Consider the following 72,089-nt stretch of genomic DNA (forward strand, 5'->3'; position numbering starts at 1 on the left):
ATGAATGGCAAGACAATGGGACTCTGGATCTGGTCACGGTATCTCTGTGCATTGAATTAGCCATCGATAAATTGCAATTGTGTTTGTTGTACTTAGCTTATGTTTGCCCATAACCCCACCGCCACCATGGGGCACTCTGTTCACAACGTTGACATCAGCAAACCGCTCACCCACACAACGCCATACACATGGTCTGTGGTTGTCATGCAAATTCTCTAAATGATGTTGTTGGTGGCTTATGGTAGAGAAATTAACATTCAATTATCTGGCAACAGCTCTGATGGACATTTCTGCAGTCAGCATGCTAATTGTATGCTCCCTCAACTTGAGACATCTGTGGCATTGTGTTGTCTAACAAAACCGCACATTTTAGAGTGGCCTTTTATGTGGACAACAGCACAAAGTGCACCTGTGTAATGATCATGCTGTTTAATCAGCTTCTTGATATGCCACATCTGCCAGGTGGATGGATTATCTTGGGAAAGGAGAAAGGCTCACTAAAAGGGATGTAAACAAATTTGTGCGGAACATTTGAGAGAAAAAAGCTTTATGGAAACTTTCGGGGATCTTTTATTTCAGCTCATGAAACATGGGACCAACACTACATGTTGCATTTATATTTGTGTTCAGTATTTATCAGATCCATTATCAATGTATTTAAACTCCGCAAAAATAAGAGGTGTCTAAGCGACTCCTTTTAATCTGGAAATATGGAAACATTTCATTTTCAAAGCTTTGATGATGTGCATTTGACAAAAAATAAGTGATTATTCAGCTGCTGTTGAGGAGTCTAATGTGGATCTCCCTTCTCTCTTGGGCGAGTGTAAAGGACTCATGCTGCTTTCTTAGCGTGTACCACTTCCAGTGGTGACTGCTGATTGGCTGAATACCCAGGGCGCAAGGTAGTTGGAGTTGTCAACAAAACAACATAACTGAAATATGATGCAAATCTGTGCATTTGAACAACAGCATAAATACACCTATTTCACTTTTGCATGTCAAAACCGAATGGCCACATGCTGCAACTATTTAGAACAGATTAGATTATACTATTTAGAATGAGCAGCCAGCTCACAAACGAACAAGTACACCAAGGAGAACGCAAAAAGCATGCAGATGCAATAAGTGAAAACACATCATTATTATTATCTAACTGGGGATATGTGGTGATAGCTATAGCTAACAACATGATGCACTAGCTTTATTCTGAAATAACTTAGATATTAGATATTCATTTGTAAAGACTTGAAATTGGCATGGGAGCTAACTAGCTAGAAAGCTACCAGCTAGCTATAGCTAGCTAGCTGCTTATCAAAGGTAGATAACTGGTTAATTTGACAACAAAAAACTATTTCTCAATGTTTCAAAAAATTACTGCAGCTGGCTACTTAATTTGATCATGCTTTGTAATACACCCAGGTTTGTACTGTTTTAGTATACACAACACATCACCTTGTCACCCACAGTATAACCTGATGAACAACATGGGTGGAAACAATCAAATTGGCCAGCCACCATCATGCTTTCTTGTCCAACCAGATCCGCAATTATTTTTTATTTATTTTTTATTTCACCTTTATTTAACCAGGTAGGCTAGTTGAGAACAAGTTCTCATTTGCAACTGCGACCTGGCCAAGATCAAGTGTACCAATTCGACACATACAACAACACAGAGTAACACATGGAATAAACAAAACATACAGTAGAACAAAAGAAAACAAAAAGTCTATATACAGTGAGTGCAAATGAGGCAAGTTAAGGAAATAAATAGGCCATGGTGGCGAAGTAATTACAAAATAGCAATTAAACACTGGAATGGTAGATTGGTAGAAGATGAATGTGCAGGTAGAGATACTGGGGTGTAAAGGAGCAAAATAAATAAATAAATAAATACCAGTATGGGGATGAGGTAGGTAGATAGCCCATCTGTAAACAGCCCATCTATGTACAGGTGCAGTGATCTGTAAGCTGCTCTGACAGCTGATGCTTAAAGCTAGTGAGGAGATGTGAGTCTCCAGCTTCAGAGATTTTTGCAATTCATTCCAGTCATGGGTAGCAGAGAACTGGAAGGAAAGATGAGCAAAGGAGGAATTGGCTTTGGGTGTGACCAGTGAGATATATCTGCTGGAGCGCGTGCTATGAGTGGGTGCTGCTATGGTGACCAGTGAGCTGAGATAAGGCGGGGCTTTACCTAGCAGAGAGTTGTAGATAACCTGTAGCCAGTGGATTTGGCTGACGAGTATGAAGCGAGGGCCAACCAACGAGAGCATACAGGTCGCAATGGTGGGTAGTGTATGGGGCTTTGGTGACAAAACGGATGGCACTGTGATAGACTGCATCCAGTTTGCTAAGTAGTGAGTGTTGGAGGCTATTTTATTGATGACATCACCGAAGTCGAGGATCGGTAGGATGGTCAGTTTTACGAGGGTATGTTTGGCAGCATGAGTGAAGGATGCTTTGTTGCGATATAGGAAGCCAATTCTAGATTTAATTTTGGATTGGAGATGCTTAATGCGAGTCTGGAATGAGAGTTTACAGTTTAACCAGACACCCAGGTATTTGTAGTTGTCCATGTATTCTAAGTCAGAGCCGTCCAGAGTAGTGATGCTGGACGGGCAGGCAGGTGCGGGCAGTGATCGATTGAATAGCATGCATTTAGTTTTATTTGCGTTTAAGAGCAGTTGGAGGCCACGAAGGAGTGTTGTATGGCATTGAAGCTCGTCTGGAGGTTAGTTAACACAGTGTCCAAGGAGGGGCCAGAAGTATACAGAATGGTGTCGTCTGTGTAGAGGTGGATCAAAGAATCAACAGCAACAAGAGCAACATCATTGATGTATACAGAAAAGAGAGTCGGCCCGAGAATTGAACCCTTTGGCACACCCATAGAGACTGTCAGAGGACCGGACAACAGTCCCTCCGATTTGACACACTGAACTCTATCAGAGAAGTAGTTGGTAAACCAGGCGAGGCAATCATTTGAGAAACCAAGGATGTCGAGTCTGCCAATAAGAATGTTGTGATTGACAGAGTCGAATGCCTTGGCCAGGTCGATGAATACGGCTGCACAGTAATGTCTCTTATCGATGGCGGTTATGATGTCGTTATGCACACCTCATTATGCACACCTGGCAACCCTCATTACGCACACCTAGCAACCCTCATTACCCACACCTGGCACCCCTCAGATTAGAAGGTTCCAGCTAGTGAATCCCTCTGTCCTTCGACTCTTGTTGGGTGTAGATGTCCGGTTTATCAGGTCCCAGGCTCCCATGACTGTTATGATTATATACAGAGCCTTCGGAAAGTATTCAAACCTCTTGACTTTTTCCACATTTTGTTACGTTACAGCCTTATTCTAAAATAGATTACATTTTTTTCTCATCAATCTACACACAATAACCCATAATGACAAAGCAAAACAGGTTTTTCGAAATGTTTGCAAATGTATATTAAAAAAAACCTGAAATATCACATTTACATAAGTATTCAGACCCTTTACACAGTACCTTGTTGAGGCAACTTTGGCAGCGATTACATCCTCGAGTCTACTTGGGTATGACCCTACAAGCTTGGCACACCTGTATTTGGCGATTTTCTCCAATTCTTCTCTGCAGATCTTCTCAAGCTCTGTCAGGTTGGATGGGGAGCGTCGCTGCACAGCTATTTTCAGGTCTCTCCAGAGATGTTCGATTAGGTTCAAGTCCGGGCTCTGGCTGGGCCACTCAAGGACATTCAAAGACTTGCCATGAAGCCACTCCTATGTTGTCTTGGCTGTGTGCTTTGAGTTGTTTACCTTCTGGAAGTTGAACATTCACCCCAGTCTGCTGTCTTGAGTGCTCTGGAACAAGTTTTCAACTAGGATCTCTCTGTACTTTGCTCCGTTTAACTTTCTCTCGATCCTGACTACTCTCTCAGTCCCACACTATGATGCTGCCACCACCATGCTTCCTCCAGACGTGATGCTTGGAATTCAGGCCAAAGAGTTCAATCTTGGTTTCATCAAACTAGAGAATCTTGTTTATCATGGTCTGAGTGTCCTTTAGGTGCCTTTCGGCAAACTCCAAGTGGGCTGTTGTGCCTTTTACTGAGGAGTGGCTTCCGTCTGGCCACTCTACCATAAGGGCCTGATTGGTGGAGTGCTGCAGAGATGGTTGTCCCTCTGGAAGGTTCTCCCATCTCTACAGAGGACATGTCCCATCGGGTTCTTGGTCACCTCCCTGACCAATGCCCTTCTCCCCCAATTGCTCAGTTTGGCCGGGTGGCCAGCTCTAGGAAGAAGCTTGATGGTTCCAAACTTTTTACGTTTAAGAATGATGGAGGCAGGAGCCGCTAGGGGAGCAATGTGCGACTGATGTGTTTTCCATTTGCTCCAGCAGAATTCTTAAATTTTATGTGATTTTTGCAGCAAAACCATACTTATTTTCAAGTATTAGTTTGGTGATCCCTTTCTGTAATACTCAAGACTACTTTGCTTTCAAATGTCACCACTCTCTCCTCACTCTGAGAGCCTGGAGACTCGCGCTTTACCCGGGGGTGCTACTTTGCCTGGTGGCGCTGAAATGAACTTTCTCAAGACCTTCAAACTGCTATGCTCTGAGATACAAGAGATTTCTTATACTATAAAAGCAGATTTAACCACTGTATCCTGCAAAATGAGAAGGTGCCATCTATCCCATTACTCAAAACAACAACAGAGTTTCACAACATGACGATTGCAGCACTGGAGACCTCAGTGTTGCCGACCTGACTACCTCCCTGGATGCTGATGTGAAACACCTGGCAGCAGATCTGAAAAAGGTACAGGAGAGATGTTTGAGCTGATAGGGATTTTCTCGCCGCAACAACCTGAGACTGGTATCGGTGCCAGAGTCCGCGGAAATGCCTCAAACTATGTTTAGACTGTACTGTTCCGATATATTTCTGGAGTTGGCAAACCCACTCAGGCTTATTTGATGTGATTGAATGTTTTGATCATCTAGTGTGCTTGCCTTTAAAAGCAATGTAATTTTTTTTCATTTTATTAAGGGTTTATGTAATTCCTTAGATTCCTTGCTGTCTCATTGATCTATTGAGTTTTTTTTAACATATTGACTCATTGACTCAAAAATATTTTAGGTTATTTGTCAATCGGATCCATTTGTCTCGACCCAGTAAACAGTAAATGCTCTTCAATGTTGAAGGTTTTGAACATCATTTAGACCCAGCAAATGTTCAATGTTGCACAGACGTAGTTCTGTGGTCTTGGTTGAACGTTGTCACATTTTCTAACTAGATTTCTTTTGGTAATTTTACTGTGATTGGCTTACTTCAAATGAGAAGTTTTGGGCTGAGAGCCTTGATACATTACATTTTTTTATTCTCTCAATACCTGTTATAAGACTGAATATAACTTTACACATCTACAAGTGATGCTTTTCTAATTTCGTTTGCACATGGGATTCACTTTTTACATTTACATTTTTTACTGCTTGATTCACTAACACAGAACACTACTTTTTAATGGTGGGAGTGCAGTGTTAAACCCTATGAAATGTAAGAAGGTGCTGACACATTTAAAGAGTTTGAACGCAAATTTTGCATTTCTGCAAGAGCACTTTAGGATTCGCAGGGACTGGGTTGGCCAACTGTTCCACTCTAACTTTCATAAATCAAGAGGTGCTGCCATTTTGGTTGACAAATCTACTCCCTTTGTAGCTTCTGAGGTTATTGCTGATCCTAAGGAATGATACGTCATAGTAACTGGTAAACTGTTTTCTACCCCTCTTGTTTTGTCTAGTGTTTATGCTCCCAATTGGGATGACAGAAGTTTCATTTCTACCTTTTTATCTGCTATACCCAATTTTAGATTCCCATTTGTTGATTTTAGGGGGGATTTCAACTGTACAATATCCCCCGTCCTCACGAAAAACTACAGTCCCATCTAAATGTGCCCTACTTATTCAATATTTTCTTCAGAAATATGCTATGTGTGAGGCCTGGCGTTTCCATCAGTCTCTGGAAGACTGAAACAGGTTTCCCTCAAGAATTTCCCTGTATTTAGCACCATCCATCATTCCTTCAATTCTGATCAGATTCCCAGTCCCTGCCAATGGAAAACATCCCCACAACATGATGCTGCCACCACCATGCTTCACTGTAGGGATGTGGTTCATGGGGTGATGAGATGTGTTGGGTTAGCGCCAGATATAGCATTTTCCGTGATGGACAAAAAGGTACATTTTAGTCTCATCTGACCAGAGTACCTTCTTCCATATGTTTGGGGAGTCTCCCACATGCCTTTTGGCGAACACCAAGCATGTTCACTTATTCTTTTCTGGACATTTTTCCGTAAAGCCCTGCTCTGTAGAGTGTACGGCTTAAAGTGGTCCTATGGACAGATACTCCGATCTCCGCTGTGGAGCATTACAGCTCCTTCAGGGTTATCTTTGGTCTCTTTGTTGACTCCCCTATTAATGCCCTCCTTGCCTGGTCTGTGAGATTTGGTGGGCTGCCCTATCTTGGCAGGTTTGTTGTGGTGCCATATTCTTTCATTTTTTTAATAATGGATTTAACGGTGCTCCGTGGGATGTTCAAAGTTTCAGATCTTTTTTATAACCCAACCCTGATCTGTACTTCTCCACAACTTTTTCCTTGACCTGTATGGAGAGCACCTTGGTCTTCATAGCGTCGCTTGCTTGGTGGTGCCCCTTGCTTAGTTGTGTTTCAGACCCTGGGACCTTTCAGAATAGGTTTATATATATACTGAGATCATGTGACAGATCATGTGACACTTAGATTGCACACAGGTGGACTTTATTTAACTAATTATGTTACTTCTGAAGGCAATTGGTTGCACCAGATCTTATTTAGGGGCTTCATAGCAAAGGGGGTGAATACATACGCACGCACCACTTTTCCATTTTCTTTTTAAAATAACTTTTTGAAACAAGTTATTTTTTTCATTTCACTTCAACAATTGGACTATATTGTGTATATCCATTACATGAAATCCAAATAAAAATCTGTTTAAATTACAGGTTGTAATGCAACAAAATAGGAAAAACACCAAGGGGGGTGAATACTTTTGCAAGGCACTGTCTGATGCTGCAAGCTTGGTTCAACTCTATTTGAGAGTTTCTCCCATTCTTCTCTGCAGATCCGCTCAAGCTGTTGCAAATGAGAACTTGTTCTCAACTGGCCTACCTGGTTAAATAAAGGTGAAATAACAAACATAAAAAAAAGCTCTGTCAGGTTGAATGGGAAGTGTCACTGCACAGCTATTTTCAGGTCTCTCCAGAGATGTTCGATAGGGTTCAAGTCCGGGCTCTGGCTGTGCCACTCAAGGACAAGTGTTGTCTTGGCTGTGTGCTTAGAGTCGTTGTCCTGTTGGAAGGTAAACCTTTGCCCCAGTCTGAGGTCCTGCTCTGGAGCAGATTTTCATCTATGATCTCACTGTACTTTGCTCCATTCATCTTTTCTTCAATCCTGACTAGTCTCTCTGTCCCTGCCACTGAAAAACATCCCCACAGCATGATGCTGCTTCACCGTAGGGATGGTAACATTTCCTCCAGACTTGATGCTTGGCATTCAGGCTAAAGAGTTCAATATTGGTTTCATCAGACAAGAGAATCTTGTTTCTCATGGTCTGAGAGTCCTTTAGGTGCCTTTTGGCAACCTCCAAGCGGGCTATCATGTGCCTTTTACTGAGGAGTGGTTTCTGTCCTCCATTCTACCATAAAGGCCTGATGGGTGGGGTGCTGGAGTGCTGCAGAGATGGTTGTCCTTCTAGAAGGTTCTCCCATCTCCACAGAGGAACTCTGGAACTCTGGCAGAGTAACCATTGGGTTCCTGGTCACCTACCTGACCCAGGTCCTTCTCCCCCGATTGCTCAGTAAGGCCGGGCGGCCAGCTAATGGAAGAGTCTTCGTGGTTGCAAACTTCTTCCATTTATGAATGATGGAGGCCACTGTGTTCTTGGGGAACTTCAATGCTGCAATAATTTTTTGGTACCCTTCCCCAGATCTGTGCCTCGACACAATCCTATCTTGGAGCTTGTTTTTTTCTCTGTCTTGTACTATCAACTGTGGGATATTTTTTAAACAGGTGTGTGCCTTTCCATCTCATGTCCAATTAATATAATTTACCACAGGTGGACTCCAATCAAGTTGTATAAACATCTCAGGGATGATCAATGGAAACAGGATGCACCTGAGCTCAATTTTGAGTCTCATAGCAAGGGTCTGAATACTTATGTAAATAAGGTATTTCTGTATATCATTTTTTATAAATTTGCACAAAATAAACTGTTTTTGCTTTGCGATATGGGGGTAATGAGAATTCATTTTAGAATAAGGCTGTAAAAAAATGTGGAAAAATTTGGAAAAGTTAAAGGGGTCTGAATTCTTTCCGAATGCACTGTATATGGAAAATACATATTTTAACATTTCAACCAGTTGATTGGTCGAAAGAACAAAGAATATGTTTTTTAATCGGGGACAGCCCTACTAAAATGTGCAGTTTTGTCACACTACAAAACAAACAGTAGATTAGATTAGAAATAATGGGAATTAACGGTAAAGGTACTACTGGTGTGCCATCCCTGGGGCTTCCGCAGTGGATTAGTCCACTGAGACAGGCGTCAATCAAGATGTGCCATAAACATGTATTTTTTTGTATCTCAGTCGACCAACAGCCTATTGACCAAACAATCAACCGGTCGACTAAATGGGGTCAGCCCTACATTTTAGAGTGACATTTTATTGCCCCCAGCACAAGGTGCATCTGTGTAATGATGCTGTTTAATCAGATTTTTGATATGCCACACCTGTCAGTTTGATGGATTATCTTGGCAAAGGAGAAATGCTCAATAACAGTGATGTAAACAAATTTGTGCACACGGAATATTTCTGGAATCTTTTATTTCAGCTCATGAAACATGGGACCAACACTTTACATGTTACGTTTAGATTTTAGTTCAGTATAGATGCAAAAGCCTTTTCAAATTTCTAACAGCAACCTCTCCTATCACTTCTTCCCTCATTTCATTGGTGTTGTTAAAAGGTAGGCAGGATATGAAAACTAGACCATTGATTTCACATTGTTTGTATCATATACTGTTACAGTTCTCCACTCCCTATCCATTTACAGGTTATGGAGCTGTTCTTCCCCCACATGGCCACAGCCATGGTAACAAGTTTAGGCTATTGTCAATAATTCATAGGTACTCATTGAAAAAGTGAGTCTGCAAAACCATTAAACCTCCACTGCTGTTTGAAAAGTTCTGTTGATTTATTAAAAAAAAACGTTGGTCTAAGTTAGAGTGCTGAATCGTAGAGAAAAGGTTTGATCGGAGTCATGACGCTGGTGAAAGCGTTCTTCTTTTAGCTTTCAAGTTATTTGTCTTCGTCAGAGTTTTTAATGTCACAGTGTTACCAGAGTTGCTCTTGCTGGAGGGAAGAGGACACAGAAAGCAAATACCCACTGGGCACAAACGTCAATTAAACGTCTATTCCATGTTGGTTCAATGTAATTTCATTGAAATTATGTGGAAACAATGTTGATTCAACCAGTGTGTGCCCAGTGGGCAGCTGTCTTGGTTCTGTTTTAAAGTTCAACACCTTGCTCCACACCACACTACACTATGTTGTTCCTGTCATTGTGATGGATGACAGGCAAACTGCTACACTGACTGTGCTACCACCACGACAGAGCAAGAAGAAATAGGGAAAGATTTTTATCTGCACGTGCCGCAGTCGTGTGTGTGTGTTGTTGCTTTTACAACACAGCACTAATTTGATCACAGTCTGAGTTTTCAGATATGAGCTTCCTGTCTGGTGTGTGGATGCTGGAGGTTCTGTCTGCTTTGCCTCCTGCTGAGTCTCCATTCAAAGGCCTGTCTGACTGATATCATACCACACTACATGTTCACTCAACAACCATCTACTACTGTCAATGGACAGGTAGGCTCCTGTAGGAAATAGACACAGACAGACAGACCCTCCGAACTGGTCGGTGCCAGTTAAGGTGAGGGAGCACACTTTTTTTTACGAGCATGGCCTTATTTCTATTACAGCATACTGAATGACTGTCATTCATATTCCATTCACCCAGTTCAATGTAACATCGATATGTTTAGGCTACTGCATGATACCCAAATGTTCCCTATACCCATTATGAGGTTGATACAACCTAGCGTACAAATGAAAGTTTACAACTTAATCAATACCGCCTTGCACACTATTGCCTACATCTAGCTGATCTAGGGTGTAATCATTAGTCCAACAATTGCAAACAAGAGTTTCTTTTGGACAAGATCAGGTATGTTTATCCTCGTTTCATTCCGTTTGCTTCCGTTTAAGAAACAGTTTTCAACAGAATAGGCGGAATGAATACACCCCTGATCACCCACAAACACAGTTCACTTTCATAGCAGCAACATACAAACAGCATGATCACTTTGCTTATTATATAATTCCTTCTCACATCTACTCATTCTCCTCCTCTCACCTTTTCCCTTCACTTGTGGACTTCACTGTGCAACACAACAGCTCTCTGTGACAAGGCAAAAAAAACTTTCCAAGCCAAACCTTCATACCGTAAGCGCTAACCGCTACACACAGCCTACATCGTTGTCACCATATTAGCTAACGTCATAGTCAACATAGCTACTAGAACTAACGGGTTAGTAAACCCGCTACAATCATGTAGTACAGTGTACAGCAAGCAGTTTAACAGATACACTCTCTCTCTCCCTCTCTCTTGTTCAAAACTGTTCAACTATTGGCTTTCTCTCTCTTTGAGTCAACTACTTACCACATTTTGTGCACTGCAGTGCTAGCTAGCTGTAGCGTATGCTGTCAGTACTAGATTCATTATCTGATTCTTTGTTTGGGTGGACAACATGTCAGTTCATGCTGCAAGAGCTCTGATAGGTTGGAGGACGACCTCCGGAAGTTGTCATAATTACTGTGTATGTCTATGGAAGTGGGTGAGAACCATGAGCCTCCAAGGTTTTGTATTGAAGTCATTGTACCCAGAGGAGGATGGAAATTAGCTGTCCGGCTACACCATAGTGCTACCCCAGAGATTGTTGTTGAGGCTACTGTAGACCTTCATTGCAAAACAGTGTTTTTTTAATTAATTATTTTGGTGATGTGAATATGTTTAGTACAGTTTTATTATCTAAAAAAGATAATTTTTTAAATGTTTAACTATTTTTATTTTTCTGAGATTCACTGAGGAGGATCTTCCTCCACTGACACACACACACACACACACACACACACACACACAATGAACATGAAGAGTCACGATCTGTTAGGGGAAAGAAAACATAAAAAACTTTACATACATTTTTAATGGGCCGGTAGCGCCACTTGGCAGCTGTGACCTGCTCAGACCTCGTCCAAAATCCTAAGTGAGTGCAGAGTGAATGAGAGGGTTTATCAGGAGATCAATCCCAACGAGATAATCATGAAGTAGTCAGCTAGTGTACCTGCTCCTGTATGTGTGTCTTCAACTGTCTGTACCTCAGATCTTGACCAAAATAGTCAACCTTTGTTTAACTAAGTATATACTATAGGCTAAGCACTGTTTTTTTGGACACACCCAGCGTCATAACACGTTATGATACGGTCATAACCATGTCATAATGTGTCATAACATAACATCTAGCACAACGTGTCACAACCTGTTATAATATGGTCATAACACTGTAATGACACATATACAGTACCAGTCAAAAATTTGGTCACAGCTACTTATTCACAGCACAACTGATTGGCTCAAACGCATTAAGAAGGAAAGAAATTCAACAAATTAACAAGGCAACCTGTTAATTGAAATGCATTCCAGGTGACTACCTCATAAGCTGGTTGAGAGAATGCCAAGAGTGTGCAAAGCTGTCATCAAGGCAAAGGGGGGCTGCTTTAAAGAATCTAAAACATATTTGTTTAACACTTTTTTGGTTACTACATGATTCCATATGTGTTATTTCATAGTTTTAATGTCTTCACTATTATTCTACAATGTAGAAAATTGTACAAATAAAGAAAAACCCTTGAATGAGTAGGTGTGTCCAAACTTTTGACCTGTTGTGACTTATAATGCATTATTTTATGGCTGGTTATGACACCTACATAAGAGTGACAAAATCCTCAAAACCTACTACACAAGGCAAAAGATTTCATTACATAACCATAACCTACGAGTCAACAGTATGTTTATGTTATATAATCTTTAAATTATCATTGTAATTTTGCACACATTGATGTCAGACGTGCACCTATCACAATGTTGCTGATGACTAGAATGAATGCAGGAGCAGTGTCACATCGTGTATGTAGGTGGCAGGGAAGTCAAGCGCAGGAGAATCAAACTTGGTATAAATGGAGTATTTTAATAACTTAAAACACAAACTCCAAAACCAAAGTCCATAATAAAATAAATGTGGGTACAAGAACCCGTCGCACACCAATCCATAAAACATGAACATAACAATAAACAAACTCTGACAAGGACATGAGGGGAAACAGAGGGTTAAATACACAACATATAATGAATGGGATTGGAACCATGTGTGTAAGAAGACCAGACAAAACCAATGGAAAATGAAACATAGATCAATGATGGCTAGAAGACCGGTGATGTCGATCGCCGAGCACCACCAGAACAAGGAGAGGCATCGACTTCGGCAGAAGTCGTGACAAGCAGATTTCAGAGGCAGGACAAGACAACCTATTTTTGACTGATGACTGATATACAGTTGAAGTCAGAAGTTTACATACACCTTAGCCAAATGCATTTAAACTCAGTTTTTCACAATTCCTGACATTTAATCCTAGTAAAACTTCCCTGTTTTAGGTCAGTTAGGATCAGCACTTTATTTTAAGAATGTGAAATGTCAGAATAATAGTAGAGAATGATTTATTTCAGCTTTTATTTCTTTCATCACATTCCCAGTGGGTCAGAAGTTTACATACACTCAATTAGTATTTGGTAGCATTGCCTTTAAATTGTTTAACTTGGGTCAAACATTTCTGGTAGCCTTCGACAAGCTTCCCACAATAAGTTGGGTGCATTTTGGCCCTTTCCTCCTGACAGAGCTGGTGTAACTGAGTCAGGTTTATAGGCCTCCTTGCTCGCACATGCCTTTTCAGTTCTGCCCACAAATGTTCTATAGGACTGAGGTCAGGGCTTAATACCTTGACTTTGTTGTCCTTAAGCCATTTTGCCACAACTTTGGAAGTATGCTTCGGGTCATTGTCCATTTGGAAGACCCATTTGTGACCAAGCTTTAACTTCCTGACTGATGTCTTGAGATGTTGCTTCAATATATCCCCATCATTTTCCTTCTCATAATGCCATCTATTTTGTGAAGTGCCCCAGTCCCTCCTGCAGCAAAGCACCCCACAACATGATGCTGCCACATCCGTACTTCATGGTTAGTATGGTGTTCTTCGGCTTGCAAGCCTCCCTCTTTCTCCTCCGAACATAACGATGGTGATTACGGCCAAACAGTTCTATTTTTGTTTCATCAGACCAGAGGACATTTCTCCAAAAAGTACGATCTTTGTCTCCATGTGCAGTTGCAAACCATATTCTAGCTTTTTTTATGGCAGTTTTGGAGCAGTGGCTTCTTCCTTGCTGAGCGGCCTTTCAGTTTATGTCAATATAAGACTCATTTTACTGTGGATATGGATACTTTTGTACCTGCTTCCTCCAGCATTTTCACAAGGTCCTTTGCTGTTCCTCTGTGATTGATTTGCACTTTTCACACCAAAGTACATTCATCTCTAGGAGACAGAACTCATCTCCTTCATGAGCGGTATGACCGCTGCGTGGTCCCATGGTGTTTATACTTGCGTACTATTGGCTGTACATATGAACGTGGTACCTTCAGGCGTTTGGAAATTGCTTCCAAGGATGAACCAGACTTGTGGTCTACAATTTTTTTTTCTGAGGTCTTGGTTGATTTCTTTTGATTTTCCCATGATGTCAAGCAAAGAGGCACTGAGTTTGAAGGTAGGCCTTGAAATACATCCACAAGTACACCTCCAACTGACTCAAAAGATGTCAATTAGCCTATCAGAAGCTTCTAAAGCCATGACATCCTTTTCTGTAATTTTCCTAGCTTTTTACAGCACAGTCAACTTAGTGTATATAAACTTCTGACCCACTGGAATTGTGAAACCGTGAATTACAAGTTAAATAATCTGTCTGTAAACAATTGTTGGAAAAATTACTTGTGTCATGCACAATGTAGATGTCCTAACCGACTATAGTTTGCAAACAAGATGTGGATTGGTGAAAAAACAAGTTTTAATTACTCCAGCCTAAGTGTATGTAAACAGCCGACTTCAATTGTATGTGCATGTACGTGATAGGCATATCTGGCTAATATGATTATGATGGTCATAATTCTTCTTGACAGTCATAAAGTGTCTTTTCTTAGTCTAAGTAAAGTGACACAGGATGGTCATGAAGCATCATGACAGTGCCATAAAGTGTATTTTATAAAAGTGATTTAAAATATGAAAAAACATGACTAAATTAATTACAAAAAAAGGATTTAAGAGACAAACTTTCAAATGAAAAGGAAACTTCTTGGCAGAGAACAAAATACATTTTAATAAATGTGGGTTTTGACTCTAACGGATATCGTCCTCTTCATCTGAAGAGGTGTAGCAAGGATCGGACCAATACGCAGCGTGGTAAGTGTCCATGTTTTAATAGAAAAGACTGAACATGACACAAATTCAAAATAACAAAGTGAAATGGAAACTAAACAGTTCCATGTGGCACAAACACTGACACAGGAAACAATCGCCCACAAAATACCCAAAGAATATGGCCGCCCAAATATGGCTCCCAATCAGAGACAACGATAAACACCTGCCTCTAATTGAGAACCAATCTAGGCAACCATAGATATACAAAAACCCCTAGACTGGTGCCAACCCCATAAACATACAAAACCCCTAGACAGGAAAAAAACATATCACCCATGTCACACCCTGACCTAACCAAAAATATAAAGAAAACAAAGAATACTCAGGTCAGGGCGTGACAGACACTCTTATGTAGGTGTCATAACCAGCCATAAAATAACGCAAAACGTGTATGTAACAACAGGTGTAAATATATGACAGTGTTATGAAAATATTATGACATGTTATGACAAGTTGTGTCGGCTGTTATGACATATCATGAAATGGTTATGACCATTTTTTTTAATTGCAATCTCAAATAGCTTTTTAATGGTTGATTTTGATGCATATGATGCATTTACCCAAGAAGATCAGACAAGCCTTTTAACTTACTTACCTTGTCAGATAGCAGCAGTCTATTGTCAACTTCTCATAACAACCCAAGCTGGTCTAAACGTGATATGGCATGTGGACAAGTTACTTGGCTTTTATATAGCACTCAGTCTAGCCTTCTCTACAGTAACATTATTTCTGTTCAGTATAAAACATACACATTGATTTGTCACTTAACCATGCACACAAGGCTTTTTGGTCAGATGATGCAGATGCTACGCTACGGACTGTTTTACTAGCACAGACTGGAATATTTTCCCGGGATTCATCCAATGTAGCGTAGCATCTGCGTCATCTGAACAAAAAGCTGAGGAGTATACCTACATGTTTCAATTAGAGCACCATAGTCCCTGTGCCCAAGGAAAAGGTAACCTGCCTAAGTTATTAACTCACGTTAGTAGCCATGAAGTGCTTTGAAAGCCTGATAACGGCTCACATCAACAGCATCATCCCAGATACCCTAGACTCACTCCAATTCACATAGCGCCCCAACAGATCCACAGATAACGCAATCTCAATCTCACTCCACACTGCCATTTCCCACCTGGACAAAAGGAACACCTATGTGAGAATGCTGTTTTTACGGTTCTCTTGCGGTGAAGGAGAGTCGGACCAAAATGCAGCGTGGTAATTTAGATTCATCTTTAATAATGATGAAAAAACGAACAATACAAAAACAACAAACGTAACGTGAAAACCTATACAGCCTATCTGGTGCAAACAGAGACAGGGACAATCACCCACGAAACACTCAAAGAATATGGCTGCCTAAATATGGTTCCCAATCAGAGACAACGATAAACACCTGCCTCTGATTGAGAACCACTCCAGACAGCCATAGACTTTGCTAGAGAACCCCACTAAACCACAATCCCAATACCTACGAAAACCCCAAGACAAAACACACCACATAAATAAACCCATGTCACACCCTGGCCTGACCAAAATAATAAAGAAAACACAAAATATGAAGACCAGGGCGTGACAGCTGTTCATTGACTACAGCTCAGTGTTCAACACCATAGTGCCCACAAAGCTCATCACCAAGTGAAGGACCCTGGGACTAAACACCTCCCTCTGCAACTGGATCCTGACTTCCTGACAGGCTACCCCCAGGTGGTAAGGGTAGGCAACAACACGTCTTCCACGCTGATCCTCAACACTGGGGCCTCTCATGGGTGCATGCTTACTCCCCCCCTGTACTCTCTGTTCACCCACAACTCCATGGCCAAACACGACTCCAACACCATCATTAAGTTTGTTGATGACACAACAGTGGTAGGCCTGATCACCAACATTTATGAAACAGCATATAAGGAATAGGTCAGAGACTTGGCAGTGTGGTGCCATGACAATAACCTCTCCCTCAACGTGAGCAAGACAAAGGAGCTGATTGTAGACTACAGGAAAAGGAGGGCCAAACAAGCCCCCATTAACATTGACGGGGCTGTAGTGGAGCGGGTTGAGAGTTTCAAGGTCCTTGGTGTCCACATCACCAACGAACTGTCGAGGGCATGACAACACCTTTCCCCCCTCAGGAGACTGAAAAGATTTGGCATGGGTGTCCAGATCCTCAAAAAGTTCTACAGCTGCACCATCAAGAGTATCCTGACCAGTTGCATCACCGCCTGGTGCGGCAACTGCTCGGCACTACGGAGGGTATTGTGTATGGCCCAGTACATCACTGTGGCCAAGCTTCCTGCCATCCAGGACCTATATACTAGGTGGTGTCAGAGGAAAGCCCCAGATAACGTCAAAGACTCTAGTCACCCAAGTCATAGACTGTTCTTTCAGCTACTGCACGGCAAGTGGTACCGGAGGGCCAAGTCTAGAATCAAAAGCCTCCTTAACAGATTCTACCCCCTGCTCTCTTCGCTATACCCATGGAACCCCTTGCTACTCGCATTCGGGCATGTGCCGATATAGCTTCTGTTAAAATAAAGGACACACAGCACAACATTTCCGATGTTCTTTTGTTTTTGTCCAAGCCTAAAACTTCTATTCCACCCTTCCTTAACTTGATAAACACATTTGGCTCCTTCTCTGGCTACAAGATAAACTGGCAAAAAAGTGAGTTGATGCCAATATCACGGCCTGTGGATATGCAATTTCTGCAATCTACCCCGTTTAGAACAGTGATGGACAAGTTCACAAGCCTTGGCATTGTAGTGACGAGACCTTGATCAGCTATTGAAAGCGAATTGGGACATGAAAATATATCAGCTTAAACAAAATATAGATTTTTGGAAAACTCTGCCTATCTCCTTGGTTGGTCGTATAAACGCTATTAAAATGGCTGTCCTACCCAGGTTTCTCTACCTCTTCCAATGTCTACCCAATTTCATACCACAAAGCTATTTTAAGAAACTGGATTCAATAGTAAATCCATTTTTATGGGATAACAAGGCAGCCAGAATTTCAAAGGCATTTATGCAAGTACAAAATAGAGGGGGGCTTTGGCCTTCCTCACTTTAAACTGTATTATTGGGCTGCTAATCTGAACATTGTGTCTTTCTGGAGGGAAAGCTTACCTGCGATGAGACAGAAGGATATGCCTGCATGGCTTTTGATTGAGCAGGCCTCCTGTCAACGTTCCTCACTCCCTGCACTTGTTAATAGCCCATCATATGTGAAAAAATCCACTTATGACACTAACCCAGTCATTTGTCATACGCTTAGGATCTGGAAACAGATTAGGTATTTTCTTAACATACCCACTGTATACATTGACAGCCCGATTTTCCTGAATCATGCTTTCCACCCCGCATTGGATGATGTGGTGTTTTCACAGTGGAGGGAGAAGGGGCTCACAACAATTGGTAATCTATACATAGATGGTCAGTTAGCTTCATTTCAACAATTACAGGGAAAGTTCAACATGCCAACAACACATTTTTTCAGATACCTCCAAATCAGGAATTTCGTAAGGACACATATCCCACAGTATGGCATGAAGCCAATAGTCCTACATTAGATAGCTTGATCCTTGTCAAACCCCATTCAAAAGGCTTGGGAACAAGAACTTGGGTCAGAAATCTCAGATGAGGACTGGGTAGAAGCTCTCAGGAATATAAACCACGGTTCAGTGAATGCCAGACACAACCTTGTACAGTTTAAGGTGATACACAGGTTACATTACTCAAAAGTAAAACTGCATAAAATATTCCCGGACACCTCACCACTGTGTGAGAGGTGCAAGCAGGATGAGGGGACGTTGACCCACTTATTCTGGACATGTCCTAAGTTACATGTTTACTGGGCTCTCATTTTTGATTATTTATCTAGAGCCTTTGATAGAGTTCTAGCCCCAGACCCATTGACCGCTCTGTTTGGTACAGTTGATGGGAATAACCACGAAGGGAAAGCTGTCTCTCTTTGTACTCTATTAGCCAAAAGGCTCATATTGCAATTTTGGAAACTGGAGACTGTACCTACCTTTGGAATGTGGTTACGGGATTTAGGGAATGTAATACATATGGAAAAGATTCGATACAATACCTCCAATAGAAGTCCAATGTTTTACAAAATATGGCAGCCGATACTGGATAAATAGTCTAGTCGCGCTTCATAACTGGGTTGACGATCTGCTGCTACTCTGTGCTGTACTCCACTCAATATTTATTTTTGGCTTAACTACACTGCTTGTAATGACTATATGCTGTCTTCTTATACATGTACCACCTAATAGGATTTAGTTTTATTTTGTGTATGTGTGAGTTAAGTTTTGTTTTGTCCTCTAAATTGGCCTCTAAATTCAACAGTACAATGAATGTCATTGTTAGTATTGCTGTCTTTTTTATTAGATTTTTTATTGTAGAATAATAAACATATTATAAAAAATAAAAAAAGATTCTACCCCAAGCCATACGACTGCTGAACAATTAATCAAATGGCCACCAGCACTATTTACATGTACACTGCTGCTACTCACTGTTTATTATCTATTCATAGTTACTTTACCCCTACCTTCATGTACAATTGACCTTGAATAACCTGTACCCCCTGCACATTGACCTGGTATCGGTACCCCTTGTATATAGCCTCGTTATTTTGTTACTTTTTATTATTTTTTACTTCAGTTTATTTGGTAAATATTTTATTAACTCTTTCTTGAACTACATTGTTGGTTAAGGGCTCGTAAGTAAGCATTTCATGGTAAGGTTGTACCTGTTGTATTTGGCTTATGTGGCAACAAAGTTTGATTTGATTCGATCCTATTGCGTCGTCAGACTGTAAAGTGGCTTCAGAAAGTATTCACACTCCTTGACCTTTTCCAAATTTTTTTGCGTTCCTGCCTGAACTTAAAATTAGTTAAATTTAGATTTTGTCTCACTGGCTTACATACAATACCCCATTATGTCAAAGTGGAATAATGTTTTTAGAATTTTGTACAAATTAATAAAAAATGAAAAGCTGAAATGCCTTGAGTCAAGGCAAGCCTAAATAAGTTCAGGAAGAAAAATGTGCTTATCAAGTCACAAAATAAGTTGTGTGGACTCAATTTGAGTGCAATAATAGTGTTTATCATGGTTTTTCAATGACTACCTCATCTCTGTACCCCACACATACAAATGTTTGTAAGATCCCTCAGTCGAGCAGTGAATTTCAAAGACAGATTTAACCAATGCCTCGCAACGAAGGGTGCTGGTATATTGGTATTGGTAGATGGGTAAAAAAAAGCAGACATTGAATTTTCCTTTGAGCATGCTGAAGTTATTAATTACAGTTTGGATGGTTAATAAAAACACCCAGGCACTGCAAAGATACAGGTGTCCTTCCTAACTAATTTGCCGGAGAGGAAGGATTCAGGGATTTCACCATGAGGCCAATGGTGACTTTAAAACAATTAGAGTTTAATGGCTGTGATTAGAGAAAACTGAAGATGGATCAACAATATTGTAGTTATTTCACAATACTAACCTAAATGACTGAGTGGAAAGAAGGACACCTGTACATAATCCAAATATTCCAAGACATGCATCCTGTTTTCAAAAAGGCATTAAAGTAAAACAGCAAAATAATGTGGCAAATACATTTATTTTATGTCCTGAATAAAAAGCCTTATGTTTTCGTAAAATCCAGCACAACACATCACTGAGTACCACTCTCCATATTTTGAAGCATGGTGGTGGCTGCATAATGTTATGGGTATGCTTTTCATCGGCAAGGAGGACTAGGGAGTTTTTTGGGATAAAAATACATGTAATACAGCTAAACACAGGCAAAATCCTAGAGGAAAACCTGGGTCAATCGTCTTCCCAATTCACCCTTCAACATTACTATAACCTGTAACACAATGTAATTGATGCCAATGCCAAATATGCTGGAATTGCTTAGTTACCTAGTTACAGTTTTGACGTAAATCGGCTTGAAAACCTATGGCAGGACTTGAAAATGGCTGTCTAGCAATGATGAATAACCAACTCGACAGAGCTTGAAGAATTTTTTAAGAATAGTTAGCAAATATTGTACAATCCCTGTGTGCAAAGCTGTTAGAGACTTACCCAGAAAGACTCACAGCTGTAATTGCTGCAAAAAGGTGATTTTAACATGTATTAACTCAGGGGTGTGAATACTTACGTAGATTCGATATTTCCGTATTTCATTTTAAATAAATGTGCAAAAATGCTTCAAAACATGTTTTCACTTTGTCATTATGGGGTATTGTGTGCACATGGGTGAGACAATTCCTATGATTTTTTCATATACATCTGGTGTTATATACTTTATGGTTTGGATCAATGCCAGCCACCAAATGAGACGGCACAACTGGACAGTTAATGCAGTCATTAAAAGAAGCAGAACTCCCATCGATTAATACCCAAGTAGCTTGACTTTTCACTTAACATTTACACAGACAGGTCGCCGAAGATCCACGTTGAAATTGGACGTCTGTCCAGGTACCCAGGACGTCGGGAGATTATTTCCAAACCAGCCACTAGGGACAACAGTGAGCGCTATTACCATAAAGTAGGCTTGGGTTTTGCTAGGGCATTGTGGACAGGTATCGCGATGGCTGTAAGCCGCGAACTCTGAATTCTTGGTCGTGTGATAGGCACTCATTAAATGTTTTACCATATCGCAAACCTTAACCCTTAACTTGGACAAACATCAGAATCTGAAGTCAAATTGGTCAAATCATGAGATTTTGTTGCATTTACAATCCAGCATCATATTTATTTTAGTGGGTTCTCCCACCACAAAACTTTAAGTTGCTATAGAAGTACTTTCCAACTTTTCAATCGGTCTTTATACATTGAGTCCAATTAAAGATTGTTCACTGACATGCACCAACCTGACTACCCGCTACATGATCCTACCACAGAGAAGGGGATACAGCACTGGCAGAGTCCTCCGCAACCAGAGTCAACTGTCCAGCATCAATGCAATAACTTAATAGACTGAAAGATTTGACCATAGCCACTGCCATCAGACTTTTTAATAACCAAATAGACTTTTAAACTGTAATTGATTAGGACCTTTTTAATTGAACGTAGTATCCTGTGTTTTTTTAAGCATTTATCTAAATGTAACTGCATTCTGCATAATTAAGTTTCGTCGACTGCAAGCATGAATGAAATAAATCAAAATAAAATGGTTAGAAGTGATAAATTAAAATAACCTACCAAGAGATCTGGTTGAGTAGCTGCTGACATACCCAAATTGTTCCAAGAGTCCAGAGAGAGAGGAAAAATAGTATCAATGACTGTGGCTTTAGACATGAATGATGACTTTTGATAGACCAATTGATCTGAAGAAGTGATATGTCAATAGCCTTATAGAGCAATAATTAATGAGCTGTATTGCTAAAAGCATCTTTATAGCTAGGTTTTGTGCATGCGAAGAGGCATCCATCCACCAGTGCAGTTAAAAGACACAGCTAGTGCCTCCTGGGTGGCGCAGCGTTCTAAGGCACTGCATTGCAGTGTTGAGGTGTCACTACAGCCTGGGATTGAACCCATGCTGTGTCACAACCTGCCGTGACCGGGACTCCCATAGGGTGCAATTGGCCCAGCGTCAGATGGGTTAGGGGAGGGTTTGGCCGGGGGAGCTTTACTTGGCTCATCTACTCCTTGTGGCGGGCCGGGCGCCTGCAGGCTAACCTCGCTCGTCAGTTTCCTCTGACACATTGGTTCAGCTGACTTCCGGGTTAAGCAGGCGTGGCATGGCAGGTCATGTTCCGGAGGACGCATGACTCGACCTTCACCTCTCCCGAGCCCATTGAGGAGTTGCAACGATAAGACAAGATTGTAATCAAGAAAATGGAGAGAAAAAGGGGGTAAATTTTTTTTTTTTACACAGCTAATATGTCCAAATGAACCATTATGATTACAATGACTCACTACTCAAATTTCAATCTCACTGCCCAGCTCTACAGATGGATTTACAGTGTAAGGGTAATATGCCAACTATTCAAGTATGTTACATTCTATAACGTCTTACATCATTGTAAAAAATAGGCTGGCCATATTCAGATAATTATAAGTTTACAAGAGTCTTGTGTGATTGTAGAGGATTGGAACATAAAGCAAATTCAAAGCAATATTAGAGGGATTTCAACCTTCTGATTCTGGCAGGTCACATTGAGATTGACTTTAATTTAAAGGTAGACTCAGAGAGATGACGTTGCCATGAGAAGCACAACAGATATTGGCCGTGTTCCACTTCTTAGACCTTGACAGATCTTACAATGCCTGGATAGGTATTTTACCTATCAGCTAACCACATCATATGTTGTAGCAATCTGTCAGTTGATGACACAATCGATGACGTGGCACACAACCATTGGTTGATGCATGCAACTTCTAAGCAGTGGAACGCGACCACGTTCCCTGCTCAGACGCTGCATGCTTCAACAAATAGATGTATAATTTAACAATATGTTTATTATTGCCTTGGATTTAATTAGAACATATGGATTTAATTAGAACGTATGTTTGGATACTTAATTATTATGTTTTATAGTTTTTTGGGGGTGGAACTGCAATTTGTACCACTTCTGTAGAATCACCCATATATCTTCCCAGAAAGACAAAAAAACAACGACAACTGCGTAGTTGAGATCACTTGTGTTTTTATTTAGAGCCTTACAAAGTTAATTCTACACACATGGCTCTCTTTCTCAAGCAGATTATAAAAGCTCTATGATCACTGCTTGTCGAAGCGTGCGGTGGCAAATAACTCCATCTCCGTGACTCCAAACACTCAAGCAGCCAAATCCAGGGTAGTCTGTGTGTATCTTTGCATTTGTTGCAGCTAAAGAGAGAGGACTTATCCAGCACGGAAGAGTCAGAACCATCCAGTATGATATCTGCGGTCTTTTAAGTACAGCTTTTAAAGCCTCTCAAAAATAAAATTGCTTGAGCTCAGTCAGCCAGATGTCAAGGGTAGACAGGTGGCTACGGCTTCCATTTGTCCTTCTGGACCTTCTGATCTCAGACAGAGATTGAAACTAAAATGAAAACAAGTATGTGGTGAGTGAACTACGCAATATTTTCAAAGAGAGAAGAAAGCAATGGAGAGAAAAAAATGACTTTGGATTGGATATTTTACTGCATCATCTATTAAGTCTATGATGAGTGAGCCTGCTGAGGCCTCCCTGTCCCCAGTATGTGGGCCGGGACAGGTGGGGTCTGTTTGACTGTCTAAAAGGCTCCTGCTGGCAGCCTGGGGCTGTGGCTACGCTGGTTAGCCTCAACACCATTCTCCAGCAAGGACAGGGACTCCAGAGAGCGAGTGCTCTCCGTGTCTGGACAAATGTGGCGCAGCCCTGGGGGCGGGAAGTCCTCGCTCCCCTCCTGGCTCTCCCCGCTGGCTGCCGCTAAGGCCGCTGCCGCCGCACACTCCTCCTTAAACAGGCGGTCATGCTCCCGCTTGAGATCCTGGTAGCTCTTAGAGAACATGTGGAAGATGGAGGTGGCAGGGAAGGCCATGATGAGGATGCCACTCAGAATGCTGCTCAGCGCCACCACCTGGCCCGGGATGCTACGTGGCACCATGTCTCCGTAGCCCACCGTCGTCATGGAGATGATGGCCCACCAATAGGAGGCAGGGATACTGCTGAAGTCCTCGACTCCGGTCAGCTCACTCTCAGCCAGGTGGACCAGCGGGGAGAAGAGGGTGACAGCCACACACAGGAAGAGTAGCAGCAGGCCAAACTCTCTGGTGCTCCTCCTCACCGTTAGGCCCAGGGTCTGCAGGCCCAGAGAGTGACGGGCCAGCCTCATCACATACAGGATCCTTAGGGCCCTCAGGATCCTCAGCACCAGGCCTAGCTTGTCCAGGTAGCTGGTCCCTCCGGCCTTCTCATGGTCCATGGCCGGGTCATCTTCATCCACCACCAGGGACACGTAGTAGGGCAAGATGGCCATGGCGTCAATGACGTTGAGGGGCCCACGGATGAATTCCAGCTTGCTGCGAGCCTGGATGAAGCGCAGGATCCACTCCAGGGAGAACCAGGCCACACACACTGTCTCCACAATGAACATATTGCGACACTTCTGAGAACACTCGCCCTGAGAGAGAGAGAGAGAGAGAGAGAGAGAGAGAGAGAGAGAGAGAGAGAGAGAGAGAGAGAGAGAGAGAGAGAGAGAGAGAGAGAGAGAGAGAGAGAGAGAGAGAGAGAGAGAGAGAGAGAGAGAGAGAGAGAGAGAGAGAGAGAGAGAAACAATTTGGGGGGAAGGGGGGATGAGAGAGAGGAGAAGGGATGGAGAGGGAGAATCGGAAAAACCGAGAGAGGAGTAGGTAGACAGTGGTCAAGTGGAAGAAAGAGAGAAGGACACACAAGGGGAGGGACAGATATCAGTGGGTTAGATAACCATCTAGTAATTAATATATCAGCTCAATTCATTAGGCAGGATCAAAGATTAATTCGACACACTCGACAAACACAAAAGACAAACAAGCCAGAATTCCCTTTAACTGCCTTGAGAGGGGCAGGTAATTAAACACTCATAGGCCAGTAAAAATACTATTCCCAGCCAGCTACGCAGATCACAGACGCAGGCGCACGCACGCACGCACACACGCACACACACAAACACACACACTTTCCCTGTCTCATCCCTCACACAAACACCCTCTCATTTATCACCTCCCACCCCCACTTTCTCTTCTTCTCACACATCTCTCGCCCTAATTTCTCTCTCTCAAATCAATTTCAATTTAAGGGGGCTTTATTGGAGTGGGAAACATATGTTTACATTGCCAAAGCAAGTTTATTAGATAATAAACAAAAGTGAAATAAACCCAAAAAATTACAGTAAACATTACACTCACAAAAGTTCCAAAATACATTTAAAATGTCATATTATGTGCAAATATTTAAAGTACATTAGGGAAAATAAATAAACATAAATATGGGTTGTATTTACATTGGTGTTTGTTCTTCACTGGTTGCGATTTTCTTGTGGCAACAGGTCACAAATCTTGATGCTGTGATGGCACACTGTGGTATTTCACCCAATAGATATGGGAGTTAATCAAAATTGGGTTTGTTTTCGAATTCTTTGTGGGTCTGTGTAATCTGAGGGAAATATGTGTATCTAATTAAGTATTCTGCCTATGTGTACTCTCTGTTTAGGGCCAAATAGTGTTCTAGTTTGCTCTGTTTTTTTTGTAAATTGTTTACAATGTGTCAAGTAATTATCCTTTTGTTTTCTCATGATTTGGTTGGGTCTAATTGTGTTGCTGTCCTTTTTCAGGTAACCTTTATTTAACTAGGCAAGTCAGATAAGAACAAATTCTTATTTACAATGACGGCCTAGGAACAGTGGGTTAACTGCCTTGTTCAGGGGCAGAATGACAGATTTTTACCTTGTGAGCTTGGGGATTCAATCTAGCAACCTTTCGGTTACTGGCCCAACTCTCAAACCACTAAGCTACCTGCCGCCCATGCTTAAGCGTTACAGATTGTGCAATATACATTTAAAGGTAATTTCAGATTGAGCTGACATATGCAGCGTTTGCAGTAATTGCAGCCTCCGCTAACACGGGAACATTGCCTTTAAATTTCAATCACGTTGTGATATGGAGCTAAATAGGTCATATTGTATATTTGCATGTTTCCAATTCATGATGCTTTTCTGTTGTATGTGTGTTTGCCATTAATCCCCTGTCAAGTGTGTGTACCCCTTCTACGGGCCAATGGAGAATACAATTAAAAGGCATGCATGCTCCAAAGCCTACTAGGAGGGACTGGAATGGTGTAAAGTCAAGTGTAAAGTCAGTGTTATCTTCCTGTGTGTGTCTCCTGCCTTCCTTTTCAGGGCAGTGGTGGTAGAGTCAGGGCTGCTCTAACCTATGGCCTGCTGTAGGGTTATTGACCTCTGTGTTGAGAGGTTAGTCACTGTCCCTCCAGCTCTCACAGGCTATCATGCATCTGGCCACTGGAGGGGAGATTTGTCCTTCTCTCTGTAGGACTTTACCTTTCCTCCACTACAGAGATCTGGCAAATATTTCATACACTACAGGGATCTGGGAATCTTTCCTCCACTACAGAGATCTGGGAATCTTTCCTCCACTACAGAGATCTGGGAATCTTTCCTCCACTACAGGCATCTTGGAATCTTTCCTCCACTACAGGGATCTGGGAATCTTTCCTCCACTACAGGGATCTGGGAATCTTTCCTCCACTACAGGGATCTGGGAATCTTTCCTCCACTACAGGGATCTGGGAATATTTCCCCCACTACAGGGATCTGGGAATATTTCCTCCACTACAGGGATCTGGGAATATTTCCTCCACTACAGGGATCTGGGAATATTTCCTCCACTACAGGGATCTGGGAATATTTTCTGCACTACAGGGATCTGGGAATATTTTCTACACTACAGTGATCTGGGAATATTTCCTCTAGTACAGCGATCTGGGAATATTTTCTATACTACAGAGATCTGGGAATCTTTCCTTCAGTACAGCGATCTGGGAATATTTCCTCTAGTACAGGGATCTGGGAATATTTCCTCTAGTACAGGGATCTGGGAATATTTCCTTCACTACAGGGATCTGGGAATATTTCCTCTAGTACATGGATGTGGGAATATTTCCTTCACTACAGGGATCTGGGAATATTTCCTCTAGTACAGGGATCTGGGAATATTTCTTCACTAATGGAACTTTAACCTTTACTCTTCCTCTCCATTATTCAGTCCATCTACTGCTCATTTCTTAACCTTCTGGGACTTGTCTACCTTATAATGTCAAATCAAATCACATTTTGTTTGTCACGTTTAGCTAACAACAGGTGAAGACTAACAGTGAAATGCTTACTTATGGTCTCTTCCATAAGTAAGCATAAGTAAGAATAAATACACAATGAGTAATGATAACTTGGCTATATACAGTACACAGGGTACCAGTAGCAAGTCAACTTGTATGTATGATGTATGATGTAATTGAGGTAGATATGTACATATAGGTAGGGGTAAAATGATAAGGTATAGGTAGGGGTAAAGTGAGGCAACAGCGTTTGTGATGAGTCAAAAGTGTTAGTGCAAAGGGGGGTCAATGCAGATAGTCTCTGTAGCTATTTGATGAACTATTTAGCAGTCTTATGGCTTGGGGGGTACTTTTTGTACCAGACATGGTGCATCGGTACCACTTGCCATGCGGTAGAAAAGAGAACAGTCCATGATCTGGGTGGCTGGAGTCTTTGACAATTTCTAGGGCCTTCCTCTGACCCACTGGTATAGAAGTCCTGGGTGGCAGGTACAGTAGCTCGGCCCCAGTGATGTACCGGGCCGTATATATTACCCTCTGTAGCACCTTGCGGTTGGATGCCAAGCAGTTGCCATACCAAGCAGTGATGCAGCCAGTCAAGATGCTCTCAATGGTGCAGCTGTAGAACTTTTTGAGGATCTGATGACCTCTACCTCTATCCATTTAGAGAGCTGACCTGAGCTGAGAGGTAAATCTGCCTTACACTCTGGGACATTGAGCACATTAAGGCAGAGTGCCACTCTCCCACTCATCTGCATAATGGTTCATTTCTCACAGCTAATGCACTCCCTCTGACCTTATCTTACTGACTCGTTCTGTACCAAATGTTAATGACGTTTCATTTCAACAGCAGCAGTCAATTCAACCCGGCTGCTGCCAAAGTGCCTCTGACTGGAAAACACATCATCATGATCAGTATTGAAAAATTCCAAAGTCGGAATGTGACAAGTATAGTGACGGAATAGAATAATTGAAAATAGTAAATGAGAGTAACATACTTTACAACCAACAGCTGCAACTGAATAATATGCCTGCCATGTACAACAGCTACCTACCCTCAGAAAGGGTTAGCAACATTCTCAGAGATGCTTCTAACAGAATAGCAGTGGAGTTATCACTCAATGGCACCCCAATTACTAGAGTGAAATTGGTATACTCTTTTGCAAGGCTTTGGTTCAAAACCTAAACAATTATTAAGCTGAATAATTCAAATCAGCTGCCATTCAGGAAAACCACTTTTGAAACATCTGACAGTAAGAGAGAGGGAGAGAATTCTGACCATGTACAATGCATGTTTTTAAGCCATTAATGAAGGGATACTTCGGGATATTGGTCATGAAGCCCTTTATCTACTTCGCCAAAGTCAGATGAACTCATGGATACAATTTGTATGTCTCTGCATCAAGTATGAAGGAAGTTAGAGGTCGTTTTGAGTGCCAATGATAAATTGTGTTAGCGCAATGACTAGAAGTCTATGGAATCAACTAGCATGCTAGCAGTTACCATAGACATCCAGTCATTGCGCTAAAGCTAGCTAGCAATTGCACTAAAGCTAGTTAGCTTCAAACTGCACGCAGAGACATTAAAATGTTATCCACAAGTTAACTCTGAGGAAGTGGATACAGGTCTTCATTGCCAAATCCTGAGGTTTCCCGTTAAGCAAAAGAAAGATGATGAATTAAATCCTTTGTTTACATGGCTATAGAGTCTACGGCTTGACCTTTTCAAAAATGTTGCTGTATTACAGAATTTATTTTAAATGGATTAAATTGAGATTGTATCACTGATTTACACACAATACCCAATAATGGAAAAGTGGAATTATATTTTTAGAAATGTTTACAAATTAATAAAAAATTACAAGATGAAATGTCTTGGGTCAATAAGTATTCAACCCATTTGTTATGGCAAGCCTAAATGAGTTCAGGAGTAAAAATGTGCTTAACCAGTCAGAAAATAAGTTACATGGACTGAGGGGTTTGCAAAGAATGGTTTACAAAGTAGGCAAGTGGTTCGCAAAAGCAGACATTGAATATCCCTTTGAGCATGTCGCAGTTATTAGTGTTATTAATTACACTTTGGATCATGTAGGCTGTCATTGTAAATTATTATATGTTTTCAACTGACCTAAATAAAAGTTAAATCAAATAAAAAAAATGTATCAATACACCCAGTCACTACAAAGATACAGGCACCCCTTCTAACTCAGTTGCCGGAGAGAAAGGAAACCCCTCAGGGATTTCACCATGAACCCAATGGTGATTTTAAAACAGTTACAGAGTTTCATGTCTGTGATAGGAGATAACTGACGATGGATCAACAACATTGTAGTTACTCCACAATACTAACAAAATATTCCAAAATATGCATCCTGCTTGCAAAAAGGCACTAAATTAATACTGCAAAAAATTTTTGCAAAGAAATAGCTTTTTGTCCTGAATACAAAGCGTTATGTTTGGGGCATCACTGAGTACACATCACTGAGTACCACATATTTTCAAGCATGGTCCTTGCCCTAGTCAGGATAAAAAGAAACGGAATAGCCAAGCATAGACAAATTCACCTTTCAGCAGGAAAATAACCTAAAACACAAGGACAAATATACACTGGAGTTGCTTACTAAGATGACATTGATTGTTCCTGGGTAGTCTAGTTACAGCTTGAACATCTATGGCAAGACTTGAAAATGGTTGTCTAGCAATGATCAATCAACTAACTTGACAGAGATGGAATAATGTTTTAAAGAATAATGTGCAAATATCGTACAATCCAGGTGTGCACAGCTTTTAGAGACTTACTCAGAAAGACTCACAGCTGTAATCACTGCCAAAGGGGATTCTAAAATGTACAGTATTGACTCAGGGGGTTCAATACTTATCTTATTAAGATATATTAGTGTTTTACTTTCCATTAGTTTTCCATTTAATTGTAGAATTGATCTTCCACTTTGACATTTTGTGTGCCGGTAGATCGTAGACAATTTTTTAAAATCAAATACATTTTAATTGACTTTGTAACACAACAATGTTGAAAAAGTCAAGGGGTGAGAATACTTTCTGAAGACACTGCTTTAGGGCTCTCTATTCAATCTGTATCGCTGAAGTTCAGATTGAATAAAACCCCTAGTGTTTATAGTCTCTTGTACATGCCTTAGCTGATTCAGTTCTAGGTGCTGAGATTAGTGTCTCTAGCAGTGTGAAACTATGCACATTTCTCTGTGAAAGACCAACTCTTCACATAAGAGGCAATAACAATAGAGCTCTAAAAACAGTCAGGTGTTCTTTTCACAGTCAAGACTCCCACAGACTCATTACCCTGGAAAAGAGAAGCTTAAGTACGACTGTAAGAGTGAAAACTCCTTTTGTGGTATTGATCTTGTAATTGCCCGTGTAGCAGATTTACTGTATGGTTTTGTCCCTCTCGCACTGTCACTTGTCTTCAGGTACTTCAGACGTGCTGCAGCTCTAACAAGGATATGGATCCGGATGAACTCCCTTACCATCAAATCAAATTAAATTGAATTGGTCACACACATATTTATCAGATGTTATTCTGGGTGTAGCGAAATGCTTGTGTTCCTAGCCCAAATAGTGCATTAGTATCTAGCAGTTCACAACAATAAACACTAATCTAAAAGTAAAATAATGGAACTAAGAAATAAATATTAGATTGAGTAATGTCGGAGTGGCATTGACTAAAATTCAGTAGAATAGAATACACTATATACATATTAGATGAGTAAACCAGTATGTACACATTATATAAACATTATTCAAGTGGCTATTGTTCCATTATTATAGTGACCAGTGATTCCAAGTTTATGTACAGTATATAGGGCAGGAGCAAAATGTTGTTTAGTTTGCTGTTATAACTGTATGTGTCTATGGCTGCGTACATATGTAACCGATGTAAAAGGGCTAGCTAGTTTACGGGGTGCGCGCTAATAGCGTTTCAATCGGTGACGTCACACGCTCTGAGACCTTGAAGTAGTTGTTCCCCTTGCCCTGCAAGGGCCGTGGCTTTTGTGGCGTGATGGGTAACGATGCTTCATGGGTATCAGTTGTTGATGTGTGCAGAGGGTCCCTGGTTCGAGCCCAGGTAGGGGCGAGAAGAGGGACAGAAGCAATACTGTTACACCTACAGTATGTAAATGTGAGTTCATTATGTGGATAGATTGTCAAAGAGTGTGTTTGGGCGAGTGTGTGTGTGCGGGTGCGTTCGTGCATTTATTTCTGTGTGCGTTTCTATGCAGAGAGACACTGAGGAACAAGAGGAAGCTCCTCTTATTGAAGTTAGACTGCAATATAAATAAGTGAAGCCAGTAAAAAGGGGCAGCAGCACAGAGGATAGATCACAAACCAGGGGCAGCTGCTAAGTCTTAGAAGGTCTGTAAACTTGGCTTTTGCCTCTACTGTCTTTCACTAGCCTCCATCTTTCTGCCTCTGCAACTTTGCCTCTTCCTTTCCCGCCTAACTATATCTTTCTCTCATTCTTTCTCCCTGTCTCTCTTTACATTCCTTCTCATAGGGGGCGGCAGGGTTAGGGTTAGGGTTAAGGTTGCAAGTTCAAACCCCCGAGCTGACATGGTACAAATCTGTCGTTCTGCCCCTGAACAGGCAGTTAACCCACTGTTCCTAGGCCGTCATTGAAAATAAGAATTTGTTCATAACTGACTTGCCTAGTTAAATAAAGGTAAATATATATATATATACTGTATATATCAGCAGTGAGCTGCCAGGCTCATCATCATGCTGGATCATCTCTATAACTACCCCACTCTTCAGCTGCCTCTGTTACAGCAAAGGACATGTTTTTGAGAGGAGAGGGAGAAAACCAGAAAGATTCAGCTCAAAACTATATTCAGTTCATCCATCATGTTTACCTTCAACAGGACCTTCATCATACTGTGCACCAATGGACACATATTTCACTGTGACCTTGTGCTCACTTTTCAAGCTCTGAAGCACAAAGGGGAGTGGGGGTTTGGATGCCCAAATGTCTCATCATGTCCCCACTCGTCTGTTCACTTCCTGGGGTAGCATAACACCCAGGGAAAACTACAGCCAGACGCCAAACTGTTACATGACCACTTGTGCTTAGACTCAGATTCAAACATAACTCACACACTGGGACACACACACTGGGACACACACACTGGGACACACACACTGGGACACACACACACACACACACACACACACACACACACACACACACACACACACACACACACACACACACACACACACACACACACACACACACACACACACACACACACACACACACACACACACACACACACACACACACACAAATCTTTAATCTTTATAATCCAGTCTTGACGCAGGGTACACTAGATGAGGCAGACAAACACACTAATGCCTCTACTTTCCTGACACTGTAGTGTAGACTTTGAGGTGCCAGCTACATATGGGTGGCGTTAACTTGGAGCGGAGCTTATAGTAACCCAGCCTAACAGGCATTTATCTCAATATCTCTGGTTGGGCAGGCTGGCTCCCACAGGAGAGAACAGCTTTCCCACTAACAGCCCTTTGTGTCTTAATGGAGGAGAAAAATGGTGCGCTCAGGGTGAGAAGTGGGATGAGTGGATGGATAAAGATGAGATGATATGGAAAGCATGTGGTCCCGTCACACATCATAACTCTTTATTAATGCCATGGCATGCAGGAGTAGCAACAGCAGTAGCAACAGGAGTAGCAACAGCAGTAGCAACAGCAGTAGCAGGCGCCTTATCTGACTGAACCATCTGTTCTCTTTTTTTATGTACCTTAAATAGAAACACATTTCAAGAAGGGAGTTATGTCTTTTAACACAAAAAACAAACACTCATCGGTTCAACAGGCACATAGATTTTTTTCTTCAACACACGCACACAGACACACACTTACACATACTCGTGCATACTCTCTGTCCCCACTGGGGCATTGGGGCGCCCTGATCGCAGAGAGATGAGGCACTTGGTTGCGGTCTAGCTCCCGGCAGAATGGGATTCTGATGTGCTGCTCTGGTTAGCTGGGGACAGCAGCATTGCAGCGGGCTTCCTGAATGCTGTTGACTATGGTCCGGGGGAGAGATGGAGACACATGGGGAACAACTCTCTCACAGTCTCCCCTACAGGTCTCACGGAGCACAGAGGAACAACACCTGGCTGGGCCGGGCTTGGGCGTCCACATGACCAGCGAAGCCTTCAAACCACAGTACATCCACTATTAATTCTACTGTAGTATCCATCTGTGTATGACAGCTTGTCTGCAGAAATATGTGATGTGCTGTATATTAACAGATTAAAGTAAACTCATACTGCTTTTATGCGTTATCTAAACGCAACTTGACAACCATACAGCACATTAACACACTGAGTGTATGACCAGATAGGCAGTAATATCCATAATAGTCCTTCCTTATAGAAATAAGTCATCCCACAACTTCAGCTCTGTCTCTCTCCACAGTACCTCATTCCTCCACGCCTCTATGACACTTCACAGCTCTATAGAGAGCTAAATCCCCTGTTCCATCTCCATCTCAGCTCTTAAGCTCAGACATGCAGACACTGAGCAGGCCTGAGTGCCTTGGTATGTATGTGTGGTGTGGTGTGGTGTGTGTGTGTGTGTGTGCTTGCGTGCGTGTGCGACTCATAAGAGAGACTCATAAACACCTCTGTAGAAGCGAGGTATATTGGGTCAGCCACAGATATGTTTACTTTATCCTGTCTCAGCAGCCCCATCCACCAGTCTAGTCTGCTTGACTTCCACATCCCAGCCCGGCACAGAAAGTTAAGATGGAGACTTGTTTATATCCCATTTGATATAGAGGAAAGCACAAAGAGCGATACAAATTTAGAAAACATAAAAAATCTTTAATTCACTGATGTTGTTACATGTGAAATGAGGCTGTTGATTAATGATACTGTTTGTTTCAGTGAGTATGTCTACGTTCGGAGAATGAAAAATGAGAGAATGGGATGTGGACAAAGAAACGAGCATAAGCGCTTCAAAAGCACAGGTCGAAACCGGACACAAATAATGCATAGGGACTGCCGTTCAAAGTTTGCTGACTGTCCTGAAAAACCACAGCAAACTCAAGTAAATATATAGGACACACACATGCGCACACACACACACTCACAAAAGTAATATATGGGCTTGTTATCACCTGTCCATCACCCGCCATGTGTATGGGATCCCTACGTTTAGATTAATCACCAGAAAGGCATGGGGCTGAAGAGTTTTATATGTAGAAATCAAATGACTGAAGCAAAACAGAAACTAGCTCAGTTTAGGAATTTTAAGATAAGGGCTACAACATGTAGTCCTAAACCAAAGTCCTACGGTCTCCAACTCTATAAATAACCTGACCCTTCTGGTTTCTCTCAATGAGTCTTCTTCACTGGTCAAGTGTGAGTGGCTAGCTCCATCACTGGGACAGAGCAAAGATGGTGTGGAGGAGGATGGAAAAAATGTTTCTATAATTTTCTTCAGGAAGTGTGAATATCCACCATGAACAGTGGTAACACTGGAGGAATGAGAGAGTAGGAGAGAACAGGAAAGAGCAGATGAGAGCAGGAGAGACTCAACCTAAGGCGAACACACTCTCATGTCTCTTCCTAGATTACTAACCACATCTACTGTACGTATCACTCTTCTATGTTTCTATATAACCAGTCTCTGCTGGGCTAGTACCCTAACACCACCCTGTCTGAGCATGTAAAAAGCTTCTAACGCTTAATAAATGGGTTATAACACCACCCTGTCTGATCATGAAAATAGCTCCAAACACTTAATAAATGGGTTATAACCCCACCCTGTCTGATCATGAAAATAGCTCCGAACACTTAATAAATGGGTTATAACAGCACCCTGTCTGATCATGAAAATAGCTCCTAACACTTAATAAATTGGTTATAACACCATCCCTGTCTCTCACACTCAAGTCTATTACTTAATCAGATGGTGACTGTGAGAGTGCTCTAAATGCAGGTGATAGTAGGCTGTTTCTGAGTAGAGACAGTCTTTAACATCAGCTCTGCAGGAAGGGAGAGATGCAGGGCTGGTTTACACTGGCCTCCTGATTAATGCTCTGGGAGCAATGCTGCCCTGAGAGGGAGGCTATTAAACAGCACATAGAATCCACTCAAATATACTGCAAAAAAATCTAATAAGAACATAAAACCACCATTCAATTACTCCCCCAGTCTGAGTCTCTGAATTTAACGAGGAGCATATTTGAAAAACTTTTCTTGGCGCCGCAGGGCAGCACAGTTAGAAGACATGAATCAGAGAGAAATATTGTACTGTACACACGCTGTGTTGCAAAAAAAAATGTTTTCCTCTGCAATGTCTGAAAACCCCATCTTCTGACAGAATAAACAACGTGTTTGAGAAAAGGCCAATAGCTGTCTGACATAGGAAAGAAGATGTAAATAGCTTGTTATGATAATTCAAAAACAATTCCAACATAATCTGACAGTGTGGGAGTGAATCAACATTTATGTTGTGGAGGTCAGAGTATGGTAAAGAATTCTTGCCCTGTGGGTGTTGTTAGGGTTTAGCTTGTTTATTTATCTGCTGTGGCCTAGCTCGTGGTTTACACAGCCACACTCTTACTCTCTTTACTCTCACTAAGTTTATACACTACGCATTTGTATTTCATAACTACATCAGGGATTGCTCGCCTTTTCCTTAGTCTTACTATATTGCCTGAGGTGCCAACAGAGCTAAATGAAATGATATGTTGGAACATACTCTCTAAGAGAAACTGTAGTGATTTACTAACAGCAAAAAGCTATTCTGAATTGTATGCCTCCAAACCATTTACTGTACATATAGTTAATGTACATGTAGTTACTGTGCATATAGTTACTGTGCAAATACTTCATGTACATGTAGTTACTGTACATATAGTTCCTGAACATATAGTTCATGTACATATAGTTCCTGAACATATAGTTCCTGTATATATGTAACAGTATAGCTTCCGTCCCTCTCCTCACCCCTACCTGGGCTTGAACCAGGGACCCTCTGCACACAGACAACAGCCACCCTCGAAGCATCGTTACTCATCACTCCACAAAAGCCACTGCCCTTGCAGAGCAAGGGGAACAACTACTTCTAGGTCTCAGAGCGAGTGACGTCACCGACTGAAACACTATTAGCGCGCACCACCGCTAACTAGCTAGCCATTTCACATCGGCCACACATATACAGTGCCTTCAGAAAGTATTCACACCCCTTTACTTTTTTCACATTTTGTTGTGTTACAGCCTGAATTAAACATTTAATAAATTGAGATTGTGTGTCACTGATCTACACACAATACCCCATAATGTCAAAGTGGAATTCTGTTTTTAGAATTGTAAAAACTGAAATGTCTTGAGTCAATATGTATTCAACCCCTCTGACATGGCAAGCCTAAACAAGTTCAGGAGTAAAAATGTGCAGTTAGAGGTCGTTTTGAGCGGCAATGATAAATTGCGATAGCGCAATGACTGGAAGTCATTAGCTAACACAACATTGGAACACAGGAGTGATGTTTGCTGATAATGGCCTCTGTACGTCTATGTAGATATTCCATAAAAAAATTATTCCATTTACAGCTACAATAGTAATTTGCAACATTAACAATGTCTACACAGTATTTCTGATCAATTTGATGTTATTTTAACGAAGAAAAAACATTTCTAAGTGACCCCAAACTTTTGACGGTGGTGTATATAAACTGACAGTGGTTTTTGATTCATCCTGAAAGTTGTCATCTTCAAGTTCGATTAATTCAATATTGGAACGTGGAAAGGAAGTGTTCAATATTCCTGTAAATCTACCCTAGTTCTCACTAACCCTTGAACTGTATGACAACAACTGTCCAGTTGTCATGAACCACACGCCAGGCTCCAGGTTTATTTAACCTGCTAAGTGTGGTCTGAGTTCTATAACGATTCAAATAGGGTACGTGTCCCTAATTATTTCACAATGTTAGCCTAATAAGATCCACTAATGCTAACGACCCTCAGGAACAACTTACATGGCGTGACAGAGGAAAGAAAGGTAAACGGAATGGAATGGAAAGATGCTAAATGTAAGCTACAAATGTAAGAAAAACAACACTAAAGTGACAGTTCTAAATGTATGTGGGTATTACTCACGAAGGCTCCCGATAGTATAGCTAATATTTAACATGATACAAATTGTAAAACAAAAAAGAGAAAAGCCCTGGCATTGGCTATAATTAAAACATTCTAAAGCGCATACATCAACTCGGCAGGTTCAGTCCTCGGCAGGTTCAGTGCTCGGCAGGTTCAGTCCTATAGAAGCCTATAGCTACGGTGTCCAAATTTCATCCACGTAAATGATGAGGACACAATTAAAATCCGGAATAATGGCACAGCTATATGTATCCTATTTCCCTATGGAAAAGGGCAGCAATACATGTCATGTTGATACAATATTTTCAGTTTGGCTCATTTCACATTCTTCTCCAGGGATCATAAGTAAAAAAGAATCTAAAACAAATGCTATGTGTATTTACAATCCCAATCTCCCAAAGGATTACTCATTTACCTAGCTCTTATAAATAGCTCTCATCCATTTATTAATGGATGGAGAATGCTGTTATTTCTATCGGGAAAAAGAAAAATGCTTTTTCCACTTGGAACCGGCAGACTTGCTTAACCTTATTCATGGTTTCCTTGCACGTAAAGGTGGGGAAATTATGAGGGAATTAACTCGTTAAAACTTCACTAGGGTAGGGGGCACTATTTTCACTTCCGGATGAAAAGCGTGCCCAAAGTAAACTGCCTGTTACTCAGGCCCAGATCTAGGATATGCATATAATTGGTAGATTTGGACAGAAAACACTCTAAAGTTTCCAAAACTCTGTGAGTATAACAGAACTGATTTGGCAGGCGAAAACCTGAGAAAAATCCTTCCTGGAGGATAGGATTTTTTCATGTTTGTAGTTTTCTATTGAATGCCATTACAGTATCCATTGACTTTGGACTCAAATTGCATTTCCTATGGCTTCCACTAGATGTCAACAGTCTATAGAAATTGTTTCAGGCTTGTATTCTGAAAAATGGGGGAGTAAGACCTCGCTGAATGAGTGGACACTACAGTGTCCAAGAGCTTTTTCATGCGTGAGACCGAAGGCGCGCCTTTCTTGTTTACCTTTTATATTGACTACGTTATTGTCCGGTTGAAATATTATTCATTATTATGACTAAAAACAACCTGAGGATTGATTTTCAACATCAATGACATGTTTCTACTAACTTTACGGTTACTATTTGGATTTTTCATCTGCCTGTTGTAACTAACAAAACTGAGGTTTTTGGATATAAACATGGACTTTATAGAACAAAATGAACATTTATTGAGTAAATGGGAGTCTTGTGAGTGCAACCATATGAAGATCATCAAAGGTAAGTGATTCATTTTATCACTATTTCTGACTTGTGTAACTCCTCTACTTGGCTGGTTACCGTTTGTAATGATTTGTCTGCTGGGCGCTGTTCTCAGATAATCGCATGGTATGCTTTCGCCGTAAAGCCTTTTTTAAATCTGACATAGCTGTTGGATTAACAAGAAGTTAATCTTTAAACCGATTAATAAAACTTGTATGTTTTCTGAATTTTTATAATCAGTATTTCTGGTTTTGAATTTGGCGCTCTGCAATTTCACTGGATGTTGGCCAGGTGGGACGTTAGGTCAGAATAGAGCTTATCTGTAGACACACCTCCGCCACACCTTCAACTCTTAGATCTCCACCTCGAACGAATAGCGGGTGAATAGCATGCTATTCTCAAGCTTAAGTTCAAGGTCAGAATACGCATAGAGAGAAAAGAGGAAGGTGTATAAAAATGGAATCAGGGCCTTAAGCAATACGGCAAATGGTGACTTTAAAACAGTTACAGAGAATAATGGCTGTGATAAGAGAAAACTGAGGATGGATCAACAACATTGTTGTTACTCCACAATATTAACCTAAATGACAAGAGTGAAAAGAAGGAAGCCTGTACAGAATAAAAATGTTTATTTACACATATGCTGTTTTCAATAAGTCAGTAAAGTAAAACTGTAAAAATGTGGCAAACGAAATTAACTTTGTCCTTTTTATTTTTTTATTTCACCTTTATTTAACCAGGTAGGCTAGTTGAGAACAAGTTCTCATTTACAACTGAATAGAAAGCTTTATGTTTGGGGCAAACACAACACATCACTTAGTACCAGTCTTCATATTTTCAAACATGGTGGTGGCTGCATCATGTTATGGGTATGCTTGCCATCGGCAGACACTGGGAGTGTTTAAGGATAAAAATAAATGGAATACAGCTATAAGCACAGGAAAAAACCTAGAGGAAAACCTGGTTCAGCCTGCTTTCCAACAGACAATAACCTAAAACACAAGGCCAAATATACACTGGAGTTGCTTACCAAGGTGACATTGAATGCTCTTGAGTGGCTTAGTTACAGTTTTGACTTAAATCTGCTTGAAGATCTATGGCTTGAAAATAGCTGTTTAGCAATGATCGAAAATCAACTTGACAGAGCTTAAATGACTTTTTAAAAGAATAAGGGGCAACTACTATACTGAAAAAAATCTAAGACGGCGTAGCAGTGGGATGTCTGTTTTGATTGTCTTGTCCCGTCCCGTGTATATATCGCTTTTTCTTCGTATATATTTAGTATATTTTTTTATATTTTTAATCTCAATTTCCATCTACGGATTGAACATACTCTTCTGCAACCCGCATCACCCATTGTGGTACGGATCTGCTATTTTTTATACGTTAGAACTACTAGCTAGTAGTCAGTTAGTCCCTGCTAGCTGTCATCATCATTAACTCGGACATCTGACAGGCTCAGCCCGGTCAATTCCTACCAGTCTGCACAGCGCGAAATCAACCCAGAGCATATCGGACTGCTTTTCTCTATCACATCTCAGGATTCCTACCGCAAGCTCTGAACATTTACTCCGGATCATCGCAGCTAGCTAGCTGCTATCCAAGTGGCTACTACTGGCTAACGTCTCTGTCCCAAAGCAAGAACCAGTTAGCCTGGAGCTAGCCTCAAGCTAGGCCCATTTTCCTGCGAGCTGAAGAAATCCATCAGACAATTCCTGGGCTTCAATTACCTCTTTTGCCAATTGGCCTGGACCCTTTGCTGCCGACACGAAGGCCCGCCGATCCAGTCCAACTGGTCTGCCGACATAACCGTCCGAGGTGGTTTTTGTCCCGAACCTAGATCCAGTTAGCCATGAGCTAGCCTCGAGCTAGGCCCATCTGCCGGCTAGCCGAAGAGATCCATCAGACAATTCCTGGGCTTCAAAACCTCTTTTGCCAATTGGCCTGGAACCTTTGCTGCCGACACGGATCCCCGCTGATCCATCACGACTGGTCTGCCGACATAACCATTGGAGGGGGTTTCAACAGGCTCTCACGTTGCGACATCCCTCTGAGACCCATCTGCTAGCAGTCTGAATCGGCATGCCCCCAGCTCGCCTAGCTACGCACTGGACCATATGATCACATGGCTACACATGCCTCTCCAAAATATAAATTTGCCTTGTCTATTGTTGTTTTGATTAGTGATTATTGTCTTAAGAACAGATATAGCCCTTGGTTCCTCCCCAGACTTGACTGCCCTTGACCAGCACAAAAACATCATGTGGCGTTCTGCATTAGGATCGAATAGCCCCCTGCGATTTGCAACTTTTCAGAGAAGTCAGGAACTAATATACTCCGTCAGTTAAGAAAGCTAAGGCTAGCTTTCCAAACAGAAATATGTTTCCTATAGCACTAATTCTAAAAACTTTGGGACACTGTAAAGTCCATGAAGAGCACCTCCTCCCAGCTGCCCACTGCACTGAGGATAGGACCGATAAATCTACGATAATCAATAATTTCAATTTTCATATTTGCCATGCTTTCCTCCTGGCTACCCCTTTCCACCCAACATCTTTCCACCCTGCAGCAAGTTAATAAACAGATCACCGACCATTTTGAATCCCACCGTACCTTCTCCACTATGCAATCTGGTCTCCGACCGAGCTGGTCATGGGTGCACCTAAGCAACGCTCAAGGTCCTAAACGATATCATAACTGGCATTGATAAAAGACAGTACTGTGCAGCTGTCTTCATCGACCTTGCCAAGGCTTTCGACTCTGTCAATCACCGCATTCTTATCGGCAGACTCAATAGCACTGGCTTCGCAAATGACTGCCTCGCCTGGTTCACCAACTACTTCCCAGATATAGTTCAGTGTGTCAAATCAAGTCTCTGTGCGGGTGCTACAGGGTTAAATTCTCGGGCCGACTCTTTTCTCTGTATCAGTGATGTCGCTCTTGCTGCTAGTGATTCTATGATCCACCTATACCCAGACGACACCATTCTGTATACATCTGGCCCTTCTTTGGACACTGTGCTAGCAAACCTCCAAACGAGCTTCAACGCCATACAACACTCCTTCCGTGGCCAACTGCTTTTAAATGCTAGTAAAACTAAGTGCATGCTCTTCAATCGATTGCTGTCCGCACCCTCCCGCCAGACTAGCATCACTACTCTAGACGGCTCTTACCTAGAATATGTGGACAACTATAAATACCTAGGTGTCTGGTTAGGCTGTAAACTCTCCTTCCAGATTCACATTAAGCATCTCCAATTCAAAATTAAACCTAGAATAGGCTTCCTATTTCGCAACAAAGCCTCCTTCACTCATGCTGCTAAACATAACCTTGTAAAACTGACTATCCTACCGATCCTTGTCTTTGGCGATGTCATTTACAAAATAGCCTCCAACACTCTACTCAGCAAACTGAATGCAGTCCATCACAGTGCCATCCGTTTTGTCACCAAAGCTCCATATACTACCCACCACTGCGACCTGTATGCTCTCGTTGGCTGGCCCTCACTACATATCCGTCGCCAAACCCACTGGCTCCAGGTCATCTATAAGTCTTTGCTAGGTAAAGCCCCGCCTTTTCACCAGCTCACTGGTCACCATAGCAACACCCACCCATAGCATGCCCTCCAGCAGGTATATTGCACTGGTCATCCCCAAAGCCAACACTTTCTTTGGCCACCTTTCCTTCCAGTTCTCTGCTGCCAATGACTGGAACGAATTGCAAAAATCTCTGAAGCTGGAGTCTCATTTCTCCCTCTCTAACTTTAAGCATCAGCTGTCAGAGCAGCTTACCGATCACTGTACCCGTCCACAGCCTATCTGTAAATAGCACACCCAACTACCTCATCCCCATACTATTACCTACCCTCTTGCTCTTTTGCACCCCAGTCTCTCCACTTGCACATCATCATCTGCACATGTATCACTCCAGTATTAATGCTAAATTGTAATTATTTCTCCTCTATGGCCTATTTATTGCCTACCTTCCCTACTCTTCTACATTTGCACACACTGTACATATATTTTTCTATTTTTCTTTTGTATTGTGTTATTGACTGTACATTTGTCTATAACTCAGTGTTCTGTAACTCTGTAACTCAGTGTTGTTGTTTTTGTCGCACTGCTTTGTTTTATCTTGGCCAGGTCGCAGTTGTAAATGAGACCTTGTTATCAACTGGCCTACCTGGTTAAATAAAGGTGAAAATTATGTATATATTTTTAAATACAATCCAGTTGTCCAAAGTTCTTAGAGACTTACCCAAAAAGACTCACCGCTAAAGGTGCTTCTACAAAGTGTTGACTCAGAGGTGTCATTATGGGGTATTGTATGTAGATGGGTGGGGGAAAAACATATTTAATCCATTCTGAATTCACGCTGTAACGCAACAAAATGTGGAATAAAAAAGGGGTATGAATACTTTCTGAAGGCACTATAGTTACTGCACATATAGCTTCTGTACTTATATCTCCTGCACATACAGTATACTGCAGTTCCTATACATATATTCCTGTACATATACAGTGCATTCAGAAAGTATTCATACCCCTTGACTTACAGTATTCCACAGCTTGTTGTTACAAACTGAATTCAAAATGGATTTAAAAAAAAAATGTTCTCACCCATCTACACACTACACCATAATGACAAAGTTAAAACATGGTTTTAGAAATTTTTGCAAAAGTATTGAAAATGAAATACAGAAATACCTAATTTACATAAGTATTCACACTCCTGAGTCAATACATGTTAGAATCACCGCTTACAGCAGTGAGTCTTTATCTTTATGTCTCTAAGAGCTGTGTACACCTGGACTGTACAATATTTCTTCAAGCTCTTCAAGTATTTCTTCAAATTCTTCAAGCTCCATCAAGTTGGTTGTTGATCATTGCTAGATAGTCATTTTCAAGACTTGCCATAGATTTTCAAGCCAATTTAATTCTAAACTGTTAGTACCACAGGCCACTCAAAAACATTCAGTGTCGTCTTGGTAAGCAACTCCAGTGTATATTTGGCCTTGTGTTTAAGGTTATTGTCCTGCTGAAAGGTGAATCTCTCTCTCTTTCTCCTTTAATCTACCTCTCTCTCGCTCTCTGATTAACACACTACCCTCACTAGCATGCTCACATACACACAGAGCAGAGATGAATGAGCAGATAGGGGAGTGTGACCCATGCCACCATGCCAGCTAGAAACAGTGACTAACAGCCTTACTGTGTGAATGAAATATGACAGGCCTGCAGCTCCTCCAAGACCCAGCTTGCTGCACCTTCTCTAGCCACTCTCCATTTTAAATATAACTGAGACTGTGGATCTTTTACCAGATAGACAAACAAAAAAAACAACCACACTCACACATAAGGTACATCAGGCATGAACGGACACACACACCACACACGCACGCATACAAGTTAGCACACACAGGCAAAAAAACAACACACACACACACAAAGTTGACACACTCTCCCTCTCTCTTTCCAATACCGGGGCCCCTGCTATGATATGATTGTGAGCGTGATTCCTGCCGTGAGAATGTGATTGTTTTTCCCATAGAGCTCCAGTGTCTATGGAAATGGGCCCCTGTGCACCCACTGCAACGCTGTGGTTGCGGTGCTGTTAGCTGTGTGTGTTCTCTGACATTGTGGAAGTCTGGCTGGGCCCAGTTCATTATCTCCCAGTGTTAACTGACATTAGGGAGGTCTGGCTGTGCCCAGTTCATTATCTCCCAGTGTTTACTGACATTGGAGAAGTCTGGTTGGGCCCAGTTCATTATCTCCCAGTGGTTACTGACATTGGGGAGGTCTGGTTGGGCCCAGTTCATTATCCCCCAATGTGTACTGACATTAGGGAGGTCTGGCTGGGCTCTGTTCATTATCGCCCAGTGTTTACTGACATTGGAAAGGTCTGGTTGGGCCCAGTTCATTATCCCCCAATGTGTACTGACATTAGGGAGGTCTGGCTGGGCTCTGTTCATTATCCCCTAGTGTTTACTGACATTGGAAAGGTCTGGTTGGGCCCTGTTCATTATCCCTTAGTGTTTACTGACATTGGAAAGGTCTGGTTGGGCCCGTGTCATTATCCGCTAGTGTTTACTGACATTGGAAAGGTCTGGTTGGGCCCTGTTCATTATCCCCTAGTGTTTACTGACATTGGAAAGGTCTGGTTGGGCCCAGTTCATTATCCCCCAATGTGCACTGACATTAGGGAGGTCTGGCTGGGCTCTGTTCATTATCCCCTAGTGTTTACTGACATTGGAAAGGTCTGGTTGGGCCCTGTTCATTATCCCCTAGTGTTTACTGATATTGGAAAGGTCTGGTTGGGCCCTGTTCATTATCCCCTAGTGTTTACTGACATTGGAAAGGTATGGTTGGGCCCTGTTCATTATCCCCTAGTGTTTACTGACATTGGAAAGGTCTGGTTGGGCCCTGTTCATTATCCCCTAGTGTTTACTGACATTGGAAAGGTCTGGTTGGGCCCTGTTCATTATCCCCTAGTGTTTACTGACATTGGAAAGGTCTGGTTGTATATATTCCCTGCTGCTATGAGCAGACACAGATGGGAGAGCAAACACACGCACACAAACACACACAACGTTGGCGCACTCTCCCTCTCTCCCCTAGTGTTTACTGACATCGGGGAGGTCTGGCTGGGCTGCCTTCAATATTTCCTGATGCTATGAGCAGACACAGATGGGAGAGCACACTAAGTTAGGGAACACCTCCACAGGCACAGACAATGTACCTGAGGCAACAGAGCGTATGTTAATGTGTGTGTGTGAAAGAGAGCGTGTCATGCATTCAACTTTTGGTGGTCAGTGTCTGAAAGACCAATTTAGCTGTATTATACTGTATGCACCCAACTGAGAAGTGCAGAAAGTTAATCAGTTAGAACACACACAAACACAACAACAAGTATACAAATACTGCACACACGCATGGACACAAGTACAACTACACATACACACACACGGACACACACACGTGCATGCACGCTGACATTGGGTGCAGGATAATAAAGTGAGAAGTAATTTCTGAGCTAGTTTATGCCCTGTTTGTGCTGTGGCCAGCATATTGATCATCGTGGTTCATGATCACTCACTCAGTCACTAAGAATATATCTGCTGTGAGGATAAATCACTGTAGCTTTAAGCTTCCTTAATCACCAAACATTAGGAAAATGACACACACATGCAGGCATGCACACACACACACACACACACACACACACACACACACACACACACACACACACACACACACACACACACACACACACACACACACACACACACACACACACACACACACACACACACACACACACTCTCTCCAGGAAGGGTGACAAATGTGAGTTATCTTGGTGGATATTTCTAAAGCTACAGTCCGATGGCACTGCAGTAGTCATTGTTTATGTGTTAGGGGAAGTTATATACAGTATATAAACCCTGATGCTATGTACCCATTGCTGATGCCATGTATTGGCCAATGAGAGGCTTTGAAGCCACCGGTTGGCCATATTGGCACTCCCCAGGAGAAGCATTCCTCCACAGGAATTCATGTAATTCTACAGTATTTCAATTAAATGTTTCAAAGCCAAAATTAAATGTATATAAGTCTTTTTGTTGTTGTAGTGGGGACCGTAACATTTATATTTTTTCATAATATGATTTAAAAGTATGCATTTTTTACAATGGTGGGGGACTGCCAAGATGCAGGTGTGGTGGCTTCAAATCAGTGCTTCCTGTCAGAAATCTAGTGTATATATATATATCATTGGCTGGGGGTAGCAGGGGTTGGCCTCACTCACTCTGTCTTCCTCCTCCCTGAGGTCCGGCATGGTGCTGATGCACAGGCTTATTACGGTCACAGCCACCATCACCACCGACAGGCAGGCAAAGATCTTCCCTGGCAATCCAGACTGGGGGTTCTCCACCATATCCCTCAGCTGGTTCATGAACTTGCGATAGCGAGTCTCCTCAACTGGGGGGCGCAGCAGGGCGTGCCTCTGCCTCTGCTCCTCCTCCTGCCTCTCGTGCTCATTCATTTCCTCGATGCGCGTGTACATCTTCCTCTTACAGCAGCGCTCCATGTAGGTCATCTCCACGCCCCAGTAGAGCAGCTCGTCGTGGAGCGACAGCACGCACATCTCCCTCAGCATGCGCAGCTTCCCTGCCGCCAGGAAGTTGAGGATGACGCGGAAGGCCGAGGGGCTGCGGTCAAAGAAGAACTCCCGCCGCGTCTCATCATAGTCGTCACACACGCCGGCAATCTCCTCTGGGCTGCTGAGACCACAGAGCCGTCCCAGCCGGGTAAGGGGGAACTGCTCCAGTGTGCTCCAGGGGAAGGTGTATTGGTTGCCCCCCACGTTGATGACCGCTAGCAGGCCGTGGTCAACTGACAGCAGGTCCTCTGGTCGTCTAATGAACTGGGCCCTCTGATAGTAGACCCCCTTGACCGACTCCGTCTCTGGGATCTGGGTGAAGATGGCGTCGAGGCTGCTGTCATCGCTGGCCGAGAGGTTGCTGAAGTCGTGGTTTGCGTTGCTGATGATGGGCATGGCAGCATCCGGGTGGGTGGCCGGCTGGGCTGGTCACATTGGGAGCTCAGTGGCTGCTCTGGGAGTTGGGCATCGGGGGGCTGGGGGACAGGTGTGTCCCTTCAGGCTCTGCAGCAGGATCAAGGGGGTCCCAGGCAGGTGGCGTCATGCAGACACTGATAGGAGAGGGGAAGAAGAACATCAAACCTCAGTTAGACTGCAGTGGTATAGCCTTCTCCTTCTCTGCCATACATTTCTAGTCCAGAGACTGACAGACACATCAGACAACAGACTCTGCAAGGCAGATGTGAGGATCAGTGAAGCTGAGGATTAAGCTTGAGATATTTGTGGCGCTCTCTGGTCATGTCTGTTTCAAAGAGGGGCTGGAACCAAAATGATTTTTCAATAGTTTTTTCAAAATCTTTTTTTTGTTCCATCCCACTGACCAGCAAAATAAAGTTCTGAACCGGTTCGAACCAAAACAAAGTACTGGTTTGTATTGTTCCTTTCTGTTCCTTTCTAAACCTCTGGAATATATATGTATACATTTTACATTTAGCTCAACATGAAATTACTTCACCAGTTAGTTAGCCTTTTTGGGATAGGGGGCAGCATTTTCACTTTTGGATGAATAGCGTGCCCAGAGTGAACTGCCTCTTACTCTGTCCCAGATGCTAATATATGCATATTATTATTAGTATTGGATAAAAAACAATCTGAAGTTTCTAAAACTGTTTGAATGATGTCTGTGAGTATAACAGAACTCCTATGGCAGGCGAAAACCTGAGAAAAATCCAACCAGGAAGTGGGACATCTGAGGTTTGTCATTTTTCAAAGCTTGACCTACTGAATACACATTGAGATATGGATAAAGTTGCACTTCCTACGGCTTCCACTAGATGTCAAACGTCTTTAGAAACTTGAATGAGGATTCTACTATAAAGGAGCGGCTCATGAGACCTCTTTGAGTCAGTGGTCTAGCAGAGTGCCTTGGTCTCATGATGCGCGCTCCCGACAGAGTTACCTCTCGTTCCAGTGCTTTTCTTCAGACAAAGGAATTCTCTGGTTGGAACATTGTTGATGTTTTATGTTAAAAACATCCTAAAGATTGATTCCATACATCGTTTGACATGTTTCTAAAGGCCTGTAACTGAACTTTTTGAGTTTTTGTCTGGAAGAAGTGCCTGTGCCTCATGAATATGGATTACTGTGCTGAACACGCTAACAACAAGTGGCTATTAGGACATAAATGACGGACTTTATGGAACAAATCAGTCATTTATTGTCGAAACTGGGATTCCAGATCATCAAAGGTAAGTGAATATTTCTAACTTGGTTGACTCCAAAATGGCGGATATTCCTCTGGCTGTTTTGGGTTCTGAGCGCCGTTCTCAGATTATGCTTTTTCCGTAAAATTTTTAAAACATCTGACACAGCGGTTGCATTAAGGAGAAGTCTATCTTTAATTCTGTATCTTTTATCAATGTTTATTATGAGTATTTCTGCAAAATCACCGGATGTTTTGGAATCAAAACATTACTGCACGTAACGCGCCAATATAAACTGAGATTTTTGCATATAAATATGCACATTATCGAACAAAACATACATGTATTGTGTAACATGATGTCCTATGAGTGTCATCTGATGAAGATCATCAGATGATAGTGATTAATTTGATCTATATTTCTGCTTTTTGTGACTCCTATCTTTGGCTGGAAAAATGGCTGTGTGTTTTCTGGATTTGGCTATGACCTAACATAATCATATGTTGTGCTTCCGCTGTAAAGCATTTTTTAAATCGGACACGATGGGTAGATTAACAAGATGTTTATCTTTCATTTGCTATATTGGACTTGTTAATGTGTGAAAGTTACATATTTCAAAAAAATAATTTTGAATTTGGCGCACTGCCTTTTCAGCGGAATGTTGTCGACTGCCCTAGAAAGGCCAACTAAGCTTGTACAGCAGCACTAGAATTAAAAACACGTCTTACCATTTTGTAGTTAATAAATCCAATGTGAAACGTGATAACCATAGTATCCTTATTTAGCATTGAAAAAGACAATCCATTCTTCTCTAATTAAACATATCTCCATAATTTCTGAATTACGCTTGTAATGTTGTCAGTAGGCTACAGTAACCTATGCTTCGGAGGGGAGGGGCAAGTATCCTACATACACACCTACACCCACTGGCAACATTTCCAGCTGGCAGGTAAATGCTGGAATAAGTTTATTAGTGACCGAGTGAGGGCTTTGCATAGGCACTTTGTTGAGATTTTTTTGGGACTGGAAAAAAATGCCTGGAACGTAAAATAAAGTTATTAATAGGTTCTCATGCTTTAAAATAACGGTTCTGTTCCGGAACTGTCACGGATCCCTCCGGAACTGTCATTACGCACACCTGGTCCCTATTCCCATTTCATTAGTAATTGTATAAGCGTATCTTTTTTTACCATTGTCCCATCGATTACTGTTCCAATGGTCGTTGGTCGTACGAGTACCTGTCCTGTGTTGTTTTGACTTTTGTGCCACGTGTATTGTGCAGATGATTACGGGTCTCATCCTGTGTGATAATCATTGTGCGATTGTGTATTTATTTTGAGGTACTCCTCGCTTTTTTGTTTGGGTCTCAACTCTGTGTTTGGTATAAGTATTTGTTTGGTCTTCGTCCCCGTGCCTTTACACGGCACGCTGTAATTTGGGAAATAAAAAACCCTATTACGCATTCCTGCTCCTGTCTCCCGATTCCTTTATACCGACGTGACAGGAACAGTATAGATCACTTTAATTTTCAGGTTTGGGTTCTGTTCTTCAAATAATTTCTTTACTTTCTGGTTTTAGGTTCTGTTCTCTGAACCAGTTCCAAACCTGGACAGGGCTTCTATTTTCTCAAGATATTTATGACACTGATCTGACTACTTTTTATATTTTCTGCACAGTGGTATGCTTTTCACGCCGCAACCACTGCAAATATTAATTGGGGTATAAAATTACACAATCAATTTAAAACAGGATCAGTGGGTCCCCCATGGGACAGTTTAGCTTACGTAGGCTAATGTGATTAGCATGAGGTTGTAATTAACAAGAACATTTCCCAGGACATAGACATATCTGATATTGACACTTAAATTATTGTTACTCTAACTGTACTGTCCAATTTACAGTAGCTATTACAGTGAAAGAATATCACGCAATTGCTTGAGAGTGCACAGTTATGAACTTGAAAATGTATTAATAAACCAAGTAGGCACATTTGAGCAGTCTTGATACATTTTGAACAGAAACGTGATGGTTCATTGGATCAGTCTAAAACTTTGCACATACACTACTGCCATCTCGTGGCCAAAATATAAAATGTGGCTGTGCTGGAATAATACATTATGGCCTTTCTCTTGCATTTCAAAGATTATTTTTTTCCCTTTGTATTTTCTTTCACCAGATCTAATGTGTTATATTCTCCTACATTCATTTCTACATTTCACAACTTCAAAGTGTTTCCTTTCAAATGGTATCAATAATCTGAATTTCCTTGCTTCAGGTCCTGAGCTACAGGCAATTAGATTTGGGTATGTCATTTAGGCAAACATTTAAAAAAAGGGTCCGATCCTTACCATGTGGGGTAAGGCTATTAGCCAATTCCTTAGAGAACGTTAGGGACGTGAATAATAGTCTGTGGATAATAGTCCAAATCAGGGGTGGGCTACTTAATGTACATCCTCTAGTTTTACATAGGGGATTCAGTGCTCGATTCATCCACATCGCAAAAAGGTAAGTTCTGTTTGAGCTGATATATGCAGCGTTTACCATGAATGCAGTCTCCACTAACGCTAACTAACTTCTGCGTTACGGATTGAATCGAGCCCTTAATAAATCACTGCTGTCAATGTGTTTCATTTAGATCGTGGTGGGGGAAGAAAGAATTATAAACCATTTATTAATAGAATCACTGGTAATACAGTATCCCTGTCAGAGTGTTGGTTGCTTTGCCTAGTGGAAAGTTAATTGAAGGAAGTGTTTTAGCGCCGGAGAGACATCAGCAGGAACATTCCCTCCACTGCTCTCACTAGTGACAGACAGGAGATACAGATATAGGATCTTAATTTGAGCTTGTTTGCTACAGCAGGAAAATAATCCTGCAGCAGGGTGACCAGATTAGGATCCTACATCTGTAAACGCAATGAAATTGCCATCCGCTGTTGGTCCACTACAAACCCTTCGCCTGGCATTTAATGAAACAGCTTCATGAAGAAGAATCATGTAGTCTTCGTGACACTCATTCACTCTCTATCTCTCTCTCACACACACACACACACACACACACACACACACACACACACACACACACACACACACACTATGGGTCATTTTGTATAAAAGTCTTCTTTAAAAAGGAAAGGAGTTTATGTCAAAACGAATCACAGGAAGGCAATACTAGGCTATTATAGACTACCTTTATGAGTATTTTATGGAACACATAATAACCTTTAATGTTTTATTATAAAGCATACCGGTAGGCTCTGTGCTTAATCATTCCTTGTCTTGTTGTCTTCAACGTCCCACTAAAGCATTGACCATCACTGTACAATATGGTACTCAATTCTAAACAGTGGAGACTGCTTTAACTATTCATTCAGATATATAGTTGCTGCTAGGAACAGCTCTGTTTTGGTTATTCCAATTGATCAAATCTAGGCTACTTGCTATTCTATCACAATAATATCAATATTTTCTAAATATTATGATCAGATTGGTAGTTGACATTAAACTTCAATATAAGCGCAATGATCATGACGAATATAGTCCTACATTATTCGATAGTGAACGTTGAATAATAAGAATGAAGACTACAGAAATTTGTCACGTACCATATCAGTGAAGAGAGCAGCTGATCACCTCTCTAGTTGTCTGTCCGTCTGATCATTCAATATCAGTCACACAAGTCTCACCGAAATATATCAGCTGCCACATGTTGTACAGTGTCACAACCTATAAACTCGATTAAAAACTCTTCAAAATACGAAGAGAGAAAATTATTCGAGCTGAGTGTCCCGTTACAGATCCGTACTGCAGAGGCTGTGGAGTGCGCGCGCAATGCACAGCTGTGTTTCGGGTAGGGTAGGGTACCTCAAGTTTGCGAAGAGTAGGCTAGGTGAGCATCGTGAGTAACGTAAGTGACTTTCCCTTACCAAGTCACCTAACAAAGCCTAACTTTGACAAACAAATATTGCCTTTCCCTTTTCGGCGAATTGCTACGTATTGTTGCGTTATCAGATACAGTAGTTTTGTTCGACTGACAAACTATGGAGCCGAGTTAACCGTTAACATCCCGTAACCAGCAAGCTGCTCTGCTTTTATGCTTTTCAAACCTCCCAGCGGGGAGCGCAGATCATTTCGATCCCAATTACGTTTTCATGCAGCAGTGGGGAATCAACTACACAGTCTGATACTACTAGGTATGAGTCTAATATACACCTATAGGTATGCTCTTGTAAAATATAAGAGAAGTGTTATTATGATATTTTTAAACCATTCTAAAGGCTAAGGTCAATGTGATGAATTCTGCTAAAGGGTTTCATCATGTCTTATCGCCAATGTTTTATTAAGGCTTCCTGAAACATTGGTGGTACTGAACATGGTCAATGTTGTGAATTTGGTAAAGGATTTGATCATGTCTGACCACTGATGTTTTAAGACATCAAATCAAATGTATTTATATAGCCCTTCGTACATCAGCTGATATCTCAAAGTGCTGTACAGAAACCCAGCCTAAAACCCCAAACAGCAAGCAATGCAGGTGTAGAAGCACGGTGGCTAGGAAAAACTCCATAGAAAGGCCAAAACCTAGGAAGAAACCTAGAGAGGAACCAGGCTATGTGGGGTGGCCAGTCCTCTTCTGGCTGTGCCGGGTGGAGATTATAACAGAACATGGCCAAGATGTTCAAATGTTCATAAATGACCAGCATGGGCCAATAATAATAAGGCAGAACAGTTGAAACTGGAGCAGCAGCACGGCCAGGTGGACTGGGGACAGCAAGGAGTCATCATGTCAGGTAGTCCTGAGGCATGCTCCTAGGGCTCAGGTCCTCCGAGAGAGAGAAAGAAAGAGAGAATTAGAGAGAGCACACTTAAATTTACACAGGACACCGAATAGGACAGGAAAGTACTCCAGATATAACAAACTGACCCTAGCCCCCCGACACATAAACTACTGCAGCATAAATACTGGAGGCTGAGACAGGTGGGATCAGGAGACACTGTGGCCCCATCCAAGGACACCCCCAGACAGGGCCAAACAGGAAGGATATAACCCCAACCACTTTGCCAAAGCACAGCCCCCACACCACTAGAGGGATATCTTCAACCACCAACTTACCATCCTGAGACAAGGCTGAGTATAGCCCACAAATATCTCTGCCACGGCACAACCCAAGGGGCGGGCGCCAACCCAGACAGGATGACCACATCAGTGACTCAACCCACTCAGGTGACGCACCCCTCCCAGGGACGGTATGAGAGAGCCCCAGTAAAGCCCCATGACTCAGCCCCTGTAATAGGGTTAGAGGCAGAGAATCCCAGTGGAAAGAGGGGAACCGGCCAGGCAGAGACAGCAAAGGCGGTTCGTTTCTCCAGAGCCTTTCCATTCACCTTCCCACTCCTGGGCCAGGCTACACTCAATCATATGACCCACTGAAGAGGTGAGTCTTCAGTAAAGACTTAAAGGTTGAGACCGAGTAAAACAGTAAAACCTTGAAATCAGCCCTTGCTTTGACAGGAAGCCAGTGTAGGGAGGCTAGCACTGGAGTAATATGATCACATTTTTGGGTTCTAGTCAGGATTCTAGCAGCCGTATTTAGCACTAACTGAAGTTTATTTCGTGCTTTATCCGGGTAGCCGGAAAGTAGAGCATTGCAGTAGTCTAACCTAGAAGTGACAAAAGCATGGATTCATTTTTCTGCATAATTTTTGGACAGAAAGTTTCTGATTTTTGCAATGTTACGTAGATGGAAAAAAGCAGTCCTTGAAATGGTCTTGATATGTTCTTCAAAAGAGAAGAACATATCACAGTTCTTCTCTATTGAGACGACTGTACAACCATTAAGATTAATTGTCAGATTCAACAGAAGATCTCTTTGTTTTTTGGGACCTAGAACAAGCATCTCTGTTTTGTCCGAGTTTAAAAGTAGAAAGTTTGCAGCCATACACTTCCTTATGTCTGAAACACATGCTTCTAGCGAGGGCAATTTTGGGGATTCACCATGTTTCATTGAAATGTACAGCTGTGTGTCATCCGCATAGCAGTGAAAGTTAACAATATGCTTTCGAATGACATCCCCAAGTGGTAAAATATATAGTGAAAACAATAGTGGTCCTAAAACGGAACCTTGAGGAACACCGAAATGTACAGTTGATTTGTCAGAGGACAAACCATTCACAGAGACAAACTGATATCTTTCCGACAGATAAGATCTAAACCAGGCCAGAACTTGTCCGTGTAGACCAATTTGGGTTTCCAATCTCTCCAAAAGAATGTGGTGATCGATGGTATCAAAAGACATGTCTTTATTACAAACATCATGACTAGTACAGTTGTTGTAGTCACTAGTCAGTGTATCAGCACTGCTCCCTTACAGAGCCAACCTGAAAACTATTACCTATTGTACAGGAAAACTGCATGATCATCACCAAATAACAAGAAGTCAATAGTCTACCAAAGATTTATTCACAGAATCATACACCGAGTGCACAAAACATTAGGAACACCTGCTCTTTCATGATATAGACTGACCAGATGAATCCAGGTGAAAGCGAAATCCCTTATTAATGTCACCTGTTAAATACACTTCAATCAGTGTAGACGAAAGGTAGGTATTTGTATTGTTGTATTTGTATTTATTATGGATCCCCATTAGCTGCTGCCATGGCAGCTGTTGCCTGTGTAGCATGGTTCATTCTGTGTTGTGTACTTTTAATTAGGACACTGCCACAACTGGAGGTCTGCTGGTTGAATTATTTTTATTTGTCCTGCACACGAAGAGACAACACACAATATTTAAGCCCTTGGCGCAGTCATAGCTCTCAGGCACCTGCGCAAGCACATGGACACTAACTCAAACATTGTCCCAAGTACTCACAAGTTACAATAGATACATACCCAAGTTAGCAAGCTCAGTGAAACTTGTTAACATAAATCTTTATATTGTCCACATTGTAACAAACTTATGGTTGCATAATAGCAAATTGTGTAACATTACCACGGTTTTATATTGAACAATTTGGGAGCCAAGGACAACATACCTTGCTATGCCGAAGGTCAGGCAAAAGAGAACAATAAGAGGGTATGGAAATACAGATAACCCGCGATGGGCCAAACCAAAATATACAAAACTTTTACAATCACATGTATGTACAATATTGAAATGAAAAAGGGTTTGTACACCAAAGAATAACATTAGCTATGCAGCTGTAATTAAAATTAAAAAACACACTGAATTATTATTATTATTATAAAATTATTAACATCCGCTCTTGACCTGGCCTATTTGAATTGGTCCTTGTGTGCAACTTGGTGCATAATCTAGGGGAACAACATCACACTGCTACACCTGCTCTTCCTGGGGTCCGGCAAAATTAAGGCAGCTATACAATTTTAAAACATTACGATACATTCATTAAAGAATTCACAACACACTAAGTGCCTCAGGCCCCTACTCCACTACCACATATCTACAACACAAAATCCATGTATACGTGTGTATGTGTGCATGTGTCTGTGCCTACGTTTGTGTTGCTTCACAGTCCCTGCTGTTCAATAAGGTGTATTTTTATCTGTTTTTTAAATCGGATTCTACTGCTTGAATCAGTTACTTGATGTGGAATAGAGTTCCATGTAGTCATGGCTCTATGTAGTACTGTTCGCCTCCCATAGTCTGTTCTAAACTTGGTGACTGTAAAGAGACTTCTGGTGGCATGTCTTGTGAGGTATGCATGAATGTCTGAGCTGTGTGCTAGTCATTTAATCAGACAGCTTGGTGCTTTCAACATGTCAATACCTCTCACAAATACAAGTCGAGAAAGGGGGATACCTAGTCAGTTGTACAACTGGATGCATTCAACTGAAATGTGTCTTCTGCATTTAATCCAACCCTTCCGAATCAGAGAGGTGCGGGGGGCTGCCATAATCAACATCCACGTCTTCGTCACCCGGGGAAGGTGGGTTAACTGCCTTGCTCGGGGGCAGAGCGACAGATTTTTACCTTGTCAGCTCTGGGATTCGTTCCAGCAACCTTTCGGTTACTGGCCCAATGCTCTAACCACTAGGCTACCTAGTGATGAAGTCAATCTATTCTCTACTTTGAGCCAGGAGAGTTTGACATGCATACAGTATTATTAATGTTTGCTCTTTGTGTACATCCAAGGGCCAGCCATGCTGCCCTGTTTTGAGCAAATTTGAATTTTCCTCTTTGTGGCACCTGACCACACGACTAAACAGTGGTCCAGGTGCGACAAAACTAGAGCCTGTTGGACCTGCTTTGTTGATAGTGTTGCTAAGAAGGTAGAGCAAAGCTTGAATATGCACAGACTTCTCCACATCTTAGCTACTGTTGTATCAATATGTTTGACCATGACAGGTTACAATCCAGGGTTACTCCAAGCTGGACTGACCAATCGGAATCTGCCCTAAAAGATTGTTTTGATCACGCAGACAGGGACATATTCCGGGTAGCCTCAGAGAATAGTTTTGATTTATACGCTTATTCGGGGAGTGAGTTTATAAGGAAGTGCATAGGAGATGTTGTACCCACGGTGACTGTTAAAACCTACCTGAATGAGAAACCGTCGATAGATGGCGGCATTCGCTCAAAACTGAAAGCGCGAACCACCGCATTTGACTGGGAATATGGCCAAATACAATATATGGCAATCAAACAAGCAAAATGTCAGTATAGAGACAAAGTAGAGTCGTAATTCAGCGGCTCAGACACGAGACATATGTGGCAGGGTCTACAGACAATCACGGACTACAAAAAGAAAACCAGCCACGTCACGGACACCGACGTCTTGCTTCCAGACAAACTAAACTCCTTCTTTGCCAGCTTTGAGAATAATGCAGTGCCACCGACCCGGCCCACTAGCAAGGATGGTGGGCTCTCCTTCTCCGTGGCCGACGTGAGTAAGACAATTAAACGTGTTAACCCAGCAAGGCTGCCGGCCCAGACGGCATTCCTAGCCACATCCTCAGAGCATGCGCAGACCAGCTGGCTGGTGTGTTTACAGACATATTCAATCTCTCCCTATCCCAGTCTGCTGTCCCCACATGCTCCAAGATGGCCACCATTATACCTGTTTCCAAGAAGGCAAAGGTAATTGAACTAAATGACTTCTGTCATCATGAAGTGCTTTGAGAGACTAGTCAAGGATCATATCACTTCCACTCTAGACCACTTCAATTTGCGTACTGCCCCAATAGGTCCACAGACGACGCAATCGCCATCACACTGCACACTGTCCTATAATACCTATGTAAGAATGTTGTTCATTGACTACAGCTCAGCATTTTCCACCATAGTACATTCCAAGTTCCTCATTAAGCTTGAGGCCCTGGGTCTCAACCCCGCCCTGTGCAATTGGGTCCTGGACTTCCTGATGGGCCGCCCCCCAGGTGGCTATTTAAAAATCATACACAATGTGATTTTCTGGATTTTTGTTGCAGACTCCGTCTCTCACAGTTGAAGTGTACCTATGATAAAAAATACAGACCTCTACTGTACATGCTTTGTAAGTGGGAAACCCTAATATCTTTTGCTTCCCTCCAGGCGTGAGGGCACACACTTTCTAGTAGGCTTAAATTGAAGATATGGCAAATAGGAGTGGCAATATCGACAGCTATTATTCTCAGTAATTTTCCATCCAAGTTTTCAGACCCCGGTGGCTTGTCATTGTTGATTTAGGGAATTCAAAATTACAATTCTTGTCTTTCAAAATTTGGTCAGATGTACTTGGATGTGTAATGTCAGCATTTGTTGCTGGCATGTCATGCCTGAGTTTGCTAATCTTGCCAATTAAAAAAAATATTAAAGTATTTGGCAATATCAGTCGGTTTTGTAATGAATGAGCCATCTGATTCAATGAATGATGGAGCTGAGTTTTCCTTTTTTCCCAAAATTTCATTTAAGGTGTTCCAAAGCTTTTTACTATCATTCTTTATGTAATTTATCTTTGTTTCATAGTGTAGTTTATTCTTCTTTTTATTCAGTTTAGTCACATGATTTTTCAATTTGCAGTAGCTGGACTTATTTGCCATTCCTTTTGCCTCATCCTTCTCAACCATACAATTTAAAAAAAATGTTTACATTTTTTGAACATTTTTTACAGTAATTGTCTTAATGGGTGCAAGCTTATTAGTAACTAGGATAAGCAATTTCATAAATGTGTCAAGTGCAACGTCTGTTTACTCCCTATTACACACCATGGACCAACAAATATTCTTTACATCAACAACATAGGAATCACTATGAAACTTTTTGTGTGATCTCTTATACATTATATTAGGCCCAGCCTTTGGAACTTTGGTTTTCCTAGATATGGCTACTATATTCTGATCACTACATCCGAAGGATCTGGATACTGCTTTCAAGCACATTTCTGCAGCATTAGTAAAGATGTGATCAATACATGTTGATGATTTCATTCCTGTCCTGTTTGTAACTACCCTGTTAGATTGACTGATAACCTGAACCAGTTTGCAGACACTGGTTACAGTTTGAAGATTTTTCTTGAGTGGGCAGCTTGATGAAAGCCAGTCAATATTTAAATCACCCAGAAAATATACCTCTCTGTTCTCATACATTATCAAGCATTTAACACGTTATCCAGATACTGACTTTTAGCACTTAGTGGACTATAGCAGCTTCCCACACGATTGGGCTTTAGGTGAAGCAGATTAACCTGTAGCCATATTACTTCAACACTATTTAATATGAGATCCTCTCTAATCTTTACAGGAATGTGGTTCTGAATCTAAACAGCAACACCTCCACCACTGGCATTTCTGTTGTTTCTGTTATAACCTTGTATTGCTACCATCGTATCATCAAAGGTATTGTCTTAATTAGTTTCAGAGTCAGAATATGAATGTCATCTGTTATTAGCAGTTTAATAATTTTATGAACCTTGTTTCTTAAGCTACACATGTTAACGTGCGCTATTTTGAGCACGTTTCTGGGATGCTTTCTTGTTTTCATTGCTTTACTGGGAAGGTTAGCAGAAGTAGATATTCTCATGTTATTTACAGTGCCTTGCGAAAGTATTCGGCCCCCTTGAACTTTGCGACCTTTTGCCACATTTCAGGCTTCAAACATAAAGATATAAAACTGTATTTTTTTGTGAAGAATCAACAACAAGTGGGACACAATCATGAAGTGGAACGACATTTATTGGATATTTCAAACTTTTTTAACAAATCAAAAACTGAAAAATTGGGCGTGCAAAATTATTCAGCCCCTTTACTTTCAGTGCAGCAAACTCTCTCCAGAAGTTCAGTGAGGATCTCTGAATGATCCAATGTTGACCTAAATGACTAATGATGATAAATACAATCCACCTGTGTGTAATCAAGTCTCCGTTTAAATGCACCTGCACTGTGATAGTCTCAGAGGTCCGTTAAAAGCGCAGAGAGCATCATGAAGAACAAGGAACACACCAGGCAGGTCCGAGATACTGTTGTGAAGAAGTTTAAAGCCGGATTTGGATACAAAAAGATTTCCCAAGCTTTAAACATCCCAAGGAGCACTGTGCAAGCGATAATATTGAAATGGAAGGAGTATCAGACCACTGCAAATCTACCAAGACCTGACCGTCCCTCTAAACTTTCAGCTCATACAAGGAGAAGACTGATCAGAGATGCAGCCAAGAGGCCCATGATCACTCTGGATGAACTGCAGAGATCTACAGCTGAGGTGGGAGACTCTGTCCATAGGACAACAATCAGTCGTATATTGCACAAATCTGGCCTTTATGGAAGAGTGGCAAGAAGAAAGCCATTTCTTAAAGATATCCATAAAAAGTGTTGTTTAAAGTTTGCCACAAGCCACCTGGGAGACACACCAAACGTGGAAGAAGGTGCTCTGGTCAGATGAAACCAAAATTGAACTTTTTGGCAACAATGCAAAACGTTATGTTTGGCGTAAAAGCAACACAGCTGAACACACCATCCCCACTGTCAAACATGGTGGTGGCAGCATCATGGTTTGGGCCTGCTTTTCTTCAGCAGGGACAGGGAAGATGGTTCAAATTGATGGGAAGATGGATGGAGCCAAATACAGGACCATTCTGGAAGAAAACCTGATGGAGTCTGCAAAAGACCTGAGACTGGGACGGAGATTTGTCTTCCAACAAGACAATGATCCAAAACATTAAACAAAATATACAATGGAATGGTTCAAAAATAAACATATCCAGGTGTTAGAATGGCCAAGTCAAAGTCCAGACCTGAATCCAATCGAGAATCTGTGGAAAGAACTGAAAACTGCTGTTCACAAATGCTCTCCATCCAACCTCACTGAGCTCGAGCTGTTTTGCAAGGAGGAATGGGAAAAAAATTCAGTCTCTCGATGTGCAAAACTGATAGAGACATACCCCAAGCGACTTACAGCTGTAATCGCAGCAAAAGGTGGCGCTACAAAGTATTAACTTAAGGGGGATGAATAATTTTGCACGCCCAATTTTTCAGTTTTTGATTTATTAAAAAAGTTTGAAATAACCAATAAATGTCGTTCCACTTCATGATTGTGTCCCACTTGTTGTTGATTCTTCACAAAAAAATACAGTTTTATATCTTTATGTTTGAAGCCTGAAATGTGGCAAAAGGTCGCAAAGTTCAAGGGGGCCGAATAATTTCGCAAGGCACTGTATGTTAGTGCAGAGTGAGCTGCACACAGTGGACTTCCTACTAGGGCACACCGCCTCAGTGCTAACAGCATAAATTTGGTTCATAGACACATGATTGCTGCATACAATAGCTGTAGGATTAGCAGAGGTATTCAGGGCAGTTTGAGGGACATACATTAGGTTACATACATTGTGTCTACCAATGCCCCTGGTACAATGTACATTTGCTAAAGCATTATGACTCAGCAACACAATGGTAGGGATTAACTAAGCTGGGCTTGGGTCATTGATAAGTAATTGTCGCAACAGAGCTTTATAATGCTGTGAAAGGATCCAGGAACCCAAATTATTTGGTTGGATCCCATCCTCCTTGTGAAAAGTGTTTTGTTTCCAAAAGGTATCGAAATTGTCAACAAAAGTTACACCCATTGAGCTGCAATAATCACATAGCCAGTTGTGAAGAGAAAGAATCCTGCTAAAGAGTTCAATGCCATGATTCAAAGAGGACACAATGCCAGATATGATGGGTCTTTTATTAGTGTCTAGCAGAGAGTCAATCAGCTCTTTGAAATCCAGTTTCAACTAATTAGAGCTGCCCTTCATAATGTCATTAAAACCCATGTGGACTACGATAGATTTGATGTCCATGTCCTGGCGTAGTACATTCGGGAGCAGCTTAGTAATGTAATTTACTCAAGCTCTGGGATAGGACACTGTTTTTGCACCAGGAACAGTCACATTTCTTACCATGGAGTCACATTTCCCCCCCCCCCCCCCAAAAAAAAGGACGAGGAAATCTGCCCACTCCCACGCTTCCCAGGATGGTGCAGGCCTCCGACTGATGAAGAAGCCCCGCTCAATCCAGAGCAGGGACGGATGGTTGACGATTTCGACTTTGAAATCATAGGGGAAGGAGTAGGAGCGACGAAGGTGCAGGAAGTTCAGGCTCCATGGCGGCAAAACTATTCATTGTTTGTATCTGCTCCATGCCTCTCGTTTGGGGGGGTAGGCTGCTTTGCTGCAGAACGCTGTCTTTCGGCTTCCACGGCTCGTGACATGCGACCATCGTTGATTGCTATGATCCTCTTTCTGTGCTCCTTTGACTCCGCTATCAGATGGGGGAAGAGAGGCAAGAGATAGCTCCCCTGTGGCGAATGAACTCGGCCAGTCGACCAGTCGAAAAACGCAACAACGGCCAGTCGAATAATGACAAACGACAAGACAGAGAAGCATCATAAATGTGCGAACGACGTCCAGCCACTGGCGTAGAAAAGGTAAACATTCCACTCTGCTTTTTACACTGCTGGAACCGTTCATTTACCTCTACAGACAAAGAGGGCTCCATTGGAAATCTCATCTGGGACTAACTCCCTTAGCTTGATGGCTAACGTTAGCAGCTTAGCTAAATAATTATATTTAAGCCTTGAAACATTTAAGACATTGATTGTGTATGTGTGGCATTCAGAGAGTGAATGGTCAAGACTAAATATTTAAGGGACTTTGAAAGCGGTATGGTAGTAGGTGCCAGCCACACTGGTTTGAGTGTTTCAAGAACTGCAACGCTGCTGGGTTTCCTGAATGGTCCACCAACCAAAGGACATCCAGGCAACTTGACATAGTGAGAAGCATTGGAGTCAACATGGGCCAGCATCCTTGTGGAACACCTTCAACACCTCGTAGTCCATGCCCCAACTGAGGCTGTTCTGAAGGGTGAAGCTCAATATTAGGAAGGTCTTGTACACTCAGTGTATATTATGGATTGCTTAGCCTACTTACATCTAATACAGTGATCTCGCCAACCAAACACACCTGCAAACACTCACATTATCCTCAATCACCAGACGCATGTAATATTCTATGCATGCACTAAGTGCAGTTTTACAAACAAAGTGTGGCACAAATTATATCCACACCCACTTTTTCCTTGAGAAAGTTCATTATCATAATTCTAAAACAACAACGCACTTATGTATCAATCCTTATGGTTGACAGGGTGAGTTGAGGAGGGAATATATTAGTGGGAGAGATGAGAAGTAAGAGTGGGCAAGACAGACAGTGACCCAGGCACAGCTTATTGTCACTGTTTACCTAGGATTGTTCGTATAGGAAACATGATATTAATCATGCATACACTGTACATTTCATGTCAGCATTTTGTGACAAAGGGAAAGAGAGACGCAAACAACACAATTGAATAGATTATATGCATCACAATACCTCTCATTTTCATTCTGTCTGACCATTATGCCATCTCCACCACTCTGCCCATCCACCAAACACAAACAAACAGACTCATACGTGCTCAGCCACTCCTCTGGGTATGGCTTATAGAACTGGATGGTAGCTCCATACACCTGCAGAGAAAGAGATATGGGCAAACACACACACACATTGATTCCCATTCAAAATCCTATTTTCCATAACCCCTAAACCTAACCTTAACTCTAACCTAAACCCCTAACCCTAAACATAACCTTATCTTTAACCTAAACCCCTAAATCTAACCCCAAACCTAATTCTAACCCTAACCCTAATTGTAACCCTTACCATAAACCTAACCCCTAAGCCTTAAAAATGCCTTTTCCTTGTGAGGACTAGAGAAATGTCCCTACTTGTCCGAATTTTCCTTGATTTACTATCCTAATGAGGACTTCTGGTCCCAACAAGGATAGTAAAACCAAACACACACACACACACCTAAATTATTATGTTCCACTGTGGCCCCCTGCTCTCTCAACCATGCACTGTGGGTGTCCTCATTAGAGGGACTGTAGCCGGTGACGCCGGCAGAACAGCGATCCTAGTTTTGATATAAAAAAAATCAGCCCAGGGATTAGGCCCTAATCCCCAGCATCGGGGAGATGAGATCGGAACAGCGAGCATGCTGGGACAGCAGGGGTCTGATGAGCCATGAGGCACAGTGTACGAGTGCAGTCATCTCTGAAAAGCCCTTGGCAGCCCAAAGACCCACACTCTGACTGACATACGTTTGATCCATCTCCAGGTTATATCAGGCTAATTGCCCTCAAAGCAGATGTGTGAATAGACAGATTAAGAGGATGGAGTCAGGCGGGCTTCTGCAGGAGCCCCGCTAGCTGGAGGCCCTGTAATTGCTTTCTATTAGCTCAGCCTGACTCAGATAACAGATGATACAGTTCAAAGAGTCTCAGACAAATGTTACACAACATTGCGTGATAATCTGACAAATGGGACATGGCACTTGGTCTAACTAATGCTATAGAAACAATGCTACTTAAGAAAGGGTAATTATGAGTTAACTAGTGTTATGTTATTAACATCCGGACATTTATTTAGCTCCCAGGTAAATAGCAGACCACGCCACCCATTATTTGATAATCACGTATATTATTCCTACAGACTCAGTGCTCCCAGGGGACATACAGTTGAAGTCGGAAGTTTACATACACCTTAGCCAAAATACATTTAAACTCAGTTTTCTCAATTCCTGACATTTAATGCTAGTAAAAAATACCATGTTTTAGGTCAGTTAGGATCACCACTTTATTTTAAGAATGTGAAGTGTCAGAATAATAATATATAATAATATTATTTCTTTCCTCACATTCCCAGTGGGTCAGAAGTTTACATAGACTCAATTCGTATTTGGTAGCATTTCGTTTAAATGGTTTAACTTGGGTCAAACGTTTCAGGTAGCCTTCCACAAGCTTCCCACAATAAGTTGGATGAATTTTGGCCCATTCCTCCTGACAGAGCTGGTGTAACTGAGTCAGGTTTGTAGGCCTCCTTGCGTGCACACGCTTTTTCAGTTCTGCCCTCAAATGTTCTATAGGATTGAGGTCAGGGCTTTGTGATGGCCACACCAATACCGTGACTTTGTTGTCCTTAAGCCATTTTGCCACAACTTCGGAAGTATTCTTGGGGTCATTGTCCATTTGGAAGACCCATTTGCGACCAAGCTTTTCCATCCATCTATTTTGTGAAGTGTGCACCAGTCCCTCCTGCAACAAAGCACCCCCACAACATGATGCTGCCACCGCCGTGCTTCACGGTTGGGATGGTGTTCTTCGGCTTGCAAGCCTCCCCCTTTTCCCTCCAAACATACTGATGGTCATTATGGCCAAACAGTTATATTTTTCTTTCATCAGACCAGAGGACATTTCTCCAAAAAGTACAATCTTTGTCCCCAAGGTACTTTGCTGTTGTTCTAGGATTGATTTTCACTTATCGCACAAAAGTATGTTCATCTCTAGGAGACAGAACGCGTCTCCTTCCTGAGCGGTATGACGGCTGCGTGGTCCCATGGTGTTTAAACTTGCGTACTATTGTTTGTACAGATGAACGTGGTACCTTCAGTCATTTGGAAATTTCTCCCAAGGATGAACCAGACTTGTGAAGGTCTACACATTTTTTTTCTGAGGTCTTGGCTTATTTCTTTAGATTTTCCCATGATGTCAATGTTACGGCTCTCATCGGACGGCTTCGACCAAAACGCAGCATGGTAAGTGTTCATGATTCTTTATTACTCAAAAACACTCAAACAAGACAACAAAGTGAAAAATTAACAGTTCTGTAAGGCAAATAAACTATACAGAAAGTAACTACCCACAAAACACAGGTGGGAAAAAGGCTGCCTAAGTACGATTCCCAATCAGAGACAACGATAGACAGCTGCCTCTGATTGGGAACCACACTCGGCCAAAAACAAAGAAATAGGAAACATAGAAATAAAGAAACTAGAATGCCCACCCTAGTCACACCCTGGCCTAACCAAAATAGAGAATAAAAGCCTCTCTATGGCCAGGGCTTGACACTGAGTCTAAATTTGAAGGTAGGTCTTGAAATACATCCACAGATACACCTCCAATTGAGTCAAATGATGTCAATCAGAAGCTTCTAAAGCTATGACATCATTTTCTGGAATTGTCCAAGCTGTTTAAAGGCACAGTCAACTTAGTGTATGTAAACTTCTGACCCACTGGAATTGTGATACAGTGAATTATAATCTGTCTGTAAACAATTGTTGGAAAAATGACTTGTGTCATGCACAAAGTAGATGTCCTAACCGACTTGCAAAAACAATAGTTGTGGATGAAAACAAGTTTTAATGACTCCAACCTAAGTCTATGTAAACTTCCGACTTCAACTGTAGTTGCCAGTCACCTGAGACCTGAACCTGTAGGCAAAACCTGTCATCAAAACGTAAATCAGAAAAGCTTTTTGTTGGGGTGAAACATGCAAATAGAAAAAGTCTGACACTGCTCAGTGTGAAATATTGATATTGGAGGCTGAAGAGGCGCTATCAACAAGGTTCCCTGCCGACATCAAAATCTCTTTGAGCGTAAAAGGGAATACAATACGGACCATGGCCTCGCTTGCTACGCTGCAGCCTTAGCCTCAGTCTCAGACCAGACCAGTCCTTCCTGTCTCCCCACTTTCCTCTCCCTGTGTGCCTCTCAAGCAACTGGACCGGAAAGCCCTCCAACAGGATTGCTACAAATACCACCCATTTCTGATGCTAAATATACAGTCAGGCATCCGAGTCAGCTCCTCACAAATAGACTATCTTACACTCATCACATAATATTCAAGGAGCACATCCTCATACTCACTAATCCTTCAATTACAGTGCCTACAGAAATTATTCATACACCTTGACTTTTTCCACCTGATGTTATAGCCTGAATTCAAAATGGATGAAATATTTTTTTCTCACCATCTACAGACAATACACCATAATAACAAAGTGAAAACATATTTTCAGAAATTTTGCAAATGTATTGAAAATGGAATACAGAAATATCTCATTTACATAACTTTTCACAGCCCTGAGTATGGATCAACTTTATGTGTCTTTATAGGTAAGTCTCTAAGAGCTTTGCTCACTTGGATTGTACAATATTTGCACATTATCATGTTTTAAGTGGCTCAGCTGTCTAAGGCACTGCATCTCAGTGCTTGAGGCGTCACTACAGACACCCTGGTTCGAATCCAGGCTGTATCACAACTGGCCATAATTGGGAGTCCCATAGGGCGGTGCACAATTGGCCCAGCGTCGTCAGGGTTTGGCCTGTGCAGGCTGTCATTGTAAATAAGAATTTGTTCGTAAACCTGTCCCGTCCTAGTGATGGTTGAGCTAACGTAGGCTAATGCAATTAGCATGAGGTTGTAAGAATCAAAAAAGATTCCCAGGGCATAGACATATCTGATATGGGCAGAAAGCTTAAATTCCGGTTAATCTAACTGTACTGTCCAATTTACAGTAGCTATTACAGTGAAAGAGTACCATGCTATTGTTTGAGGAGAGTGCACAATTATGAACTTGAAAATGTATGAATAAACAAATTAGGCACATTTGGGCAGTCTTGATTCAACATTTTGAATAGATATGCAATAGTTCATTGGATCAGTCTAAAACTTTGCATATACACTGCTGACATCTAGTGGACAAAATATAAATTGCGCCTGGGCTAGAATAATTCATTATAGCCTTTCTCTTGCATTTAAAAAATGATGGTACAAAAAAAAAACGTGTGTTTTTTTCTTTGTATTATCTTTTACCAGATCTAATGTGTTATATTCTCCTACATTAATTTCACATTTCCACAAACTTAAAAGTGTTTCCTTTGAAATGGTATCAAGAATATGTATATCATTGCTTCAGGTCCTGAGCTACAGATTTGGGTATGTCATTTTAGGCAAAAATTGAAAAAAAGGTGCAGATCCTTAACTGACGTGCCGAGATAATGAAAGGTTAAATAAAATATAATTTATAAAAATTAATTCTTCAACCTCTGTCAACTTGGTTGTTGATCATTGCTAGCAAGCCATTTTCAAGTCTTGCCTTAGATTTTCAAGCCGACTTAAGTCAAAACTGTAAGGTTATTGTACTGCTGAAAGGTGAATTTATCTCCTAGTGTCTGTTGGAAAGCAGACTAAAATAAGTTTTCTTCAAGGATTTAGCCTGTGCTTAACTCTATTCCTTTTCTTTTATCCTAAAAAACTCCCTAGTCCTTGTCGATGACAAGCATACACATAACATTATGCAGCCACCACCATGCTTGGAAATATGGAGAGTGGTACTCAGTGATGTGTTGTGTTGGATTTGCCCCAAACATAACGCTTTGTAATCAAAACATAAAGATAATTTCTTTCCCACATTTTTCACAGTTTTACTTTAGTTCCATATTGCAAACAGGATGCATATTTTGGAATATTTGTATTCTGTACAGGCTTCATTCTTTTCACTCTGCCATTTAGGTTTGTATTGTGGAGTAACTACAATTTTGTTGATCCATCCTCGGTTTTCTCCTATCACGGCCATTAAACTGTTTTAAAATCCCCATTGGCCTCATGGTTAAATCAAAGAGCCATTTCCTTCCTTTCCGGCAACTGAGTTAGGAAGGACGCCTGTATCTTTGTAGTGACTGGGTGTTTTGATTGATCATCAAATTGTAATTCATAACTTCACCATGCTCAAAGCAATATTCAAGGTCTGATTTTTTTTGTTTTGTTATGGCAGGCCTCCCTGGCTTGCCATAACAAAGGGGTTGAATACTTATAGACTCAAATGTATTAATTTGTGAAAATTTCTAAAAACAGAACTCCACTTTGACATTATGGGGTATTGTGTGTAGGCCAGTGACACATAATGTCAATTCTATACATTTTAAATTCAGGCTGTAACACAACACAATTTGAAAAAAGTTGAGGCGTGTGAATACTTTCTGAAGGCACTGTATATATAGGATTTATACTGATCATTATAATGATCATATGCTTGAATCAGAAGGCAATAAAGGATCCTCTCCACAGGTTTAGATCTACAAATCAATTAACTTAAATTAATGAGGAATATACTCATGTGCTCGCTGTATAAGGTTAATGTACTCAGTGCTTTGTCTGTATCAAGACTCTCTATTTTGATCCCCTAGTCTACCCCTGTGTCTAATGTTGCCTGAAATGAGATAGACACGCCTGAGTGAGAACCTGAGAGCGAAACATGAACTCTGTAGCTGATGGCTCATCTTCCAGTCGGCCAGCTAGTGTTTCCTGTCTCTCGTCTCCCCAGGATCAAATCAGGGCATTATATAAACAGTGCTAGAAATGATGCTGTAATCAACCTAAAGGTGTTACTGAGTTTGATTCCACCACTCCACAATCTGCTTGCAGAAACTCATAACACGTATAAAAAAAATATACAGTGGGGCAAAAAAGTATTTAGTCAGCCACCAATTGTGCAAGTTCTCCCACTTAAAAATATGAGGGAGGCCTGTAATTGTCATCATAGGTACACTTCAACTATGACAAACAAAATGAGATTTTTTTTCTCCAGAAAATCACATCGTAGGATTTTTAATGAATTTATTTGCAAATTATGTTGGAAAATAAGTATTTGGTCACCTACAAACAAGCAAGATTTCTGGCTCTCACAGACCTGTAACTTCTTCTTTAAGAGGCTCCTCTGTCCTCCACTCGTTACCTGTATTAATGGCACCTGTTTAAACTTGTTATCAGTATAAAAGACACCTGTCCACAACCTCAAACAGTCACACTCCAAACTCCACTATGGCCAAGACCAACGAGCTGTCAAAGGACACCAGAAACAAAAGTGTAGACCTGCACCAGGCTGGGAAGACTGAATCTGCAATAGGAGGCTTCTAATGTTAACATAAATGAAACCAAGGCTTTCACGGTTACAGAAGTCAACAAATGAGCGCGCCAGGGGAATGGTAGTGGTGCTGGGGGCTACTGGGCCTGGGTTAACCTCTACATCAACAGAGGAACAGAGGAGGAGTAGGATAAGAGTACGGCTAAAGGCTAGGCCAGGTGAGTTCACCGCATATGTGAGTCGTGGAATGTAACTGCTAGCTAAGGCATATTGAGCAGGGCTGGAGGCTACAGTGAAATAAGACATTAATCACTAACCAAAACAGCAATGGACAAGGCATACTGACATTAGGGAGACGCATGTGTAGCCGAGTAATCATAGGGTCCAGCTAGGTGAGCTGGAGATACAGTGATTCAGAAAGCTAGAGGGCAGGGGATAGCAGGTTAGCAGATGGGCCTCTGGGGGACGTCGCAGCGCAAGAACCTGTTGAAACCCCCTCGGACGGTTACGTTGGCAGACCAGTCGTGATGGATTGGCGGGGCTCCTTGTCAGCTGTAAAAGGGTCCAGGCAAATTGGCAAAAGAGGTATTGTAGCCGGGAGATGGATTTAGCTCGACATCTTGGGGGGAAAAAACGTATGGTATAATACTTTAAGGTGGTGGCAGACATCATTCATCTCTAAATAGGAATCAAGGGCATGGGGTATCCATCTGCATGTGTGTGTAAGAGAGAGAGAAAGAGAGAGAGAAAGAGAGGGAGAAACAGAGAGAGAGAGAGGGAGAAAGAGAGAGAGAGAGAGAGAGAGAGAGAGAGAGAGAGAGAGAGAGAGAGAGAGTGAGAGAGAGAGAGAAAGAGAGGGAGAAAGAGAGAGAGAGGGGGAGAAAGAGAGAGAGAGAGGGAGAGAGAGAGAGAGAGAGAGAGGGAGAAAGAGAGAGAGAGAGAGAGAGAGAAAGAGAGAGAGGGAGAAAGAGAAAGAGAGAGAAAGAGAGGAAGAAAGGGAGAAAGAGAGAGAGAGAGAGAGAGAGAGAGCGAGAAAGAGAGAGAGAGAGTGTTTATATGTGTGTGCGGGTGTGGATGCTTGTGTGTATGTGTTTGAGTGTGTGTGTATGTGTTTGAGTGTGTGTTTGTTTGTTCACATCTTTGCATGTTTTTACTGTATGCGCAGACGCTGAGTCAGCCCAGATGTACCTGTTATTAATCAGAGCGTCTCTTTCAATCATGTTACTATGTTATACCACAAGCAGAGTGATTGTTTTCTTACCCTCACTAGCCTGAGGAAAAGGACTGGAGCTGAGCAGGCAATCAGCCCCACAGTAGCATACCATGGCCTCAGCTCTACTCTGAGAGAGAGAAAGAGAGAGGGAGATATTCCTATATTCCTATATAGCAGCATGGTTCATCATTCATTATCCCTTACTCAAACTGTAACTGTAACACTATATTACTCCCCATTGGATCATCATTACCATAACTACCAGCACTCATCAAAATGACATCACTACCTTCCCGTCACTTCCTGTTTACTCCTGCATAGCCTGATAAACTTGGTACACTGGACAGCTCTTCTTGGTTTACACCCACATTCAGCATCGTTCACACCCTCTTAAGCCTTAGCCCCATCCATCTCTTCACATGTGAGGTCATGTGGTAAACACACGCTATATCAAATAAAATCTACTTTTATTTGTCACATGCAAAGTATACAGAAGGTGTAAACGGTACAGTGAAGTGGTTACTTGCATAGTAGCAATATCAAAAACAGTGTCCCGATAAAAATATTTTATAAATATTTTATCATTATTAGCTGACACTTACTCGACACACACTTGTCTAAATTGATGGGTCAAGTGAAGGAAATGCTATAACCAGTCGATGGGCCACTATTGTCAAGACATGTACACATGTTTATGAAATACAATAGATGTCCGTAATCACCCAAGACACACCTGGCTAATTTGATGGGTCATGTAATTATCCGTCCGAAGTGGAGTATTTTGTTTAAGAATGTATGTAGCTAGGTAGCTAGCTAGCTAAACAATGAGCTGGCATAATACCATTTGGCTGAGGTGTAGGTAAACCTCCGACTTCAACTGTAATAAGTGGCTCTCTATCTACGGGATGTGTAACAAACTCACTA

At 41.7% G+C, this 72,089-nt stretch overlaps 1 protein-coding gene across 1 annotated transcript; it reads right to left on the bottom strand.

The window, feature by feature from the left end:
- Positions 1 to 23,306: 23,306 nt before the first annotated feature.
- LOC110520008 (potassium voltage-gated channel subfamily G member 4) lies at positions 23,307 to 52,785 on the bottom strand. The gene is made up of 3 exons (XM_021596965.2): positions 52,341 to 52,785; positions 46,742 to 47,646; positions 23,307 to 24,814 (listed from the first exon to the last, which is right to left on the bottom strand). The coding sequence occupies exons 2-3, from the start codon at positions 47,489 to 47,491 to the stop codon at positions 23,945 to 23,947; spliced, it is 1,620 nt and encodes a 539-aa protein (XP_021452640.1). The 5' UTR covers positions 47,492 to 47,646; positions 52,341 to 52,785; the 3' UTR covers positions 23,307 to 23,944.
- Between the last annotated feature and the right edge of the window lie 19,304 nt (positions 52,786 to 72,089).

The sequence above is a fragment of the Oncorhynchus mykiss genome, chromosome 1 (genome assembly GCF_013265735.2).
Source record: "Oncorhynchus mykiss isolate Arlee chromosome 1, USDA_OmykA_1.1, whole genome shotgun sequence".
In the NCBI taxonomy this organism is placed as follows: domain Eukaryota; kingdom Metazoa; phylum Chordata; class Actinopteri; order Salmoniformes; family Salmonidae; genus Oncorhynchus; species Oncorhynchus mykiss.

Coding starts and splice junctions, on each gene's coding strand:
- LOC110520008 (XM_021596965.2), bottom strand. CDS start 47,491: ATGCCCATCATCAGCAACGCAAACCACGACTTCAGCAACCTCTCGGCC. Junction 24,815..46,741: donor TCAGGGAGGAGGAAGACAGA/GTGAGTGAGGCC, acceptor TCTCTCTCTCAG/GGCGAGTGTTCTCAGAAGTG.